We start from the raw sequence: 71658 nt of genomic DNA on the forward strand, positions 1-71658 counted from the left end.
TCCAGAATCATGATGGAAATGAATCTACAAATATTGACATTTAAATGGGAGCCTCCCTGCCGTGAACAACGGCAGTGCTTCCTGCAATTCGATTGTTCTCTTCCGAACAGCCTTCCAGGATGCTGGAAACATTGTCTGGATCATCTGTGTTTTTAGATGTCAATTAAAAAACAAAAGGAAACTAAAGCTACAAACCTCACTTAAGTCCTCTTAGAGGCCCCACACTTCTTTTTGCATTGTATTGACTATTGACAAATTATGCTCCTATTAAGATATATATATTTATGGTGATGTTATGATCATGTATATATTGTGAAATGATTGAATCAAGCTAATTAGCATATCCATCACCTCAAATACATAGCATTTATTCCCACTGTCTAACTGAAACATCCTTACATTTCTTCTAGCAAGATCAGAACTTGGAGGATGCAGAACTCAGAATCTGGGACTTGCAGGGGATACACACTGATCTCTGGAGGTCTCGAGCTGAGAAATGCACGCAAACAAGCTCATCATGGAAATGGTGATTTAAAAAACCCCAAACCAGACAAAATTTGTTTTACTTGGATGCTTTTAATTCTTCAGATTTATGTCCTCTCAAGTTTGGTGAGAACTTCAGAAGCCATTTAGACCAACCCTCCCTCACTCCATCCTCTACAGCCAGGCCTGCTGTCCTGGGGCAAGCTCTGGGTCCTTCCCTTTTCTTAATAGCTTTATTGAGGTGCAATCGACATATAACAAAGTAAATATATTTAAAATATATAATCTGATAAGATGGTGAACATATCTGCCAGAAACTGGGAGAGTGAGAGGGTGGATATGTTTACCCAGGGAGTTTTGTTCTGTTTTGTTATTTTTAAAAGTGTATGGTTCAGTGTTTTGTAGTCAAGTCACAAAGTGGTGCAGCCATCACCACTATCTAATTTGAGAATATTTCCTCCTCTAAGAGAAACACTGTGCCCAGCAGTGGTTACACATTCACTCCTCCATCCTTCCTCCCCGCCCACCCCTACCACTAGCAGCCACTAATCTACTCTATAGATTTGCTTATTTTGGACAGTTCATATAAATGAAATCATGTAACATGTAGACATTTGGCTTCATTCACTTAGCAATATGTTTTTAAAGTGCAGCATGTATCGATACTTCATTCGTTTGTATTGTCGAATGTTACTCTGTTGTAGGGCTATACCACATTTTCCTGATCCTTTTATCAGTTGATAGACATGTGGCTTGTTTCCACTTTTTGGCTATTAGGGGTAGTGTTGCCATGAACATAGCATACCTCCAGCTAGAATATCTAGCACGATGTTGACTAGCAGTGGTAAAAGCTGGCGTTCTTGTCTTTTCTCTGATCTTAGGGGAAAAGCTTTTAGTCTTGCACCATTAGGTAGGAGATGACAGTGGTTCAGTGAAGTAAGTAGCATTGGGGTGGTGAAAAATGGTCAGATTCTGGGTAAATTTTGAGATGGGGTGTGAAGGCCTAGATGTGATGCATGAGCAAAAGTGACCAGTATCCAGACTGACCCCAAGATTTTAACCCAACAGACCAGAACAAGGGGGTGTCCATCACTGTGCGGGGGTGTCTGGTGGAGCCAGTCCAGGTGGAGACCAGCAGCCCAGGACTGAGCTGGCTGTTGGCCAGCATGCCGCCTGGGGCAGACACCGCTTCCTCCCAACCCGACAGCATTCTCTCCGTCCTTTCAAACAGACTCTGACTCCAATCAGTGTGACCACGTGCCCAACAAAAAACAAAAAGTGTTATTTTGCTTTTTGTGTTTGCAAAACACAAAACACTTTTTGCAAAACAACACTTTTTGTGTTTGCAGCTCCCTTGCCTCCCTTGCAGTTAGGATTCATATTTCGGGCCAGTTGGGATTGGATTTCTGGAACATTCATGCTTTGCTGACATAGAAGCTTCCCCTATTCCCAGTCACTGAGTAGTCTGGGTCCTGCCTGGAGTCCGCATGTGTGGTCGAGGCACCCACCTCCACGGGGGCTCCTGGGTTCCTTTGCTCACTCAGGATTTGTCGTGCGAGGCTGGCGCCTGTCTTCTCAGCTCCATCTCACCCGTGGTTCCCCCCATTGGTCAAAGCAAGTGTAAAGTCGGCATCTTCCTCAGGGCTTCCTCCTAAGCTCCTGACAAATCACACCTAGGGTTCCCAAGTGGAAACTCTGGCGGGCGCCGGAAGCTTGGCTTGCAGCGGCGCGACTCAGAGGCCCCCCTGGAGGCCGCGGGAGGGGTGTTCTGGCGCTCTGGAAAGAGAGCTCGGGCGACTGTCAGGCGCAGCAGGTGCCTCTGCGGCTGTCGGCTGATCGTCACCAAGTGGAAAATCCTCAGCGCCACTAAGTTAACAAACCTTTAACTAGGGTAAAGACAAACAAAGTGGTGATGAGCGCAGCTGGGAGTCTGAGCCTGTCAGGGACTCGTGGGCCCCTGCTGGGTAAGAGGCATGTCCGCGAGGGGAGGGGGCAGTCTGCCTCTCGGGGGCTTAACGGAAACATAGCTTCAGGAAGGGAGGGAAAACAGAAACTGGTATGGTGGTGAGAGGACAGCTTCAACGTTATTTAGAGATCCCACAGTCATTGCAGGTAGCATTTCTTTCTAATGTTCTTATGTTTCTTAACGTTACTAAAATACAAAGAATTGAACATTTGTTTAAATATTCTTGCCTATGTAATATTATCTCTATACGTTGGGATAACTGAAATTCTGAATTGGCCAGAACTCATCAAAATACAAAGCGTCTAGAATTGAACTGAACTGAGTTGAATTTCTAGCACCTGCCACAAAATCTAAGTGATTTTTAAAGGCCTAGATAAGACTTATCACAGAGCCCTCACAATTTTTTTTGAGTGAGAGCAAATGTCACGTGGTGCCCAGAAGTGGCCACAGTCGCGACATCAGAGAACAAATGTGGAATATGGGCAGTACTCCACGCAAATCCGATACGAATGTTGAGCACGCACGCTGACAAATTTCTCTCTATATTTTTGGTCCTGTTGAATCTGTCTATGACCAACAACAATTGGTTCAGGAGCCACGTGTGTTTGAAAATCAAGAGTCTGATATAAAGACACCAGGAAAATACGTAGGTCTTCCCCCAGGACTTAGGTTCACATAAAGTTTTGTGGATTTGTATCTTCTTTTGAAAGGCAGGAACCAGGGCATGACCCAAGTCAAGGAGGTCCGAGTATTAGATGGGGAAGGCAGTGACAGACAACCTGGTCCTACTAGACCACCCCCGATCAAGGAAGGGACGGCTCCTGGCACCCGGTGACCTCTGTTAGGGGTCAGTCGTGAGCCTCAGGCGTGACTGGTGTCTTCTCTGACAGGCAGACACTGCTCCTTTAGCAGTGCCCTGGAAAATTATTAATACCATCCATTAAAGTGAGAAATATTTTTCCTAGAGGCAGACATTTCAAGTAACTGGTACCTTCAAGGAGCCTTCAGTTATTTGTGATGTCAACCTCTCAAAACGTCACTCTCAGAATTTGGCCACTAATCTTAGAGAATCAGCTGGACCAGTTGTAAGTAAAAATGAAAATGACAATGAGAGCATACAATAGCAAACTATAATATTAATGGTTTTCTAGCTGTGGTGTCAAAATGCATACAGTTACTTATTTTTAGAAAGTACTAAGTGAGTAATAAAATTTTATAAGTTATATAATATATTAATATTGGAATATAGAATTATTGGTGGCATGGCTATTTAAGTAGCATTTAAAAATTCCTTCAAAGGAAGAGACAGCTGGCTAGGACTTAGCGTTCTCATTTGGAGTGTGGTTCAAAGAGTCACAATAACAACAACAAATGTTTTCTTTATTTTCACAGGAAAAATTATGTAAAAAGTTGACCATAAGCAAGTGAATGTGGTGCACGTGTATAGCCAATTTGACAAGAGGGAGTCCAAAATCTACTATTGAGAGAAATGAAGGTTCAAGTGTTCATAATGGTTCTCTGTCCTATTATAATTTCATAGATACTGCTCATGACTACTCATCAAAGTAGAATATTTGTTATTTGTTATGTACTTATTATGTACCAGGTGCTGGGCCCACCCTAGGCCAGCATTGGAGATGCAGGCAAGCTAACCTTTCCATGCGTCGTCCTATTTCACTGTCATCACAGTCCTCTGAGCTCGAGCTTGTTACCCTGTGCTGCCGGGCCGGAAACGAAAGCTTGGTGTTAACTCATCTAAGGTTATTTGGAGCCAGGACTTTAACCTGGGTTGCTCTGACCCCAAAGTGAAACCCCCAAACCCACATACATGAGGCACACGTGTCCCAGGAGAAGAAAGAAGACAGCAAGGGTAAGATGAAGGCAGAACCGAGCTGGGCACACCCGGAAGAGACACGTCAGTGAGAGAGCAACTTCATGAGGGCTCTCCCCGGCGCCTGGTGGACTGTTAAATGCTGCCGGGGAATCCTGAGGGAAAGGGAAACATTCCCACTAAACAGAGGGGAAATTACCCACTCTAAACTTCTGTAGTTCTTAGTTTGGGTGACAGCTCTTGTGTTTCCTTTTCTCTAATTAGCAGCTGGAGGGCACAGGGACCCGAGGAGGAGCTCTGTGGGCTGGGGGGCAGGTGGACGGTGCCCCCAGGCAGAGGGTGGCGAGGCGGCCAGGTGCCCAAGCCCGCCCGCTAAAAGGACTTCGCAGGGGAGCCTTTGCGTTGTAGCAGCCGAGTTCCCCATTCTATCTGAGACAGCACAAACTCTTAGGCCCACTGCTTCTCCATTTTGCCAGAATACAAGTGAAAGCCATGGTAGAACTTGTTCTTTCTCTATTAAAAACATGCATTTTTGTTGATGCTGCCGAAGACCTTTTGTAAGCAATAGGAAGCCAAAGATGGCCGCTAGAGTGTAGAGTGGAAAGAACCCACGATTCCTGGATTTGGAGATAAGAGAGTTTTCCAGACACAACTGCCACTTTTTTTAAGTGAACATAATATAACCATTGCCCCCTAAAACCTCCCTACGGCTTTTATAGTCTCTGCCTCTCCCCAACTACTGATCTGCTTTCTGTCCCCATGGATGAGTTTGCCTTTTCTGGATTCATGTATAGATGAACACACGAAGCATGTTATCTCTTTTTCTGGCTTCTTTCACTCTGCACAATTATTTTAAGACTCACCCATGTTGTTGTGTGCATTGATAATTCATTCCCTTTTATTAACTCTTAAGAAATAGAGACACATGGGCAATTAGATGATGCAACTTATCACTCAGGAAAGCTCCTTCCAGAGCCTGGTGAGAGCTCTCCAGATTCCACCATGTGGTCCGTGCCTTCTGCAGTCACTGGATCCTATGGTGGCAATCAAGTCAGCAACTTGGGACACAGTCACTGTGTACACACTGTGTGCCAAGCATGGATGTGACACCAGGGATACACTGGTGAACAAGTGCCCACTCTGTTCTCAGGGGCCATCACTGGGATAAGCGTTTGTGGTCAGAAACCTCAGACTATGTGACAATTAAATGTAAAAAATTAAGAATATTAAATTATCTTAAATTTACCTTTGGTGATACTTTATATCTTCAGTTTGTAATTAAAAATGATGTGTCGGTTATGGTGTAATGTTGTATTAGTGTTATGCTGTGTAACAAATTAGCCTAAAACTTAGCAGCTTAAAAATACAAATATTTGCTATCTCAGAGTTGCTGTGGGTCAAGAATCCAGGAGCAGTTTATTGGGTGCTTCTGGCTCAAGGTCTCTCGTGAGGTTGAAGCCAAGCTGTCAGCCAGGGCTGCGGTCACACCTGAAGGCTCAACTGACAGTTTGCTGCCAGGCTCTCTCACGTGGTGTCGGCAGGCCTCAGGCCTTCACGGGTTACTGGCCAGAGATATTAGTCCCTTGTCCCATGAGCCTCTCCTCTGACCAACTCAGTGTCCCCATGACATGGCAGCTGTCTGCCCCCTGGTGCGTGATCCGAGAGAGGTGAAAGTGACATTCCATCCCTAGTGCCACATTGCATTGGTCACAAAGACCAAACCCAGTAAACCGAGGAAGGGAGTTGCACAAGGGATGGAAGGCTGTGCAGGGTGGGAGTCACCTTGAGGGTTGGCCTACGCCAGAGATATCTGTGAACTGATGCATTTCCTCAGCCATAGTACTTACTCTGCGGTTCTGTGTGCATGGCAGGGTGCTGTGGTTACATCTGCCAAGAACATTAAGCTATCACAATGGCTGTTAACATGACCCATTGCTGGCCAGAGACAGGGGGAGTATAGTTGTTATACGTTGCACTAGTCCCCATTTATTTATTTACCTGCCACAGATTTGTTTCACTAAGGAGCCCCCTGGTTACCATGGCAACAGCTCAGCAGTAAATTTCATTCAAGCACAAATGCAAGGCAAGAAGCAAAATTAACAAGACTTCGAACAAAGAACAGAAAAACTGTCTTTATTTCACAAATGGACCTGGTCAATTTAAAATCATGCAAGAATGGCCAAAGACAGAGCCTTGAAAATAAGTTATGCATGGCTTCATTTAAAAGATGTGTCATGGAAATATTTTTAAAAATTAGAGTCTTGAAAGAAGATACTTCATACACCCACAGTACATGCATCACACAGACATTTGAATATGAAGCTGGGGTGGGGGGACAATGGGGGGGGTGTCAGGGCTGGAAGACACAAGAAGCAGCCAGTCCCGCCAAGCGTCCTGAGTTGATCTGGGCCAGTGTTGGTTACTGGTGTGGCCTGTGGTTCCAGCGAAGCCAGCTGGCCTCTCAATGGCATAGACTCTTGCCCTCTGTCGTCTTCCCAAAACTGCTTGGAACAATGTTAATCTGGCATTTTGAGGCTCTCAAATGAAAGACATTGTGCCTGTGGGAGCCACCACAGAGCTCCAAGCAGACTTCCAAGTGCCCTTTCTCTACTTGTTCATTTTATATTAGAAAGAAGAAAAGGAACCAACACAGTCCATGTAAAACATGCTCATTGGGAAACAAACAAACAAAAATCTATGTCTCAGAAAACCTAGGCAGGAACTTCTCTTAAATGCCAGCCCAATACCTTCCGAAGCCAGTGGGTCCTCCACCCTTCAGAAAGACGCTCTGGCAGCAAGCGAGGAAGAGGGGGCCAACAGTGTCTGACACGCTCAGCAAAATGTCCAGCTGTCAGTGTGAGTTTGTCAATCCCCTCATAATTCTGTCCATTTTTGCTTTATATATATGTTGTAGCAATGTTTTAAAAATATACAAATTCACTTTCACATCTTTGTATTGGTTCCTTTGATCACTAAGTAATGACCTTATTTATCCTGTTAGTGCTTGTCTTAGATCGTTTGCTGATATTAGTTTTGGTATAACACCTTTTATGTAGTACTCTTTTTGGATTATTAAATTTTAGGTATGTTTCTTGCAAACATCAATTGGCTGGATTTGGTTTTTTAAATCAAATTTCAGACTCTATTTTGAAATAGATAAGTTTAAGCTATTTACATTTATTGGATTACTGATATATTTGGACTCATTCTACCATTTTATTTTGTGTTTTCTATTTACCATAACTTTTTTCTTTTCTTATTTTGTTCTCCTTTCCTGCCTTCTATTGGATCATTTTCCTTATTCTGATTTTCTTCTATAATTTTTGAGCTTAAACATTTAATTTCTATTCTTTTTGAGATTACTACATTTTTGACATGCCTTCATAATTTGTATTTTAAATAAATAAAAAAAGAATCAATATGTTTATCTTATTCCTCAAAAAGGTGAGGACATCTAAGCCCCTTTCATCTTCTGTATTATTATTATATTATAGCTTCATTGTATTTTTAAACTTCCCTTCAGAATGAGTCAGGATTAAAATTTTCAGAGCCAATTTTTATATGAATCTACTAGCAGATCATTTTGTGGATTCACTTCTCTTGTTGATAAAGTGCATCCCTTAGTAGTTCTTTGAGTGAGAGATCAGTAGGTAACCAACTCCCTTAGGTTTTATTCATCTGAAAATGGATTATTTTACCCTCTCTCTTACATAATGGACCTGCTTGTGACAGAAGTCTAGGTTTTCAATGATCTCTTTTATCCCTTTGAAGATATTCTGTCATTTGTCATTGTTAATGAGGAATCTAATTGTTATTTTCTTCAACAATTTTCTTCACTAATTTTTTCTTCATTAATTTTTAAGACATTTTTCCCTTGGCTTCTCATAACTTCATTGATGTTATTTTGCTTGTTGGTTTTTTTTCTGTGGAATTTGGCACAGCTTTTGATATAAGGAGTCCTGTCTTCGGTTCTTGAATCTCAGCTATTTTCTATTTGACCATTGTCTCTCATATTGACCTCTAATTTCACCTCCTAAAATTGCTATAAATGTATATTGGGGCTTTCCATTCTATCTTCCATGTCTTTTGTCCCCATTTCTGTATCTTACATCTCTTATCACGAATGTGTTCTATTTTGGACGATTTCTTCAGCTACACCTTTAAGTTAATCAAGTCTCTCTTGAGTTTCGTGTAATCTATTATTCAACCAGTCTACTAATGATTATTGTTTCAATGTCCACAGTTTTCTTTTCTAAAATTTCTGCTTGGCTAAATTTTAAGTCCAGTGTTTTGTTTTGTTTTGTTTTTCTTAAATAAAGTCCCATTCTTGCTTTATATATTCTATTCCTTCCTTGTTTAAAAGTTATTTTCAGATTGCTCTGTTATCCATAGTTCCTTGTATATTTTTTCTCCCATTTAGTGTGTTGTTTGGTTAATGGTACTGTACCAATGTTTGATTTGAATTCCTTATCTGCCTTGTAATTTTTGCCTGTGAGCTCATCTTTACTGGGAACACTTGCTACAAGGGTCCCATGGATATCTTGGGATTCCTATGGGAATATTTTCCCATTCCAGTTCTGGAATAGTTTTCTGTTAGAGATTTTGACCCTGCATGGGTAGTGTTAAGAATTCTGGCCACACATCAACACTTAGCATAAATTATGGTTTCCAGTTTCTCAACATTGATTTTATTTTCACCCATAGCCCAGGGCCAGAGACTTGCTTCCTGATTGTGTCAGAGGTCATAGGCAAAGTTTTCCTAGTCTCAATTCACTTGCAGAATAACATTCTGCTGGCTCCAGGAAGAGCCTAGTTCCAGGTGCTCCTAAAACTTTGACCCTCATCCATAACCATAGAATCCCAGCTCCTACAATGTATTTCCAGTTTAGTTACCTTTATGTGCTGTGGAATCTCATCTCTCACTCATTGAAGTAGATTTACATTTTTTTCTGGTACCTGGCAACTTTTGAACTTGCTTTTAGTCTTAAAACTTTTAAAGGATAAACTGATGGAGTCAGAGAGAGGCCTCCTGCAGCAGTTTATTCTGCCATCTTGAGTTTGATTCCCCAGAACGATGATTTTACTTAGAAGTCATGTTCATCTGTGTTGGTTTTGAGAGGTCATGAGGAGAAATTAAAGTCTCACCAATTTGCTCCTTTGGGCTGCCACTATTGGTAGTTTACTTAGGACTGAGACAGAAAAGATCAGAGAAGGACACGACCAATATGTTATATCAGATTATTTTTTCTGTCTCCTTTATCATTGTGATATAACATATGATTTTAGGGCCAAATATACACCAAAGAAGTATGAAAAAACCATCTTGATAATATTTATATTTTATGCTTTTAAAATGTATCTTAAAGTTTATGTTCTTAATAAACTTGAATTCTCTAATTTTGTAACTCCATTTTAAAATAAGAACACAGAAGTAATCTGATGATTATAAAGAAAATGGCTGGGTGCATATTTACTCAATACAAGGCAAATCTAAACTGCTGAACAGGAAGGAGAGGCAACATGGATCAGTCATAACAATAATAATTTTTAAAAAGATTATAAGTAAGGAAAGAAGAAAAGCTAGAATAAACCCTATGGTGTTGGATTTATAGTAAGTATCAGTATGAACTCACAGTATTTCAATGGAAAGATAGATAGATGGAAATATAGATGTGTATATGCAGGTTAGTGTACATACATTTATTTCCAGATCTGTCTGCTTAAATGGCCTAGAAATATTGGCACCTCAGTAGCAATGAACACACCTAGTGCCCAGATCTTGGTTTCTAAATACCACTCTTCAATAAAAAGAGACAAGAATCCATGGAGATGTGGTTGACTCCAGGGCTGGGGCAGGGAACATGCAATAAAAAGTACCTAGAGCATCTTGAAATGCCAGAAGGTAAAGAAATGCTCAAAAAAGGATGGAGTTTCTCAAAAGAACACTAGAATTCCTCCAGAGAGAAACCAATGGCCAAAGCTGAAACAATTTGAGCAACAAAGTAAATAATAATAGTCTTGGATTATAACCCACAGAATAAATTCAATATTTATGAGTCCATACTGATAAATATATAACTGGACAAATAAATACTAGAAGGAGAAGAGATAGCTCCTCCTTACAGAAGAATTCCAAGTAGTAAATGTAGAAGGAATGAGGGAAATAGAAAACCACCCTTTGAACACCATGTTAATCATTGCAGACAAGATCTGCTGATGGATGCTAACATTAGTGAGCCAAAGTTTAAGCGTAAATGGGATATTTGCACAGCTTCAAAGTATCTTCCCCCAAATATTATCAATTACAAATGGAAAGATAGTAATTTTAGAATGGAGACACCCAGCAGACACCACCTTGACTAAGTTAGCAAAATTAACATCAATAACTAGACTTAGTGACATCATATACTCTTGATAGGACACACTGAGGAGGGCACATGGCTTCTGTGATGCTCTTTCCAAAAATGCATAACCTCAATCCAATTATGGGAAAATTCTGGACAAACCCAAACTGAAGGAACAACCTACAAAAGTAACTAATTAATGTTCTTCAAAAGTGCCCAAATCATGACAGACGATGAAGCACTGAGGAGCCGTGGGAGACTGGAGGAGACGATGGACAGGAGACGGCTAAGCACAGGGTGGAAACTTGGATTGGCTCCTGGATCAGAAAAGGGCATTAGCAGGAAACTGGAAAAATATGAATAAAGACTGCAGTTTAGTATTGTGTTGTATCAACGCTAACTTCTCAATTTTGACCACTCGACTCTGGTTATAGAGATGCTACTATAAGGGCAGTTTGGGTGAAGGGTGCACAGGAATTCTCAGGACTATTTTTGAGACTTTTCTGTAAGTCTAAAATTATTTTAAACCATAAAGTTTTTTTCAATGTTGGGAACATTGCAAGTTCTCTAGCTATCTTGAAATATACCATAGACCTTGGCAATGCTGGTTCGAGCCACATGGTCCACTGTGCGAGTATTTTCTTCCTCCTCTGCCGCCCTGAGACAGCCGCACCAGCCGCTCCCCGCCCCCCCGCAGCCTGCTCAGCGCGAACACGGTGAGGACAAAGACCTCTATGATGATCCACTTCCACTTAATGCATAATAAATGCATTTCCTCTTCCTTATGATTTTCTTAGCATTATTTTCTTTTCTCTAGCTAACTTTATTGTAAGAATACAGCATATAATACATATAACATAGAAATAAGTATTTATTGACTGTTTATGTTATCAGTAAGGCTTCCAGTCAACAAACAGTAGGCTATTAGTTAAGTTTTCAGGGAGTCAAAAGTTATGTGCAGATTTTTGACTGCTCACGGGGTCAACATCTGCAGCCTTCACATCATGTGAGAGTCACCCGTGCTATAAATCCTTGTTAGCCACAGTTGCCCCACTGTGCTGTCTATTGAACACTAGAACTTGTTCCTTCTATCCGACTGTATCTTTGTACCCAATGTTCCCACCACAAGCAAATGATAAATGTTTGATGTGATGGATACTCCAATCACCCTTCTTTGATCATTTCACATCATATGCATGTATCCAAAAAACCCTCATGTACCCCATAAATATATACAACTATTATGTATCAATTTAAAAAGTTTTTTTAAAGAGAGACAGAGTTTGTAGTTGTGAAGAAACTTCTAGTAAGGTCAAAAATAGTCATAGGAGTTTAGGCTGCTGGTGAGAGGGTGTGCTATGGTTGTGATCTTTCTCTTCCTGCAGCTCGCTGCCCTGGCAGGACAGCTCCTTCTTTGACTGGGAACAGCAGTGTGGAGTTACAAAGACAGGAGCTGTCATGGACATAGGTGAGCAAGAGAGCTGTGCGATTGAAAAGACTCTTTCACTTTGGATGTTAAAACTGCGCATGAAAAGGCAGATGTGTGATGAAGCTTCTGCAAGTCCCACAACCTCCAACAGGCCAGGTGGGCAGGAGGAGATAAGAGAAGCCTAGGAGAGCAGGAAGGAAGAGGTGCACAACTGGAGACCACGAAAGCTAAGTGACCAGGAAGAGCCCCTCAAGGCTGGGGAGCCAGAGGAAAGGCAAATGATACTTGGAGAAAACATAATTAAACTCGTTCATAATTTTAACATTATAGATGATAACTTAGGGTTTTAAGGTAACTGTTTCTATTTTCGTATTCAAATCTTCTAAAATTTTGCTTTAAATTGAATATTATATTTTTATTTGGCAACATAAAATTTTTGTGTTTAATTATTGTACTAAAAACTTCTGGTTTTAGTTTGTGAAAAAATATTTGATTGACCCAAAAAGCACTCTAAGCTTAGTTAACTGCACCTTGCTTTTGTGACATTGCACCCAAGATCTTCTCACCATCCACCGGGTGGTAGCTTGCCCTAAGAGCAGGGAAAATTGCAGAAAATGGACAATTTCATACATATTGGTTTTGCAAACCCACAGCTAAAAAAGACAAGAAATTACACAAACCAGAAGCCTGAGCAGAAAGGGGAGTTTGTTGTCCATTTAGTCATGGAAAATGTTCTGCTTCCTAAGCTCATGCAATTCTGTTGGCTCACACTGCTGAGGGGTACAAAATCCTGACGAAAGAAAGCCATGGGAAATCCAATCTTCTCTCCCTGGCACTGGCAGCCTGGGAGGGTGGAGCATGCACAGAATTCCCTTCTTCATGGGGGATTCCTGGGGCAAGGCTCTTCAACCCCTGAGTCCCTAGAGAGGGCTTTTCCCCCAGATAAGACAGGTATGTCTATAGGTAGCTGATCCCCCCTCTAACCTCAGCAAAAAATGGGCCCAAAGAGAGGACAATCAAGGAGCTCAAACCAGGAATCCCAATACACAAAAATGGCTTGTTTTTTTAAATCCAGAATAAAATAAATAATTCCATGGGCCCATGGAATGCAGACAGGCTCCTGGTGATTTGGAAAGAGTAGACTCTTATTCAAGAAACCTTCCAGTCCTTCAACCAGCCAGGGTCTAGGCAGCACCTACAGCCTCCAGCTTGGAACAGCTGCCCAGGAGAGTCACCGGAGGGCGAGTTTTATTCACCAGAAACATTCAATAAGAACTTCTTGGAGAAAAGTTTTCAGTGCTAGTGAAGGCTGACACCGCAGCGGGCTTCCCCAGCAGAGCCCACGGCAGAAGTGCTGAGGCTTTCCTCCAGAGTTAGAAGGTCGGATGGAAGGAAAACAGGAAGGGGATGGGGAGAGCATCGTGGCAGTGAGAAATCATGGGATGCAGAAAGAAAGAGAGCTACAGCGGCTGACCTAGCCACAGGGTGGAATTTTGGAGGGACATAACATCCAGAGAAGGTTCTAAGAAGCTCACTCTATGGTATCCTGTGCAAAACCCTTGCAGAAGCCTCATTCAAGAAAAAAAAAAAAAAGGCCTACAGCATAGTTCTTTGCTCTTCTTCTGGACTCACGTTCCTTTGACTTCCACCCCTAGCAGAGACTGGACCTCAGGGGCCCTGGCAATTTACTAGGGTTACAAGCGATGGCCTTTGAGGTTTCTTCCAAATCTAATATTCTGATTATATGCTTTCTACACAACAAAGCCAGAACCACACATGTAGATGGGATGAAGACCGGGACCTTTATCTGAATACTTAGAACCCTGGAAAGAGACGGGGGTGTGCTGAGTGGCCTGAATTAGACCAGTGACCGTCAGCACACCATGACATCATCAGTCTCCCACTTCTGGGTCTGCTATTTTTATGTGTAGACAACAATTTTTCTTTGACTTGGTCATTAGCAGAGGATAATGGAAATATACAAACTGAGCCTTTAAGGCATTCCTCAGCCTCTTTTAGAGAAGCCGATTCCTCTCCACGGAGTCCCTCCTCCTCAGCGCCCCATGTCTGCCTCTGCTCAGTGGCACTAGGCTTGTCTGCCCACTTCGCATCACCTGGGCGTCGCTGGCTCGCTCTTTCTTTTTTATCATTTCACAGCTGTTAAACATGAGACAGACAAATCTTACCACATTTTGTATTTTGGGCCCCTTTCCCTCGACTCAGAGGTGAGTTCACAGCCCTTCCTGCAGTGTGGTGCTGAGCTGTCCGTGCCCCTCCCGCCCTCCTTCCCGGGCTCCCGCCGTCCTTCCCGGGCTCCCGCCGTCCTTCCCGGGCCCCCGCCCTCCTCCCCGGGCCCCCGCCCTCCTCCCCGGGCCCCCGCCCTCCTCCCCGGGCCCCCGCCCTCCTCCCCGGGCCCCCGCCCTCCTCCCCGGGCTCCCGGGCGCTCCTGTCGCAGAGCAGCTTCCTCGGCGGCGCAGGCCCAGATGACCTTACAGAGCTCCCGGCGGAGCTTTCGCGCAGTTACCGAGGTGGCACTGAAGAGGTGCCGGGCACGTTTAGGGCCATAGGACATACAGGGTCCAAGGCCCCGCCTTCCGCATAGCCCGGATGACGCCAGCACAGTTGCACCCAGAGCTCCAGCTCATTCGCAGGGTGCTCATTTGCACCGAGTCCGACCTGAGCCCTTTCCGCGGTTGCCCCTTCAATCCGCATGACGCGTTGGTGGGGGGCTGTGCGTGTCTGTTAAGAGGTGGGGGCTGTACAATGGTAGTAGAGGCAACTATTCTTTTTATCGTCCTTGTGGCACTTTCCTCGACCACGAAAGTTGCAGGAAGGCAGTCTGTGAGAATCTAAAACTTTCTTTCCAGGTGACAGAGGTGTCAGGAAAGAGGCTGGGAAGCGTCTGGAGGGTGAAGCCCCGACGGCACGGCGCAGCAGGCGCCCCAGCCTGCGGGACTGAGTGGCTCTGGCACTGGGCAGGGCCAGGCCCCTCCCCGGCGCTGGCCTTTGCGCGAGTGCCGCCTGCGTGCTGGGGACGGGCTGGGACACAGCGGAGCAAAGCACAGCCGCTGCTAGAACAGAGCTAGCAGTCTGGTGGGAGAGGGTGACAAGCTCATGTGGCAGTGCAGACCCAGTGGCAATTGCCACCAGACGGCGGGGACGCCCATACGGCGCCTTGGCGCGGGAGAAGGCGCCCTCTGAGTGGCCCAAGCTGGACAGGCAGGACCTGTGGGGTGAAGAGGCGGCCCGCCCCTCCCCTGCCCCAGGCTGCCAAGCACAGGGCTGACTGTCGCCACCCCGCCGCCCACCCATGTCTGCGCGCTGGCACCGCGACTGGCTCAGCAGCTCGGGAGGTGCCTGTGACCAGACTGGCCAAGGCGGTCTGGGAGCCACATGGAATCAGAGTCGGACTTGGACTCAGAGACTGCATCCGAGTGGGCTTGAGCACATAAATTCAATCCTGAGCTCACTTTCTTTGTCTAAAAATGAAAAAGAAGAAAGAGATGATGATGATGGTGCCGCCCAGCTCACAGGGTTGTTTTGGGGACTCAGTGAGGAAACAGTCATAAAGCCCTGGGCACAGAGCACACTTGTAGTCCACATCAGTTCCTGTCGCTTCTGACGCACTGAGACCTGACGAACGGGAGGACTCCCTCCAGCCTCCTCCCCTGTGTTCTGCATTAAAAAGACAGAGAAAGACTCCAATAACACATCTACTGAGTGTGTATGTGCCTGTGTATGGGTGTGTGCACCGCTCTGTGTGCCTGTGGGTTTCTATGTGTGTCTGAGTGTGTGTAGTCGTGTGTGTGCACACCCGGTGTCTAGGTGTGTGTGCCTGTGTGTGTCTCTGCGTGTGTCTGCACATTTGAGCACATGTGTGTCTGTGTGTGTGTCCCTGTGCGTGTGCATAGAAAACACACATAAGAATGAGGTGGAAGCAATTTAGTTGGATGCACATTTTTCTCCAACAGTCCCGGAGTGACTGTCCCTGGAGAGAGGGTGCACTGACCACAGGTGTGCAGGGACAGCAGGGTGTGGGTGGTTGGTGACACTGAACAGGCCCTGCAGCTCTCCAGCCCGTCAGATGCGGGCCTTCTTGCTCCTTCGTCTCTCCTTTCTTTCACACTGTTAGGGAAACAGAAACCCGGGGAACCTCTGCCTCTCAGATCAAGAGAACATGGGTTTGGAAGTACTTGTGGAACCTTTGGTTAAAAACTCAGTTTCTTTCAGGTACAATAATCCATAGGTTCCCAGCAAAGAAAATTCTGCTGTATACAGTTTACAGCGCCAGTCTCCACCCTGGTCCCCACCTCCCCGCTACACTGGGACAGACTTTTGCTGGGCCTGCTGCATCCATGTTTTCCCTTTGTGAGATGCGGTGGGCCCACCAGCTTGCTGGAAGTCAACACACAGGCAACATATCCCCACTGCAGCTCACTTAAAACACTCGAGAGCCGACTCACCTTGCTCAGATTTGTAGATTTATGGAGCGCACATTGTACAGCCGAGCCCCGTGCTAGATGCAGGAGTCTAGCTGTGAGCCCAAACAGATGCAAAACAACGACCAATATCATAATGTTTAGTCTCGTGGGCAAGCAAACAGGCAGTAGACAAGGGACAAAGAAATAGACGTGCAACCTCAAATTGCGTTCAGTGCTGTGAAGGAAAAAGAACAGTGCACGTTGAGAAAGAAAACTGGAGACCTACTTGAGACTTTGTGGTCAGAGAAGACTTCTCTGGAGACCTGCAGAACTAGAAGGCATGGGGGGTTCCACAGATGTGGGTGGGTGGGTACATGTTAGGTAGAGGGAATATTGCATGCCAAGTCCCTGAGCTGGGACAGGGACATCTCTGAGGAACTGAGACAAGGTGCTAGCGAAAGTGGGCGGGAGGCGACATTGGAGGAGCCGGCAGTGGCCAGGCAGAGGACTCTGGATTCACTGCAGATGCAGTGGGAGGAGAGCACAGGATTTCACGCAGGAGAATGGCCTGATTCCATCTGGGGTTCAGAAGATAACTGCAGCGGCTGTCTGGAAAATAGCATGAAGAGGGACCTGTGGAGGGGATTGCTGAGGCAGTCACAGATTATCCAGAAAGAGAGGGCAGTGACTGGGACAGGCGGGCGGCAGTGAGGATGGGGAAGTGGATGGAAGTGAGATGATCTGGAGGTAGAATCCACAGGCTTCCCTGATGGCATGAACATGGGGGGTGTGAAGAGGGGCTCCCAGGTTTCTGGATGGAGCAAACTGGTAGATGAAGGTGCCGCTCCCCACCATGGATCTCTAGGGAGAAGCAGGTTTGGAGAAGGAAAGAAAGAAGAGATTAGCTGTTTTGGATGTGTTAAACCACAGGAAGAGGTGGAATCAGGGGAGGATTTTTTTTTTTTTTTTTTGCTTTTCTTTTGGTGGTAGTAAGCATTGCATCCAACAGATGGAGAGATTGAAGAAGATGAGAGAGGAAACAACAAAGAGAATGAATTCCTCTGAGACTGAGAAGGGTTGGGATGAGGAGCTCCCTGCAGAGGGATCACGAGAGAGAAGTCCCAGCCCACCAAGAATGCGGGGTAAGGCGAGGGCAGGAGCACACAGGCTGTGGGCTTGGCAGCAGGAGATCCCTGCCCATGGCTTCTATGTTTCAACGGAGCATGGAGCAAGGTCATCTGCTGGGAAGGAATGTGGACAGGTGGAAGTTTGGAAAACACAAAGAAGGTAAGAAATAATCATTTTGGAGAGTGGAAAAGTCAGTTTACTAGAAAAATAGTAGGATTGTAGGCCAGTGCTGAGTATTCATTTGCATTGATAATTATGAATTTATAATGACATTAGTCTTTCTTGTATTCTCCCCAAATAGTCTACTGAACTAAGAGAATTAAATGAGTTGATTTGCATAAAGTAGAACTGGGTCTGGCTTCTAGCAGTCGCTCAACCTGCGTCCGCTGTCATTGTCTAACAGTGATAGCGGCAATGTCAGAAGCAGTCAAGCCTGAGTTCAGGCAGGAGAAGGCAGGCAGCTGAGTACCCCGCTCGTGCGATGCAGGGAGAGGACAAGAAAGTTGAGGATGTTGACAAGGAAGCAGTGATAACGACGGACTGTGGAAGAGAAGTTGAGTAAGAGGGCAGACCATACATAGGAGTGAGTGGGATTAAATAGATTGGAAGAACTGTAAGTGGAAAGATTTTACACATGGAAAAACCCATCTTAAAATTCACATGGTATCTCGAGGGACCCCAAGTAGCCAAGGCAAACTTGAAAAACAGAAAGAACAAAATTCAATTCTCAGACTCCCTGATAGCCTACTACAAAGCTGCAGAAATCAAAACAGGGTGGCGCTGGCATGAAGACAGACACATAGTCCAATGGAAGACAACAGAGAGCCCAGAAATAAATCCCCACAGGTATGGTAAAATGACTCACAACAAGGCTGCCAGGCCATTCAATGGGGAAAGGACAGTCTTTTAACAAATGGTGCTGGGAAAACTGGATGTCCACATGAAAAAGAATGAAGTTGGACCCTAACCTTATACCATATACAAAAGTTAATGCAAAATGGATCAAAGACCTAAACACAAGAGGTAAAATTATAAAAACTCTTACAAGAAAACATAGGGGAAAAGCTCCACCACATTGGCTTTGGCAACGATTTCTCAGCGATGACACCAAAAGTACAGGCGACAAAAGAAAAACTTGATCATTTGGACTTCAGCAAAAATTAAAAACTTTTGTGCACCAAAGGACACAAGTGACAGGGCAACCCACATAATGGGAGAAAATATTTGCCAGCCATGTATCTGGCAAGAGATGAATATCCAAAATGCATAGAGGACTCATGCAACTCAACAGCAGGAAACCAAACAACCCGGTTTACAAATGGGCAAAGGGCTTGAATGGCATTTCTCCAAAGAAACGGCCAATAAGCTCATGAAAAGATGTTCAGCATCACTGTCATTAGGGAAACGCAAATCCAAACCACAATAAGACCCCACTTCATATCCATTGGGGTGGCTATAAGTTGGAAACAAACAAAATGGAAAATGCCAAGTATTGGAGAGGATGTGGAGAAATTGGAAGCCCTGTGCATTCCTGGTGGGAACGGAAAATGGCACGGCTGCTGTGGAAAAGAGTTTGATGGTTCTGCAACAGTTAAACTAGAATTACCGTATGATTCAACAATCCCACTCCAGAGAACTGAAAGCAAGGATTCAAACAGATATTTGTGTGCTGATGTTCATAGCAGTATTATTCACAGCAGCCAAAATGTAGAAAGAAACAACCCAGTGTCCATAGGTGGATGAGTGGATAAACAAAATGTGGTCTATCCCTATAATAAACACCATTCAGCCTTTAAAAGGAAGGATATTCTGATGCAGGATACAACACTGACAAACTTAAAAATGTTATACTAAAAAAGAATAAGCCATACACTAAGGGCAAATATTGTTTGGTTTCCATTTATGTGAAGCGCCCAGAATAGGCAAACTCATAGTGACGGAAGATAGAGCGGGGGTGTCGGGGGCTGGGGCGGGGAGAAGAGGAGTTGGTGTTTAATGGATACAGAGTTTCGGTTGGGGTTTCGGATGATGGAAAAGTTCTGTAGACAGGAGATGGAAATGGTTGCAAGACATTGACATTGTGAATGTACTTAAGTGCCACTGAACTGTACATTTTTAAATGGTTTAAATGGCAGGTTTTATGCATATTTTACCACAGTATATATATATATGTACACACACAGATACTTGGTTGCAGTTAGAATCAGTAAGATAGTAAGCGCAAACGAGCAGGAGGTTGTAGCCAGAGGGTGGTGTATTTTGTTTTGTTCTTTTGGAGGTTGTGCGGTTCTAGCTCATCAGAGTCCGGCCTGTGACGGTGGCGGTACCTGTCTGAGGCGAGCGGAAGACACTGCCTTGCGAGGGCAGGAGAGCCAGCTGCTGGGGCCGCAGGGCAGGGAGCCTGCCAGTGAGGGCGGGAGGCGGCGGAGGGGTGGCAGCCTCAGGGAGGACAGAGTTTGCTTGGGGAGCAAGCTCACGGCCTGCAGGTGGCCATGTGCAAACCTGGCCACTACAGATGGGCTGTAGGAGGATGAACAGCCTCTCCGGGAGGGGTGCAAGGGAAGCGGGGCCCCAGGAGAGCACCAGGCTCTGCCAGGGGGAGGAGGTGATGTCAGGCAGAGAAAGGGTGCAGAGGCCCAGAGAGGTGGCCCTGCCTCGCTGGTGGGACATCTCTGAGAAGTCCACGTTTGTCTTGGGGTTGGACTCCCTCCCCTCAGCTCTGCTGATTTTCAATTTTATGTACTCCCTGTTGGGACGAAAATTTATGCCAAAGATCTGCTTCATGACTGCAACCGAACACTTTTCACAGCCAATGATCACAATGCAAACACAAAGGGAACCTTGGCAGAGCTACAGGCTTGAAATTCACACAGCCTGGCCCCAGGGCCCGAGCCACGCCTCCGGAGCGGCCCTAGAAATGCTTCTCCTCCTGGTCCAGAGAGTGTGATCGAAGTCACTGCTGACATCTGCAGAGAGCGCAGCCCGGAAGTCAGGGTAAGTCGGGGCTGAATGAACCCTTCTGGCAGGCACCCCTTAAATCCTTAAGGGTACAGCAGGTACTGCCTCTCAGGCCAGGTGCTGTTCACATGGGCTCTGGTTTTACTGGTGAACCCACATGCTGCACACTCTAATTCATCAACCTGAATAATTAATCCAGCTCATATGAATAATTAAGGCTCAGTTGGGACTTATTGCTGAGAAATCCTACAGTCATTTGGCTTTTTCATGCAGTATGAAGGAAGGAACCCGAAGGTAGGTGACAGAGTAGAAAACATTCACCCTTGCAGCTAACTGCACTGGGAGCTACCTGAGGCAACAGCCACCTGCCACCTCCCTGTTCAAACAACACAGTTCTGCCTCCTTATCATTTCACAGGCTAGTCCTGGAGCCGGCTGTGTGGGGCTTCCGGCTTCCTGGATCCTGGTTGTTGCAAAATCATTTAATTCCAGGGCATTCACTCTTTTCGAGAAGCCAAATTTTCTAGGGCTTTAATAAGAAAGAGATGGGCATTCGTAGTCTTTGGACAGAGGAGAAGACCTACTACGTTCACAAGGGCAAGGCACTTCATACTCACTGTTTGTTCCCTTAACTCACTCTTCTTGAACCATTTGGGAAGCAGGTGGTACAGTGGTATCCCACACTCAGCGTTCAGCTCCTTCTTGCCTCAGGGCCTTTGCACATGCCAGTCTCTCTCTTGAGCTGCTCTTAGCCACCGCACAACTCTCACTTCTCTTCCCTCCACACTTCAGCTTAAGGGTCACTAAGGAAAGCCCCCCATGACCCCCAGGGCACATCAGGTTCCGCTATTGTACATGCACCTGCCGGGACAAGGACTCCAGGTGTAATTAAACACTGCATGGTGTGTCCCTCAGCCAGAACATGAGCTCCCTCAGGGTCAGGGGCTGCGTCCGCCTTGTTTTGAACTGCAGAGGCCACACAGAGCAGCTGCCCTACGCACTCTTGTGATGCATGGTTGATTGCAGGGGGGAAGGAGGGTTTAAACCCACATCTCTCAGACTCCAAAACCTAGGCACTTTTAACCACACCAAACTGCAGCAGAAGGAAGAGAGGATGGAGGAGGAAGGACATCTGAGGTCACGATGACAGCCATAGCATGGCCTTGTTCAAACGAACCTCTCGGTGTCTGAAAGCTGTGGGGAGATAGCATGGCAGAGCAAGGGCTCTCCTAACACACCTGCACTGCCATCAGTCGCCAGGGAGATTGGTTTCTAGCAGGTCACTTAGTCCAGAGGCAAAGCTTGTCATTTCATGGTAGCTTCGCTAAGACAATTCACTACCCATACTCAACACTGTATTTTAGGGTGAACGTCTGGGTAGGATGGGGGTTCACCTTTATCATGACACTGCATCCCTGACCCTTCCCTGCCCGGAGGCTGAGCACCCAAATCCTACCACCAGAGCCTCTTCCTTTGTGTCTGAGCCTGTCATCCCTGACAAAGGCTGTAGGCCCAGGGAGGGATGACCGCTTATGCTACCGCCAGACTCCTGCTTGTCGGGGAAACCAGCATGTGACAGCAGATATCCCCGGCGATGGGCAGTGGGGAGGCTCTGATGACAAGCGACTCTGGTGTGAGCGCGTGTGGGGACGTGGGGGCAGACAGCAGCTCAGCACACCGTGGGGAGGGCAACGCCCGGCTGGCATCTACCAAGGAGGCTGCAGGTCTACACGGCGCCCCGGGGCCTTTCTTCCCTGTCTGAACAGGGATGAACAAAAGCTGGTTAAATTCAAAACAAACTGTCTTTTATTCCCTTTCTTCACCCCGTTTCTCCCTGCCCTGTTCCTGGAACACACGTCTCAGATACGTGCTGCCTTATCCTGAAGACACAAGAAAGCCCTCACTGCGTCTGCCCGGTGGTGCGCCCGGCTCACGGCTGCCAACCCGGAGCAAGGACGCCCGTGGAGGGCAAGGCTGTTCCAGCCTCAGGAACAAGGAGGCCCCTCGCACCTTTTTTCTCAGCTTCCCTCTGAAACCAGTTGTAGTCGTGCAAACTGTGAATCATTCTAACCCTTCTTGTACTCATTTAGAAATATAAATGTGTGTTTATAAATATGAACAGCTCGTTTCATCTTTAAGGGAGTAAATATAATTTGTTCCAGACCAACTCTAATACAAATTGCTCTAAAAATAGATATCTGGAAACAGAACCTATCATTTCTTCACCATATTTTCTAGATACTGTGTTAACAGGAAAATAAACTGTTTTGGAAAACAGAAGTCTGTTTTTGAAACCGCAAAAATGAGGTCCGCCCCCCATCCTGCAGTAGTCCTGCACCTGGTGGGCTCTGTCACCATCACGAGTGCCGTCCCTCTGCAGAAGTGTCAGCACAAAGAAGCTCATATTCTAGAACTGACTCTGTTATGATCAGCCGCTTCAAAGATTATTGCCAATCCTAGCACAGTGCCTTGCTTTATCAATAAAGGGGGGGACTAGAATGATAACCCAAAGTACTTAAAACAGAGAATTACGATTGGGCCTTTATGGGCTGTCCCGGGCTGATTGCAATAACAGCCCCTAGATCTGTGCGCACTTCCCTGCGTCCGGGCCCCGGGCAGTGTCTCACCGCACTGACGCTGGACTTGGCTATCGGGCTGGCTTAAGCCAATGGGCCAGTACAGCGGTGATGCACGCAGGCTTGAAAAGCACTTGCATGTGGGGGTTTGCCCTCTAACTGCTCTTGGAACCATGACCTGGGCTAGCCAGGTGGAGGGTGAGCGATCACATGGAGCAGAAAGGATGAGCCGTCCCAGCTGAGCTCTCCCGCCCCAGCTATTCCTCAGCAAGCCCAGCTAAGGTCAGCAAAGCCTGGCACCGAGTAGCAGAACCACCCAGTGAAGCCCAATCCGCACTGCAGCCCACAAAACCAGGAGCTAAACAAACAGCTCTTCAGCCATTGAGTCTGGAGCTTGTGTTAGCAGCAAAAGCTAACTGATGCAAGAGCCAGTTTCCTGCAAATACAAAGAACTCCTACCTATCTTTCTCGTACAAAGAGCCCTTAAAAATTAATAAGGAACTTTATTCTACAAATACATTCTCATTCACGAGCATTTTTGCATGTCAGTTTTATCCTTGGCTTCATACTTTGCAATGGCAAAATATTTGAAATCATCTCTCTTTCCATCAACAGAGGCCTAACTATATTCACATACGTAGTTGATGGGATACAAACTGGTACGACCTGCATGGAAGGAAATTTGGCAATATCGACCAAATTATAAATTAATCTACTTCTAGACCCCAAAAACCACTTTGAGGGAATTGTCCTACAGATATGCCTGTATATGTATTGTGAAAAGGTCATTCACTGAAGTATTATTTGTACAATCAAACAATAATACAGCACATTGGAAACATGTGTCTATCAATAGGGACCCAGGCAGGCCACATCCACAATGAAGCATCACACAAATGCCAAGCAAGAATGAGAAAGCTCTTTAGAACAGATAGTTAAGGGTCCCCAGCATCGCTGAAGGAAAATAGCAAGGTGTAGAGAAGTGTGCACAGTATGATAACTTTTATGTAAGAGTGGAGAATGAGAAATACATTTTCACGTATGCTTATGTTTGCATACAGACTCTTGATCTTTGAATAATAAATTAGTAAAAGTGGTTACTTGGGTGGGGGGAGGGAGTTCTGGGAAATGGGCAGGTGGTTGACAGAGGGGGAAGGAGAATTTTTACTATAAACCTTTTTATTCCAATCATGTCTTTGCTGCCCTCGTCATTCCACAAAAACTGCTCTTGTTAAGGCGGACAGCGACTTTGGCTATGCTCCAGTTCAGTGTCTTTTTCTCCATCTTCATGGTACATGACCATCAGGGGCATCTGACATTGACCCTTCATTGCTCCTTGATACGCTATCTTCATTTGGCTTCCAGGACTCCAAATTCTCTGGGGTTTCCTCATGCTCCCTGGCTCTCCTCACTGTCCCTTGTGGTTTGTAGGAGTTCTTTGCATATGAAGGAAAGGAGCCCTGTATCAGTTAGTTGTTGCTGCATAACACAAGCTCACATGCTCCCCACTTTCCTTTGGGGTCATCTCTCAATGCTGGAGACCCAGGGCTCGGCCTCAGGACTCTTCTATCCATACCTGCTCTCCTGGTGGTCAAGTTCACTCTCATGGCTTTACACTTCCTCTGTTATTAGCTCCCCAAACCTCCACCTCCAGATCTGCTCTTTTCAACTCCAACCCCAAATAGTAATTACAAATAGTCATGGCAAATTTAACATGTCACAACAGAATTTCTGCTCTTCTTTGCTAAAACTGCTCTGCCTTAGGCATTGTAGCTGAGGGAAACTGAATGACCTGGTGCTCATGACCCGAATCTTGCAATCACCCTTGAGTCCTCTCCTCTCACTCATGGTGCATCCAACCACTGCTTGCTATTTCCAGTGTCACCCCATGGTCTACTCTCATCTGCCTGGATTACTGCAACATTCTCCTAACTAGGTACTGTGGTCCAAATGTTGGTGTGCCCACAAAATTTACATGTTGAAATCTGACCCCCAGTTCAATACTACTAAGAGGTAGGCATTTAGGCTCTGCCCTCAGGAATAGGACTAGTACCCTTACAGAAAAAGCCTAGAGGGAGCCTGTTTGCCCCTCTGCCATGTGAGGACACACAGAAGGAGCGACCTGCGAGGAGTGAACCCTCACAAGCCATCAAACCTGCCAGCACCTGGATCTGCCTGGCTCCTCTTCTCCTTCTAGTTTTTGTTCAGATGTCAGCTTCTCAGGGGAACCTGCCTGATCACCAGATTTAACATTGCAATCACCACCCTCATCCTCTTCATCCTTGCTTAGTGTTCTCCAGTTTACCTTCTTCTCAGAGCATTCTATTTACTAGTCTAGGAGAGAGATCTCCTAGACTTATGGTGGGGCCATGTCTCAAAAATATACTAAGCTGAAAATCCATTTACTACATCTGACATAGCTTAGCCTAGCCTACCTTAAATGTACTCAGAACACTTACGTTAGCCTATAGTTGGGCAAAATCATCTAACACGAAGCCTATTTTATAATGAAGTGTTGAATATCTCATGTAATTTATTGAATACTATACTGAAAGTGAAAAACAGAATGGTTGTAGGGGTACCTGAAGAATAACTCCTACTTCACGATGGTGCCTAACACTTTCGCACATTGTAAAGCTGAAAATCGCAAGTCTCGCCTTCGTTGGGGACAAGTCAGGGACTGTCTGAAGTTTACTTATTTGTCTGACGTTGACCTCCATGCGCCACCCCCACTAGAAATAAGTTTCATGCTTCATTGCTGCATCCTTAGCAAGGAGAATATAACGTCTGGTGCACTCAGCAGTGAATGCATAGTTGGACTAGTGCATGGACTAGTACGTTGAAATATGGGAGAGTTTTAACTATTTTCAAAATTAAATTAAAAGAGAAAAAATAGAAAGTTTTATGGGGAAATAAAGGAAAAGTGTAAATAGCTTTTTACATAAGCTATATAAATGCACTTAGCTAAATAAATGCACTTGGATAAAAAGAATGAGATAATTCTATGAATAATCTCCATTCAAATCAGTAAGTGAAAAATCCAGGTGAAAAAGTATGCTAACTTAAAAAAAATTATATTCTTAGATGCTCCTGGAGTGTTACCCAGGAAACTGGTAATGGTGGTTGTTCCTAGGTAAGGGCACAGGGTGGCCAGGGCACCAGGGTGGGCAGAAACTAGCTTTTCAATGAGCAACCCTTGTACTCCGTGAATTTTATAGCATGTATTAATACAAACAACATCTTTACAAAAACTAAAATCATAATAAAAGATTGCCGTTTGTAAATCATACTCCAAAATTAACACTTAATTGATTGGAAACGAGACGCGCTAATTCTCTTTAGAAACAATGCTCTCGAGACTCACGAGTGAGACCTGTCTGACGTGTCGCGGTGTCCAGGAAGGGCGGGCAGCCCCGGCAGCGCTGCAGAAGCAAACTTGTTCCGTGTCCACCAAGTACCATGGTGCGGTGGGCGGGGGGATCTCGACTAGCGGGCCCCACGTCGAGTGTCTGATCCTGCAGTCGGCCACAACCGCTCATCCAAGAGGACGCGGCGAGAGCGCGGAGACAGAAATGCTGTCCCCCGCCACAGGCTCCTGCTGGAGGAACGTCCCCGGCGAGCACGAAGCTTCAGGACCAAGAAGGGGTCCTGTCCACAGCGCCACCTGAACACTTCAGTCCAGCTGTCCACGGGCCAGGCCACCCTGACTCCGCAGATGTCGAGGCTTACATCGGTGAAGTGGTTCTGTTGTCTCTTCATTCAACTCAGACGTTTCCAGTAAACCCATTGCCTGTGTCACGTTTCCACTTGTCCACAGGGGTGAAAAGCACAATATAGTCATTTTTTAAACGCTAATTTATTGAATTTTTGTCATGTACCTTCTATGAAAACTCCAAAGTCTTGGTACCAGCGATATTTCCAGTAATGTTAATCTAAGTAATTCCCTCTCTTACAATTTCAATATCGACAGAGCCAGGTTTAGAACATTATTTGACTTTTCCCACTTGTAGGAAGTGAATGCCCTGGCTGGCCATGACTGCTAAGTACTTTGATTTGGGGTTGGTTTTTTCTGTTGCAAATAAATAAACGGGCAGCCAGCATGGCGCTTGGGCATCTGCCTCAGACTGTTTAAGGTAAGTGTGTCCACGAAGACAGGTCTGCTCCGTGTGTGAGACCAAGAGCATCCCCTTGGCCTGCGGCGAATTCGCCATCCTTGGCCACCTCCCCCCACCCCCATCCTCACCTCCGCCCCCAAAACAGGAGTGAACAACAGAAAGTCTAACGCTTTGCCCAGAATAATAAATTAAACTTATTGAAGATAGGACATGCTGCACACACACCAGCCAAGCCCTTTAGCCATTCACACCTTTTGATTAGAAGCAACACTAACAAGTTTGAGGAGATCATATATTAATATTTTTGAAGTGTTTCTCACATATATACACATATATATAGCTTTAAGATATATTATTGACTATGAATGCTACATTATATAGACTACAGTGGAATTCTTTTAGTTATTGTCTAAAAACATATTTGTTTGGTATTTGCATAAAGAAATATTAAATGGATATACTAGAAACTAGTCAATATTGCTGGGGCCGGGGTACATTGGAGACAGGATTGGGAGTAAACCTTTCTGCTGAAAATCTTTTAAATCATTTTAATTTTTGGACCACAGGAATATATCACCCATTCAAATTTTTATCAAAGCAACCCTTGTTCCTGTCAGAAGGCTTTTGCATGAAGGTACAGGCATGCCATGTTTGTGGTTTTCTCTGGGCCCCCACAAAGGATAAACTCGGATCCCTCCATCAACTAGGGCTTCACAGGAATTAGTGTGCGTAACAACCATGCATTCAAGTTTCTGCGTTTGATGCTTTGACATCTCAGGGCTGTGCACTCCCTGGACTCCCCGCCAAGAGTTAGCCAGTCCCTAGAGATAGGGAAGCACCCAGCCGCTGCGTGCCCTGCACGTGCAGACGCCCAGCCCAGGGTCCACACCCCAACCGCCTCCTTTACCGAGCGCTCAAACACTGGGACCAGAACCAGGTCCCAGACAACTGGGCAAGTCCTACGTCCCAGAGCCCACTGCAGTTATTCAAACTGGCCAATCCCAAGCCTGTTTACCTGCCTCTCCTGTTCCTTCCTGCACAAACCACAGCACAGACTGGTGCTACGTTTTGCCTTCTTCCTCTGCCTCCTGACCCGCCCTGGCACTTCCCTGAGTGGCTTCCACGGCATGGCATGCCCCTCCTCTTGCTAGGGTATGGGGTATAGCAACTGTCTTTTCAATGGCAGTGGCCTCCTGATCTGTTGGCCTTGCCATGCCTGAGTAATAAAATCTACATTGTGAAACCTTTAGCCTAGAGTGGAATATTCGTCTGCAGGAGGCATCATGGACTTGAGACAGAAGTTCCAGATGCAATAAAAATGCTTACAATTTGGCAGCATGCTCTTTTAAATGAAATCCAAGAGCAATGTTCTATCCCAAGGAGGAGAATGTGGCGACAGTCAGGACACATCGCCCAGGGCGGTTTGCCTGCAACACCTCTGCATGTATTTCTGCTAATAAATGTTATGTCCAGGAGAGCTGTATGTCTATCAATGAGCCCACAGTCTGCCCGGTTTCCAGGTCGCTGTGCTTGTCCGCCGCCCGCAGTGAGGGCAGGTGCTGGGCAGTGTGTCGTCAGGGGTGTGTCTAGGGAATGTTTACAATGTGCATTTTTCACTTTAGCGTCATACATAAAATCCAGAATTTATTTACAAAGCAGACAAGAGGAAACTTCAATAATGTTTGCTGAAGCTTCTTTTCAAAAAGGATATTTAGGTGACTTAAATGATTTGATTTGCTAAAAAGAGTTTGTTTGAATTGCACCCCACGTTGCAGGGCCTAAGGGAGTAAACGAGGCTCTTGACAGTAGCTGTCACCCAACTGTCAGTAATAAAAGGAGTGTCCAGGCCACTGCTGCCAGGGTCTCCTGGTTGCCAGGGCAGCAGGAGGGACGTGAGAGCAAAGAGGGAGAAGCAGATCCCTGGAGGAATGTGTGGGCTAGAGTGGAAATCCACACGTGAGCCTGAACTGCACTGCTGTTGAGTCTCCGACAGTTTAAAGGCTGGAAATTCTTCATTCTTTTACTCGGTCAAGTTTCTTCTTTTGCCAACACTTCAAAATTGGGACATTTCACATAAAAATCAGATTTCTAGCTTCTATTGAAAGAGCAGGAGACCTAGCCACACTGGGTCCGCACCTCTAGGCAAGACAACCCGCTAAGCCGGGCAGCAGTGGCTGCTCCGACGCAGTGCGTGAGCTGCCGCTTGCCGCAGGCCCCGCCGCGCCACACTGCCTCCCCCAGGGATGCCAAGTGTCACTAACTACGCATCACTGTGCTTAGAGAAATATTTATTTGTTTATGGCTCTTTCAGCATGGGAACATGAAGAATGGGCTTAGAAGACCAGGTTTTTCTAAGAAAAATCAGAAACCAGAGACCTACTCTGCTATATTTAACAGGACAACAAATGTCCACACGTCTGACCCAACTTGAGAGTCCTCGTTGTGCACTGACCGGGACCGTGGAGTTCCTTCGGTAAAGGCTGAGAGGGGCCGTGGGGAGTCAAACTCAGGTCTTAACAGGAAAATCCAGCCTGAGCAAAGGAAGCCGCCATGCCAGGGGCTGGTGGGCTGGTGAGAACGTGGACAGGTCCACTCTGGGGAGCATGCAGTCAGGACAATCCACAAATCAGTCACTGAAAGGTGGACGGGAATTAGATGAACATGTTGGACAACTCTAACCTTAGCCGCCGAGCAAGAGGCCTTATCCTGTACAGGAATGAATTTGACTCTGGTCAATCTGGCAGCTGGCTAGCCCCGGTCAGCCACCTACGAGCTGATTTGAAATCAGGATTAAACTGCATGCAGCTGCACAGCAGAAGAGGCAATGCAAACTCCACAGAAATCCCACATGCTCTGCAGCTGGATCACCAAAGAGGCTTCCTCTGGCTGCCAAAGAGGAAACTGGAGAAGAGGGAAAACCCTAAGTCAAAACAGAACAAAAACCAGGCTGTTTTTTCATTCTTCCATCGGAACAGGTCATCCCTTGAGGTGAGGACACAGCACGTTTCCTAAGCAACCACCTTACAAGGACAGTGCGGGGCCAGCCCCAGGGGTCAGCACTTGGTTTCCACCCCTGCCCTGGGCAGGGGACAAAAAGAACCACACCTTTACACATAAGCATCGTAAAGAGACCAAAGTAGAGCGACAGATTTTATTTAATTAAAATAGATTTAAAAGACTGTGTAAAAGAATTAGAATTCTCAATAATTTACTATTATTTACATTAGCAAATGTTGGCCATTAGCAAAACTGAGGAGAGAAGCTCACAGCACCCAGACCCGCCCCTGGGGGCAGTGGAGCCTCAGTTTCCCTCTGGATTCCCATCCTTTCAGGGTCGCTGTGGCTGCAGCACCGGGCACCCGGCCTGAGCCGGGAGATGCCCGCAGGCCTCCTTCCCTCTCGGGGACAATCGTCCCCTCTTGGCCCTAGCTCCGGTGGGCACCGACCTCACCGACTTCCACTCTCCTTGCAGCTGGCACTCCCTGTTTGAGCTCGGTCTTCTGTAAACTTCTCTGGGTTGACCCAAACCCAGTTTCCAGACAGAAGGTGAAAAGCAAAATAGAAAGGCCTCGAATCCCGGTTCCCAGGGAGTCCTGCATCATCCAAAGCGTGGCAGCTTGTCAAAATCCCCCTTGAAACACTTTGTGCGTTGGACGTGCGAGCAACGGGGAGGAGTTGGGTGGTCAGCAGCCCTGGCCCCTGGCCAAGAGGGACGCTCCTCCTGGGAGGCAGTGACAGCAGAGCCCGGCAGGGCCCGTGCCCACCCTGGCAGCACACAGCCCTGCAGGCGCCGAGTGCAGGGAGCAAGGCCAGGGACAGAGGAGCAAGCTGCTGGGGACACGCGGAGAGAGAAGGCCCCGCCGAGCACAGGCCCCATGACCTCTGTGACCCGACCCTTAGTCCCTGCAGACCTTGTGGTCAGCCGGAGCCACCAGAAGCCCCTGCTCCTCCCCCTGCAGGACACCCAGCTTGCGAGCGTGGATGGCCGGTGGGGCCTGGGACCTCCGGGAGGCCCAGGCTGGGCCCGTGCGGCGGCCAGCACCAGAGCTGCAGTCCAGGCCGAGGTGCCGGAGGGCCCACAGCGAGGCTCAGTCCAAAATGTCCGTCTCGAAGGGGACCAGGTGGTAATAGGACAGGTTGGTGACATATGCTGCTGGGTCGTCCCCGTCCTCCAGCTCTGAGGGGGACTCGCTGCCGTTCTCAAACCTGAAGTGGGAGAGAACAGAGGTGAGGGCTCACCGACCGGCTGACGGGCGGAGAGCGGGCAGAAGGCGGTGGTGGGAGGCGCGGGGCCATGCCAACCCTCGTGGCAGCCCCACAGCCAGTGGGTGCGGGAGCCACGCAGACAGGTGGCGAGACGGTCCTGCGAGGCCATGGCCAGAGCTCTGGCTGAGACTGCCCTGGAGACCGCCGCTGCGCCTGGCCTCCCGCTCTCCCCGCCGGGCCAGGGTGGGCGGCCGGCGGCGCCTGACTCCGAGCGGGCAGCACAGCCGTGGCTGCGGCTCCCGCCCGGCTGTGGCCGACACAGCGAGCGCTAAGGAGGCTGGGGCAGGACAGGAGGCCGGGGAGGAGCCTGCGAGGCCTGCGGAGGTGACGGGTGGGTGGGGCAGCTGAGGGAGGAACGTGTCCGGGCGTGCGGGGACAGGAAAGCCCTCCTGATGTGGACTCTCCATGGCTGGACGTGCAGGCCACGTGGGCACGTGGACAGTGGCGGGCTGCCTCCCCGCTGTCCCGGGAGCCTGCCCCGCCCGCCGCGTCTCCGTGTCGGTCCCCAGTGCTCGCCCGTGGGCAGCTGTAAGGCCTTAACTGTGTCTGCACAGCTCTGGGCGACCAGGAAGGGCACAGACGGACCAGGCCGCACGGCCCAGGCCTCTGGCTTGCAGATGCTGGAGCACGTGGGGTTGGGTGCAGACTGAGCACGTCGCACAGAATCCCGCTGGCCTCAAACCATGGGGCTGCGACGAGAGCTTTAAAATGTTTAGACAGAACAGGCTGCAAACGTAGGCTTTTCCCGAACAGCCGCGAGGCCTGGCTCTTGGTGCCCAGCTCCTGCCTCAGCCCCCTGCGGCCACCGCCCCAGGGCATGAGGCCACGGCCCCAGCTGTGGACAGGAAGCAGTGCAGCTGTGGCTTGCAGACATGAGAGCAACTCTCCAACTGCGTCCTAATGAACTAAATCTCTTCCCCCAAACCAGTGCTGGGCCGAAACCCAAGGCAGAGTTCTGGGCACGTGGGCAGGGCTCAAGCCGGGTGAGGGGCATGAGGAAGGAGAAGAGTTGGGATGCTTGGGAAAAGTGAGTCACGGGCCTGAGGCCTAGATCCATCTGCCCTCCATGCCCCCAGCAGAACTATCAAATGCCTCAGCCCTGGTGACCTCCCAGGGGCTGGGCATCCCTTTAGCCAACCGGGAATGCCACCGGCAGAGGCGCAGCTGTCCCCGCCAATCCCATGCCCACTCCCTGAGTGCAGCCGAGTCTGTGGTCCTGGGCAGTGGGGCCCACCCTACCCTGGGCCAGAGCACGGGCTGCCTGCTGTGGCTCATCACGCGAGCCCTGCCTCCGGCCTGCTCTGGATTCACAGGTGTGGGCAGACGGTGAGCCCTAAGTGCCTCTGTGGATGGCCGCAGTGGGGGCTGGGGCCTCCAGCCCCACGGATGGCATCTCTCCATGACCTCCAACCCTGTCACCCACACCTCCTGCCTGACAGCCTGTGGAAGGTGGAGACAGGTGGCTCCTGAGAGACGCACCTGCGCTAGACCCTCGTCCCCAACGTGCTGCCCGAGATCTGGCAGCCAGAGACGCCCGGCGAGCCAGAGGCGGGAACTCCTGCTCCCAGTGCACACTGCTTCGTTAGGCTTTCCTGGGACCACAGGGATGTTCGCTGGCCCTCTCACCCTGGGAGCCAGGTGTCCTGGGGCAGGTGGCTGCCTAGTCAAGATTTGTCATTGCCGTCCACACAGAGCCTTGGGCAGCGGGAAAGCCACACTTCTGCCCTTTCTCCTCGGCTCCAAACTGCTTGTATCTGGCCTTGTTCCAGGGTGAGGGGGGCCTCTCAGGGACAGATAGGGCCCCCTGGGGACCGCAGCGGAGTCAGAGCTCAGACCTGCCCAGCTGGGGCTGAGGAGGGCGGCCATCTGTCTTCTCCACCCAATACTCCCTGGCTGGTAACACCCCTGCCAAGCTAAGGGACCGTCCTTCCTCCCTCCATGGACACTTCCTCCCTCCCAGCCTTGCACTCCAGGCGCCAGCCCTGGCAGCAGGCACCCACAGGAGCCGAGCGCGTGAGCCACTCGGGGTGTGAGGCGCGGGGCAGGGCAGGGCGCCAGGGGCGGGCAGGAGGGCCTTCGCCCCGGCACGGCCTCCCCAGCAGCTCAGGACAGTGCCATGGTGAGGGGCTCTCACAGCATTCCCCCAAGGGACACCCGAGAACTGAGAGTGGGGGCTGCGGGCCGGTGCCAGTCCCACGAGCCTGATGGGGTCCCGTGCTCAGCCACAGAGCAGGGGCCCAGCAGAGGAGGCTCCTCCTGGGCTCACACCGTCTCCTGCAGCCACTGGCCCAGAGCTGGGTCTCGCACGAGTGCCCGGCCTAGTCCTCGTTTCCTCTGCTTGTGGCAGGCGGACTAGACCCGAGCCACCCCTGGGCGGTGCCGCCCCTGGGCCAGGAAGACTGCAGCCGAGCTGCCTCTGCCAGGCCTTCACGGCGGCCCACCCTGAGAGAGCAGAACGGCCCCGCTGGGGGTGAGAGAAGCCAGGAGAGGCTCGACAGCTTCCCGAGCTCACACAACCGAGACACGGCCTGCACTTAGCTGTGGCACAGACAGAAGCCAGGTTGTGACCCCCCACGCTGTCTGGGGACGCTGGCCCCAGTGATGCGCCAAGGAGAGGCCTGGACAAGAGCCACGGCTGAAGGCAGCTGCGCCCCGTGGTGCTCCAAGTGCCACCTAGAGCTCACGTGGTGGCCAAAAGTCCTCTTATCAGAGGCGGAGAGAGAGGGAGGACAGGAGCGTCCAGGCTTTGGCTGTCCAAGCTCGGTAATCAGACACACCCTCCGCTCCTCAGAGCAGGCTGAGGGCCGGACTCCACCCTGTGGGCCGCAAGGACGTGAGGCAAGCACGTCTCAGGCCCAGGGGACAGACCAGGCCCTTCGAGCCTGGGGCATGTGGCCCTCCCGGCACTGGCCTGGGCGAGGAGCCACCACACCCCTCATGGCCCAGCACAACCGGGCCCTGGAGCCCTGCAACTTCTCCCAAACGCCCCTCACAGCCAGTGACTCGGTCTTCCCACAGGTTTTCAAATCAAGATCTCAGCAGCTCTGGAAAAGGCAAACTTTAAAACCAGTATCCAAATAGGGGCAGGGACTGCTTGGGGGCGCTGGGCACATCCGCCCCTCCCCATGGGCAGTGAGCCCAGCCCCGCATGGGCTGGTGGCTCAGAGATTCCCTGCAAAGTGATATTCAAATCAGTGTACTTACAAATGCTCCGTAGGATCCACACCCAGGTGCTGGTCTTTTCCGTTCGGTATACTGTGGTCAATAACTATTGTTTCTGTATTTGCTAAACAAAATCCATTGGACCTCATGATTTCTGAAAACCAGAGCAATAAGGGAAGTGTTCAGAAGGGGTCTGAGTTTCAGGGTTACACAGATCATCCTCCTTCCCCTCCACCGCTTGCCCCCCTCTCTCCCCCGAGCCTCAAGAGACCTCTCTGCCTTGCAGACGCCAACCCCACGGGAGCCGCCTGCTGACGCTGTGTGGGCCGGGAGGCATGTCACTCCCCACGCGAGGACGCCCTGGCCGTCCGAGCATCTCCCCACACACCCTTCCCCATGGGCTTAAAGCTGGGGTAGAACGAAAGAGCACCGGACTCACATCTGCGAACCTGCGTTCAAGACCAGGTCTAACGCACAGGCACGTGGCCTCCGCAGGCTACCCGCCTTTCTGGGATCTCACCTGCGGCTAGATAGGAATGGCCTCTACCACCTGGGTGGGTGTGCGGATGGACTGACATCAGCGTGCATTTTAAACCCCAGTGAAAGCGGGTGACTTTCACTGTTTTGCTTTATGTAATTCTGTAACTAAATGGATTTCTTCCCAATAAGACAGATTTTGGAAATTTAGAAAAGGCAACAAAGACAAACAACTTCCTATGTCTACATTGGCTGTACGGTGTTAGCTTTGGAGGGAGGAAGTCTGGTGCCCGTCCGAGGCTGGAAGGGTTGGCACAGATGATGTGGAGCCTGACAAGAGCTCTGAGCCCTTCAGACTCAGTTTCTTCCACCGAAAGATCTCAAAATTTATTAGAAAAGCTCTGAGGGTCCTTCTGACTCTGAAGTTCCATGAACTCCCGGATTCCATTACATCATCTGATCTGTTCAAGTATAAAAAGCAAGTGTGGCTTGATCTTCTTCTTCCTACTATTTGCTGTAGCTTATTTACAGATCCCAAGGGACTGTGTTTCAGTCACTTCCCTCCACAGATGAGCAGGTGTAGTAACCACGACCATTTCTCCCAGCGTCGAAGTCCTCCAGCTCCCTGTAAAGCCGGCTCATCCCAGCCTCAGCTCGGAGTTGGCTGAGCTCCATGCTCAGGACCACTTCTGTCCTTGTAGGTCAGGCCCTCTTGACCTCACTGCAAAAGTCATGGCTAAAATACACTCCAAATTCCTGGGGCCTTCTCCAGTCCAAGGGATTTCAGCTTCCCATGTGGGCCCAACACACAAAACGCACCGCTCCACACAGCGCCTGCTGGCCCCTGCCGGCATGCCCGGCGAGAACACGGCTCAGCGCCCAGTGTTGCTGGGCATCTGGTGCCTCAGCTGCTTGGGGGATTGTTTTACTTTTTTTCTTACACCTTAACACAATTTAGATTGGTTTATTTCCGAGTAGGGAATTGCTTTTTTAAAAAATTGAAATTATCATTTTCTGCTTATTTTTAATCTTCCTAGGTATTTAATTCTCAGTTCTGGAACTTCCTTCCACATGAAGAGAATTAGGGAAAGAAACTATTAACACACAAAAATGAAGAAAGAAAAACAGATTTCCTCCTTTTTCTTGTGAGATCAAAGTGACAATTCATCAATCAGATTTGCTGAGTATTGATACAATTTCTGCCTAACGATTTGGAGAAGGGGCCGCTCGTGTTTCACAGGAGTGTCAGTTCCTGGCGGTCCCTCCCTTCCTCCCGGGACCACCTGGCAGGTGCCGGGCCCTGAGAAGGGGCTCTGCAAACCCGTGAGGGGTCGGCGCTGGGTCTGGGTCGCTACATCTCCAGGTGCAAGAAGGGCAGAAAGAAGACGCTTACCAAAGTCTGGCTGAACAGGCACGACTCTGAAAATCACTAAATCTCAACAAGATAGATTAAGATTCTCTCACCTCTCAATTTAAAATGGGTGTCAGCACAGAGCCACTTTCTTTATTGTTTTTATTAACTCCGACCCAAATCTGTCTTTCTCAGGGAGCACATAAAACCTCAAAGCAACCTCCGCACACCTGGCTGACAGCCTGTCCCATTTCTCCCACCCCTTTGCCAGGGAAATCTGGGGGGAGGGCTACGAGTTAAAACAAATGTCACTGCTGCAAATCATTTCTGAACAAAATTCTGAAGAGTTACTTTACATGCCTGATTTTTCTTAAATATGAACTTTGAAGCCCTAGAAATGGAATCAGCCCCCTCAACAGCTTTGTCAGAAATCATTCCTTAACTGCCTATGACAAGAAGCGTTTGTGCACATAAATGTGGCTTAATTGTTCACAAGTCTGGCTGGGCCCTGGACGACACTAAGGCACGCCTGGCGCCTCCTGCACGGCCTCGCTCTCGCAGGCCCTGACGGAGAAGGCTTCGCTCAGATGCAGCACATTTCAATAAAGATGGTCCCAGAAGCTCTGGGTCCCTCCTGGGTCCCACCTCCGACCTCCATCAGCCCCAGGACCTCAAATAACCTCTGGGCAACCAGGTTATGTAGCTGGCAGGTTTGCCATGACCTTCCCAACATTCATTCCAAACTGGTTTGGAAAGGGATGGTTTATTGAACAGCAAATTGTATTTTAATATGTATTTTAATACATATTAAATACATATTTTAATACATAAGCAAGCATCTGACCACGGCACACTTAAGACCTAGGGAAACACGCATGGCGTCTATCTGCCTGTGCCAGTTAAAAACGGAGCGCACAATCTGCCACACTTAATTATTTGTATTTATTTGGTCACTTTAACAAAAAAAGTCTTAATTTCTTAATTGTAGAGCTGTACAAATTCATGGTGGCCCAAAGTTTAAAAAGACAAAAAGGCATTTAGTTCTAGCCAGCCGCTAAATGTAGGGACCACCAGTTTAAGCATATGATCTTACCAAGGAAGAGGAACTCGTCGCGAGCTCTATCTGGCGACTTTGCCATGTGCCTTCAGCCCTGGCAGCACTCGCAGGTGTGGAGTCTGCAGTGTGGATGCGGCTCAGGCAGGCACTCTCAGATGGAAAAGCACGCAGACTCTGCCGTTTAGGGGGTCTGCCATTTACGTCTGGGGAGCAGGTTACTTCTTGCTCAGCTCCTTCATTTGTAGAATGGCAATAACAGTATTTTCCTAAAGGGCACTGGCGTGGACTACCGGAGATGCTGTGTGTAAGGAATCTGACAAATGCTGGAGGTGCAATACGCCATAAATAGCAGTTATTACACCCATTATTGGTAACATCCTCATATCTACTGTGACATGAATAAAAAAGAAACGAAGAAAATGTTATGACTAAAGAAAAATTACAGCGACCAAAGCCTCTCTTTAAACATACTCCAAATGTGAATTTCTCAGAAGTCAGTTCAGTACTATAGCAAAAATTGCTGCCAATTTAATTCTTTAGTTGCATACATAACCGATTCCATGAAATAGCTAATTTTCAAGCCACATTTTTACATCTGTATTTTCACCTAAACAAGAGCCCTGCTTTATATGTCTCACCTTTTTTAACTTTTAATTTTGAGCTAATTTTAGAATTACAAAAAAGCTGCAAAAGCAGTGGAGAGAGAGAGAGATCTTGTATACCCCTCACCCGCTTCTCCTAATGCGTCGTTTTCTATGACTATGGCATTTTACCTCGATCACGTCCAGGAAATTAACACTGGCACAAGCTCGCAGAAGACCTGCTTTGCTCATGCTTTCCCACTGACACCCCGTGCCTGCGCTGGGCACGCTCCAGGGCCCTCCCTGCACTGAGCGGCGTGCCTCGGTCTCCCACCACCTCTGGCGGCTCCTCTGTCTTCCCTCGTCTCTCCCGGCCCAACGCTTTCAGCGAGGACTGGGGAACTATTTTAGCAAACGGCCCTCGGCCTAGGTTGGTCTGCGGTTTCCGAGTGACAGGGCGTTGCGTTTTTGGCAGGGGTCCCGCCAGCAATGCCGCACGCGCTCGCCTGGCGTGCTGGGGAGCATGTGGCCTCGGGCCCTCCTTCTGGGCAGGCCGGCCTGCGTCACTGGGCAAGGAGGCCCCTGCCGCTGTCTCCCGAAAGGTGACTGCCCTTCCCTTTGCGGTGACCACGCTGCTTGGGGCGAGGTGGCTTGAGACCGTGCGGATCCTGCTTCCCCTCAAACTTCCACCTAGTAGTCTTAGCGTTTGTCAATCAATGGGTCATTTTGGGGGCGACAATTACCACTGTGCCTGTTTGCCTGCGGCGACTTCTCTTTTTCCCACCGCAGCTAGGCCCCACGTGCCGCACGCACGCCGGCTCCAGCCCTTCACATCAGCTCCCGTCCCTCCCCTCTCAGCACACAGTCGCAGCCCCGGAAGCCTTCGTGTTGCAGCTCCCTCCCTTCCAAACCCCCTTTTCTATGGTGTTTTCAAGGTACTTCAGCAGGGGAACAAAAGCCGAAGTGGGGGCCTTTTTATGAATCGGCTAACTGGGCTACCCCTGTGTGGCAAGTTAAGGTTGAGACTGTACAGATACTGGATTAAGGAAAAATAAAATTATAATTCATTTCCGCCCCCCAACCTGACCGATCAGACTCTGGCTGAAATCGAGGCTGAGGTCTGCATTTACTTTCGCGCTGCAGGGGCCAGCTGCACGTTTCCTGCACGTCACAGGCATTTAGCTGAGCAAGGGCGAGGCGCGGCAGGCCCGCTGGCCCACAGCATGACGGCCACAGTCCTTGGACCGTCCTTGCCGAGGCCCACACGGCGCGGGACTCCCGCACGGCCGGCGCCTGGCGCCATCTGGTGGGCGCCCGACACCACCGGCCTGCACCTGGAGAAGAGACGGAGGCTCTGGGGGGGGGGGGCAGGCGCAGCACGCACGCCCACGTCCCGGGGGAGGGAGGAGGCCAGTGTCCGGCCACCACGCCCGCCTCCCTACATGCCACGTGTCAGCACCGCAAGAAACGGAGGGGGTGGGGTGGGGTGAGGGGTGGGGGTGGAGGTGGGGGGATGGGGTGGGTGGGGTGGGGGGGTCGTGGATGGGGTGGGGGTGGGGTGAGTCGTGGGTGGGGTGGGGGTGGGGTGGGGTGAGTCGTGGGTGGGGTGAGGGGTGGGGTAGGGTGGGGTGTGGGTGGGGTTGGGGGTGGGGTGAGGGGTGGGGTGGGGGTGGGGTAGGGTGGGTCATGGGTGGGGGTGGGGCCTGGGTGGGGCCTGGGTGGGGTAGGGTGGGGTGGGGGTAGGGTGTGGGTAGTGTGGGGGTGTGGGTGGGGTGTGGGTGGGGTGTGGGTGGGGTGGGGGGTGGGTGGAGCTCAGCCATGCAGGGCGCCCGAGGGAACGCCTGGCACCAGCTGAGCACAAGTGGGGAGCAGGCCAACCACAGGGCCGCAGAACAGGCCACGGCTGGCCGCAGTCCGGGGGAGGCCGAGGGTTTGCAGCGGAGGTGGCAAAATCAAGAGGCTGGCTCGGGCCACACTCGGGCGTACACGGACCCGGGCTTTATCCTGAGGATAAGGTTTAAGAAAATTAACGACCTCATAAGTCCGAGTCTGGGATGACTGCCATTGGCGCTCAGGTTTGTGCTCCGGGGAGGGGAGGCGGGAGAGACAGCCCTGTGGGCATACGCAGGGGACCCGGGGACCCGGGAATCCACAAACACTCCAGCGCAGGACCACGGCCATAGCACAGCGTGCCCATGCGTGGCCTGTTTCTCAAAGGGATGTCGGTGCTACCGTAAACAGCAGTTTCACTAAAAAGCATCCCTGAGGTCGCCGCAGTTCGCCCTCTCAAGGCACTTCTCACCGGGGCGTGCCCTGGCCACCCACGCGCAATCTAGGCCAGGAAGCCAGGCCTTTCACTGCTCAGGACCCGGCCTCAGAAGGGAGATGGCCAGGCCCATGGGGTTCAGAGGGGAACCCCCAGACTCAGCGACGCCCCAGCACAGCAGAACAGAGAAAAAACACCCAGAGGAGTCGGGGATCGCCAGCTCCAGGAGGCTAGGGGCTGTCCCCATACCTCCCAGCTCCTGCAGTGGCACCTGCACAGCCCTAGACTCTGCTCTGAGACTCTCAGCCGCAGGCCACGCACAGGCTCCATGGCCATGACAGAAGGTTCTATCTGAGCCAAAGCCGGCCACAGTCACCCGCCCACGGGCCCTGCACCAGCCCCACCTGACCTCCTTCCAGTGGCAGCTGCTAACACCGAGGGCAGCATCCTCTTCCAGCCGCCCTTCCACATGCCCAGCCGGCCGCCCTTCCGACCCCTCCCCATCGCAGGCCTCTTCTCTGGATGCAGTGACTCCTCTTGCCATGTTCCTGGGGCAGGCATGGCACCCTGCGTGACTCGGGGGTTCCCACTTGCACAGGAGGTCAGGACCCCTGCTCTCCTAGACCTGAACACAGTGCCCCAGTCACAACAGAAGGCCAAGGACAGCAGCAGGCCAACACCTGTCCCTCAGCCCTTGCAAACAGGCAAAGAGAACATACTTAAAACTGCAACACGGGACTCTACATTTATCCCTGTTAAATTCCATCTCATTATTTTCAGCCCTTTAGGATACACACAGGCCATGGGTTCATATAAGGCATGGATAAAAGCAGGACACGCAGGCAGAGGGCTGGGGAATGTTCTGGGTAGTTGCTAACTCCACAAGGAGTTAGCAGATCAGAGGCAACTCCCTGCAGCTCTAGTCTGTCCCTCTCACGCTCGGGGGCCTCCAGGTCATCCCGGAGCAATGGTGCAGCCCCTCCCAAAACACAAGGCCTAAGAGGATTCCTCTGCTCTTTGCTCTTTCATTTGCCCAAAACAGAGCCATGGATGCCAGAACTCTCCCCACTCAGACTAAGGAGCAGAGGCGTCCCCAGACTCCAGGCTATGAAAGGCGAAACTCAACACCACTATTGGGATTACAGAACCGTCAGCGAACCCTGTGAGGTTAGGACCCACAGACACCGAACCAGGATAAATGACCTAGCCTAACCTATAAAGAAGGTTCTGGAGACCAGGTGCCAGCTAAGAAGGGGCTCCTATACTCCCTGCTCTAACACAGGAAGTTACCTTGGGTAGATATCAAAAGCAGCAAAGCCCAAAGCCATCTGCAGATTCAACGCAATCCCTATCAAAATACCAATGATATACTTCACAGAAATAGAAGAAACAATCCTAAAATTCATGTGGAACTACAAAGGATGCTAAATAGCCAAAGCCATCTTGAGCAAAAAGAACAATGCTGGCGACATTGCACGACCTCACTTCAAAACACACTACAAAGCTGTGGCAGTGTACTGGCATGGCACTGGCATAAAAATAGACACACGAACCAATGGAACAGAGTAGAGAACACAAAAATAAATCCACACACTTGCAGCTGATTTTCAGCGAAGGTGCCAAAGCATAGATGATGGAGAAAGGACACCCTCTTCAATAAGTGGTGCTGAGAAAACTGGATATCCATGTGCAGAATATGAAGCTAGAGTCCTGTCTCTTACCAATATAAAAACCAACTGAAAATGGAATAAAGACCTGAAACAATAAGACTGCTAGAAGAAAACATGAAATGCTGCATGACATTGGTCTGGGCAAGGATTTTTATAACACCCAAAAGCACAGGCAACAAAAGCAAAAATAGACAAATGAGATTAAAAAGCTTCTGTTCACCAAAGGAAACAACACAATGCAAAGACAACCTATAGAATGGAAGAAAATATTTGCAAACTAGGTACCTGACGGGGGCTAATATCCAGAATGTATAAGGAACTCAAGCAACTCAACAGTAAAAATACTCAAGTAATCCGCTTAATAGACAAAACATGTAAATAGACATTTCCGAAAGAAGACATACAAATGGCCTACTGGACTATGAAAAAATGCTCAACATCGCTAACCATCAGAGAAATGCAAATCAAAACTATAATGACATATTACCTCATACCTGTTAGAACAGCTATTATCAAAAAGATAAAAATAAATACTGGCACAAATGTGGAGAAAGTATAACTCTTATACACGGTTGGTGGGAATATATATTATCGTAACCATTAACAATATGGAGTTTCCTCAAAAAATTAGAAACAGAACTACCGTATGATTCGGCAATCCCACTACTGATTGTATGTCCAGAGGAAATGAAATCGGTAGTCAAGGAGCTATCTGCACTCCCAAGTTTACTGCAGCCAAGGTATGGAATTAGCCTAAGTACCCATCAATAGGCGAATGGACAAAGAAAATGCAGTATGTATATTACATATGCATGGTAGAATACTATTCAGCCATAAAAAGGAATGAAATCCTACCATTTGGGTCAACATGGATGCACTTAGATGACATCATGTTAAGTGACATGTGCCAGGCACAGGAACAGAAATGCCACATGATCTCACTCGTGTGTGGAGTCAACAGAAGCTGGTCTCATGGAAGTAGACAGTAGAATAGTGGCTCTCAGAGGCCTGAGAGGGGAGAGGGCACAGTGGGAGGTTGGTCAATAGGTGCTAAGTTAGAGACAGACAGGAAGAATAAGTCCTGGTGTTCTACTGAACAGGAAGGTGACTGGTTAACAATATTGTATGGAATACGTCAAAACAGCTCGAAGAAAGGATTCTAAATGTGCTCACCACAGGGGAATGATTCATGTATAGGGTAATGAACATGCCAAATGTCCTGATTTGATTTTTACACAACATATACATGCATCTAACATTACACTGTACCCCATAAGTATGTACAAAAATTATGGGTCAATAAAAACAAAACCAAAAAAAGACTAAAAAGATGGGGGGAGGGCAGTCACCAGAGACAAGCCCAGGTGTATGTACCACCTGCGCTGCACACACCGTCACATCTACAAACACCTCTTCCGTTCCAGGCTCCAGAACCTGCCACCCAGTGCAGCTCTCCCAAGCACACGATTAGGAATCTCGTCCCTGATGTGGCAGGTAACTCAGCAAGGGCTCTTTCACATCCCACAGCATCAGTCACTCCGTCCCCACTGTCCTCTGTCTCCCCAGTCCCACTGTCCTCTGTCTCCCTAGTTCCTTCCCAGCAGACAGCTCTGGGCTCAAAGCCCCCTTCTCTGCCCACCCTGCCCCACCGTCTTCCGAGTCCCTCCTTGGTCCTCCACTCGACACGGACTGGTGGGCGCAGGCTGCCTTTCCTCTCCTCCCTCCTGGCCACGGGTCACGTGCTATGAGCTCTTGCTTCAGCAGGCTGGACTGCTCACTGGCTCTAGCAATTCGCTGCAGACCGCCTTGCCAATGTTTCCGTCTTTACACTGTCTCTTAAGTCAGTTCCGACGTGCGTGCCGAACAAACCCCCGTGGAAGGAGGAAGCGTGTGGACGGCAGGTGGAAAGCATGCTGCCTAGCGGAACTCAGGCAGCAGTCTCTCGCCCCGTGTTCACAGTTCTGTCGGGGATCTCTGGGCCCAGCGGTGGGTGTGCCCGACCGTGCAGACACCCGGGGAGGTTTCTGCGGGCCACGGCCGCGGCGGCAGTCCGCCCCCAACACCCTCCCAGCAGCTCTTACCTGATATTTTGACCGGACTTTGGAAGCTGGGTTGAATTTTATGGACATTATCATTTTTTAACACCTGATCCAGAGGAGATCTTTCAAAGAAGGTGAGCACGACTTCCGACCTGGAATACTGGGAGGAAACACAGGCATCACTGAGAGTGGAAGCACCCCGGCCCGAGCGCTCGCCCAGAGCGGGGCGCGGCTCCTCCCGACACGACCGCGCCGGCTCCAGGGGCTGTGCGACGCCCCGCGCTGACTGCGCCAGGCCTCGGCCTGCGCCGTCCACGCTCTCAGGAGGCTGCGGCGCGAGGCTCGGCCGGGCGGCCGGCGGAAGCAACAGCTCTGTGCCACGGCGCCAGCAGGCCAGGTGCGCGGGGAGCGGACGCCCTTCGGACCCGAGACACTTGGCCAGCCCGCCCGCCCGCCCGCCGTACTTTCCAGGGCAGGCTGACGACGGTCTTCAGCAGCTTCTCCACCTCGTTGAGCCTGGTCTCTATGTCCTGGGCATCCTTTATGGCCACCAGTCCTACATTGAGACAGAATGTCAAGATCAAAAACGCAGGCCAGGAGATGTGCTCCCAAGAAAACACGCAGCCATGGCGTGCAGGCCCGGTGTGCCCTCCACGCGGACGTCTGGCACTAAGGCCTCTTCCAAAGCCCTGCTCTCACCGTCTGCACTCCACCTACCCAGTGACTGCTGGAGTGGTGCCGTGGATCTGAAAAGCGGACGGCAGACTGAGGAGCCAGGAGAGGAAAGACCCCTCCGAGGGGGACAGCCGGGCCAGGCTTAGCCTGGGACCACTCAGCCCCTGCCAGCTTGGCGGCTGCAGCGGGGAGGCTGGTCCGGGACCCTCCCACCACGGGGAAGGGCTCGCTCTGCTGGCCACAGCTGCCCAGACCACAAGGCCGCGTAAACGGAGCCCTGTTTACACAAGTCATTTAAATGCCATGTTTGGAAGGAAAAATGTCAGTTCCTTGCCTAGAGAAAACCAAAGTGGGCATGACTCTCAGCACTTTCCAGGAACTGAGCATCTGTGCTTGTGACAGTCACCAGGAGCCCTGAGTGGCTGCTGGCGGTGCAATATTTTACTTTTAAAATGCTATAGCTCAGGGCGTGGGCATTCGGAGTGCTTCTGTCTCCTCATGAGCAGTGTGTAACTTAACTCTTCCCGCTGCGGTTGGTTCCTCTCCCTCGGCTTCCCAGGGATGGGGAAGTTAGGTTCCCAAGGACTCTGGCCTCTCCCCTATACTTCATGTGACCTAGGATGTCACCATGCCTGTGAGCTACAACCAAACCTCAGTACTGCTACCAGTCATGGAACTGAATTTTTTCAGAAGTTCTGGTTTAGTTTTGTTAGACAGTGGAAAGGGGTGTTCAGCTTTGGGGCAATTCATCGACTAGGTCTACAAAAGAAATAAAAATGACTTCTTAAACTGATTGAAATTAAAAAGCCGCAGAGCATACGGCCCATAGAAACTCCACCAAGTGCTCCCCAAACACAGGGCAAAGGTATTTCTGAAAGCCTGGGCTACAGTAGGGGGGCGTCTGTCTGCAGAATCAGGTGAAACCTTCTCTCCAAATCCTCAAGCATGTGCCAGGTGCCCCCTTCGCCTGGCCCACCTGGTGCCCAGGTGTCCCTGTTTGTCAGCCAGGCTGACTGGGCCAGCCCACCACACCCTCCTCAGCACACAAGGCCCAAGCAACCAGCTACCCAGGCAGCAAGAGTCCAAGAGGTGGCAGGGTGGGAAACCACTGCCACTGGAAACCCCCAGGCCTCTGTCCTCGGGGCTCGTGCACCCGTCCAAGCTAGACACCCTGGCCCTCACCAGGGGAGGGACCTATGCCATCCTCTTCTCCTCTGCCCAAGCCCTGCCCCAACACCCTGCATGCCCGGGGAAGGAGGAGCAGGAAGAAAAACAGAATGAAAATGCCGGAGTGTCAGATTCTCTGCATGCCTTGTCCCCAAGCCCTGAATTCTTTGCATTTCAAATATTTATATACTACAATTTATATACGTGTGTGTATGTCTCTCTTTTTATATATACATGCACCACTCCCTGCACCAAAATGCTTTGATCCTCTGCTTGCTACAGGGAAGTCTACAGAGCAAAGGAGAATCAATTCAAAAGTCTCAGAAAGTTGTTTTTAAAGCAAAGACAATTACATAACTCATCCCCACAAAGTGCCTCTTTACTCTGAAACAAGCAAAACTACTGTTACATTTCAAGTTTTATTACAGCTAGGATACTAGTTTCAAATTGATCAAATTTATGACACAGTAGTTGTATTGTCATGTTCTGTAGGTATGACTTACAGATATATTTATATATATTTACACCCATTTCATAGCATGTAAAGCATACAACATATTTATACCCATTTCATAGCATGTAAAGCATAATTTAACAGCTTACAAATATAGAGGTTTATAATTCTAGATTATAGATTCTTTTATCTTTGCTGACATATCTTGGCTACATCTTTGATTTTAATTAATGTTCTGCTCTTGGTCAGGTTTATAACCTCCAAGAGTAACATTTATCAAGATAAATACATTCTGTTGTATCTTCTTTCAATGTGGCCAAATTTAGCAAATAAAATCCAGCATGCGTAGTTAATTATGAACTTCAGATAAACAATGAACAGTGCAATTATAGAGGCAGATGTACACTAAAAACTTATTTGCAGTTTATTTGAAATTCAAACTTAACTGCATGTCCTATATTTTATTTATCTGGCAACAATATCTCCTTTGTGACCCATTTTCCAGATTGAAGCAGAGAGAGACAGGCTAAAGTACCTGGCCAGGCCTCTGGAAATAGTGCGAGCATTTTAGCTGGGCACACAGACGCTCCCGGACCTGACCCCGGCCACCTTTCCAGCTGTGTCCCGTGAAACACACCCTCGTGCCAGCCCCACTGGCCGACACGACCCCACACGGCCGCACAGCACTGCCCACCTCCAGGCTTGCGTGTAGAAAAGCCCACCCAGGAAAAGGCCACCTGCTCTTCGACAGCGGGCCCTGGTCCTACCTCTAGGCCCCCAGAGACCCACCTGACCTCTGCCGCCTTCGCCATCTGCAGAGTAACTGCGCGGTCACCTGCGGGTCTCCCCAGGTGCCCCGTGGGAACCTGAGGCTAGGAGGCACCTTGGGCTGGTCTCCCTGTCACCAGCAACCAGCACGGTGCCTGCCACACGCGAGGGACCCGATGTTCACTGGTCGTCTACAGAACAAGCCAGCGTCACAGAAGACAGAAGTCCAAGTTGACAAGCATCAGTCACCTTCCTGGGTGTGTGCTCCAGCTTGCCCTGGGTAGCAGCCTCAGCCTGACCCCTGGCTGGGTTCTAGGCCTTGCAGGGAAGGGCTGCCTGAGGGCCAAGTGGCACGGAGACTTCTGAGCCCTTTTGGTTTGATTTCATTTATGGAAATGTGTAGAACCATATTGCTTCCTTTCTCCTGTTTTTATGTCGCTACATGGAAGCCAAATAGGGCTCCTTGGAAATGTAAACATGCTAAAAACTAAACAAAAGGAGGCTGAGAAAACTTAAATAGGGAAAGAGATGATGCCGGAATCCCTCCCTGCAAACACAGAAATGACAGCTCATTATTTTTTAAGCTCTGGACTTTTAGTTAGGGGCATGTTTATCATTTAACTTCCCATCCTGGGCCAGGTGCAGTGGCTCATGCCTGTAATCCCAGCACTTTGGGAAGTTGCAGCAGGAGGCTTGCTTGAGCCCGGGAGTTCAAGACCAGCCTGGGAAACCTGGTGAGACCCCCATCTCTACAAAAAATTTAAAAATTAGCCTGGTGTGGTGGTACATCCTGTAGTCCCAGCTACTTGGGAGGCTGAGGCAGGAGGATCACTTGAGCCTAGGAGTTTGAGGCTGCTGTGAGCTAGGCTGACACCACCGAACTCAAGCCTGTGTCACAGTGCAAGACCCTGTCTCAAACATAAATAGATAATTCTCCATCCTGGCTCCTGGGTGACAGTCTGGCGGGCAGTTTGGATCAGCGTTATTAAGGTGCTGTCTCTGAGAACCCCGCCCACCTGAATGACAAGGCACACTGGCCCCTTCCCCAGAGGGGCCGCAGCTGACCCATGAAGTGGCAGGTTCTGTTGATTTCACTGAAACCCACCTGATTAACAGCAGCACAGCTGGGCTACTGTGGTTTCAGCTGCAACCGCCAGCCCTACAGATGGTGGCGAGAAGGGCATGAACCGGCAGGGCTGGCCTCCAGAGCAGCCCTGCGCCAGCACAGCAGCCCTGCGCCAGCCAGGCCGCAGAGGCGGCACCAGCCAAGAGGCTTCAGACAGCCTGGCCTTCTTAAAACACCAAAGTCCACATTTCCCTTCTCTCCAGCGTCTTGGACATCATTCTCCTTCAGTTGTCTTAAAAATGTTTCCCACCAAACTGTGGCTATATTTAATGTGGAAGGAAAACACTTAACCCTTTGCACTCGGATGTCGAGTGTGACTCGACGCGGTGAGCATCGGTGGCGGCTCGTATGTGGAGCCACACTCGACACGGAGTTCCACCGTGGGGGGGGGGATTTTTGTCTGTCTTTCCAGTATCTTCTCTTGTTTTCATTAGCATGAAAGGACAAGTAAAATGTAAATGCAGAGATGGTACACTAACTTCCAGGGGTAGGTTGTTATCCACTAACTTAGAGCAACGTTTAGATGGAAAGCTCCATATAATCACACCTCACTCTAACAAAAAACACAAAGATTGTGTTGTTTGTTCTAACAGAAAAATCAAAGGAGGAAGAAGAGAGACGATTTATACTGGCAAAACATGTGAATGTAAACCAGGTCTTCATGTGGGTGAATGTTTCAAAAAATATCACACCATGAGAAATTATAGAGATTAAAGTTACTCTTTGAATGTATCAATACTTTGAAATATAAAAAAAATCCAAATAAATAAGTTTGTATGAAAAGAAACTCCAGTTTTTTATTCTACTGTTGCACTTTGTAAAATCTGGGGGTATTTAAAAAATTAGATCCCGAGTAGAATAAAGGAATCGAGAAAAAAGCAAGCGTGAGTGCAAAGGGTTAAAAGAAAAACTACACTCCGGAGCCACAGTGCAGAAATGAAATAAATCTTCATTGTGAAATTTCTAATTGTTTCACACTGAGAAATTGGGGTTTCTCAATTTCACAGCTGGTGGAAACCTCAAACACCTGCTGCCAATACCCAAAATGATAAATTCTCAAAGTGACACAGCACTGAAAGGTGAAGTTTCACTGCTGTACTTTTCAGGGACAGACAAGAGCTGTTGGTCCAGGACGTCCTGCTGCCTCCAAAACAAACTGTATGCATTTGAGTTCCTTTCTATCCTACCTGTTGTAGTTTTCCTTTGGGACCAATAGCTTGTCCAAATGTCACTTGCTTAATAAGCAACAATTTTACACCTCATTTTAAAAAAGGTGCTTAAATAATTTAGGATCATCTAAAGCTCTTGGATTTTACATTTCAAATATTGTTGATGGCATAATTCTGTGGGGTTCTTGTCTGACTCAGATTTACTATCTGAGGTTGTAAGGATAAATTGTAAGGACAATACTGCAGGTGGGTGATACGGCTGTGAATTCTCTGGAACGAACATGAAAAGGAAATCAAAGCCTCTTGAGCAGGAGGCTGTCGTTCCCAGACAGGCCAGCAGGGGGCGTGGGCACTCTGTGGAAGCCGCAGGATTTGGTTCCCCACAACCCATATTTAAGAAAATTAACTCAGAAGAATTCACAGCCTTCAGAAATTACTCTAATTTCTGATAAGGTGCAATCACTACCATAATCTCAACTTAAACAATTCCACTGCACACAATTTGTGACATGAGAATGTCATCTAGATTTAGCCCAAACGGTTGAGAATTTGAAACTGAAAAACTGGTAACACTGCACATGAATTCCGGCGGGCCAACTGTGCACACATCTGGGGCTGAGTGTTGGCCTGCAGCAGCCAGGGTGCCCTCTCGTCCCTCCTAAAGGAGGTTGGCCTTGACAACCGAGGACACCAAATGTTTCTGTCAGTTTCGGGGTTAGCTGGTTTCTGCAAACACAAACACCTGGTTTATTCTTAGAACCCTAACTGAGCATGACACGCTGGCATCAGCACACAGATGCGTGGGTGAGAGCACACATAAACAAACGCGGTTTCGTAGTCTCAGAAACCTGGGTCCAGAGTCCTCCTTTTTGGGAAGTAGAGGCTTGGGCTGAACACTTCGGAAGCTGTGCCCAGCTTCCTCCACAGAGGGCTCCGGTGGTCGGACTCTAACTCGAGTGGTTCTTCCGCTGTCGTCCGGGAATAAAGACTAGATGCTGCTGGGCCCAGCAGAGAGGAGGAACAGTCAGGAATGTCCATTACCCAGGAACAGGCCTCTCTTAGGAGGAGAGAGGTCGCTGCACAACTCCCACGGCAGCCAGCCCTGGGGACATCTACACAGCGAACTTTCAAACTGAGTCAGGTGACAAATCACATTTAAACTGTGTCCTTTCCGTTTAACAAACGCGTCCAGCCCCAGGCTGCACAGATGCGAGCTGCTGGGTGGAGCGCGGGATGGGCAGTCATCGTGTGCTGCCCAAGAAACACGCACTCTTCCGAGGCTCAGTGTCATGCACGTTTTGTAAACAAAATATTTTCTGTTTTTTAGGGAAACTTTCAATACTTACTTCCTAAGTACCTGTTTTCTAGACAGAAATACTGAAGAAGAAAGTAAGAAATGATAAACCCGTTATTCTTTGCATAATTAAGCAACCCGATGGGAATTCTAACTCCTGGAAAACCAAGGCTACCCTCTGAGACACGCACGTCTCCAGCTGTGGGGTGTCGCACGGTACTGCTGCAGGACAAGAGTGAGCTGCAGCCATGGGCAGGACAGAGCAACTCTCCGCCGCCCCGCAGGGCCACACGCCAGGGCTCCGCGGGGCCGTTCCGCCCTGCCGCCAGCGCTTGCACGGGGCGGGAGGGAGCCACAGCCCATTCTCCTCTGCATCTTCCCAAGAGAGAGAACACAGAAAATGCAGGAGGAAGAGTCGGAGGAGGGAGGAAGAGAACACCGAGGACCAGGAGGGGAGCCGCCTTCCATGCTCTGCTTCCTGCGCCGGGCGAGTGCCTTTTTCCAGAGAGGAGCGACCTTTGCTCTGCTCTTCCGCTACTGCTTCCTTCTCTCGGCCCCTTCATTATTTTGCCCACTAAACGCCAACTCCACTTCCTAAACTTCACACTCAACACTGAGCCAGTCTGCATCAGAGCTACCAGGGCACCAGCCCGCGGCTCTCGCAGGAGCACTTCCTCATTCCCTCTGCCCCCGGGCCCTTGGACCTCCTCCTCTGTGCCAGCCACCTGTCGGGGACACTGGGGGCAGGACCCCGGCCTCCCAGAGCCTTCATGCTAGCCAGGAGGGCTGGCAGGAGGCAAACGCTGACCAGAAAGTGTCACCTGCCAGGCAAAGTCTAGGGACTAGGAAGACACACAACAAAGCCCGTGGCTTTGTTGGTTTGAAAACCAGAGTTGGGTGCTTAGTGTGGGTCAGGCTTGGATCCTGTGGAATCCTGGGGCCGGAGCCTGTATTACCCTGAGAAATAGAATCGCCAAGTGCCCAGAGCTTCCATGGCGGGGACCTTCATGGGAAGCCATGGCCCACTGGCCCCTCGTGGCAAGCGCTAGGGCCTCACCGCCCGGCTGTCTGGTCTTGGCTCTCCCCACCCGGCCCTGGCCTGCCGTCAGGGGCTCCTTGGGGCCTCCATGCGCCCCATCCCTCTCCCACTCTTCTCCTTACTCCTGCTCACCCTTCGGGCCCCCTCCTGCCCTGGGGTGGGTGGGGTCCCTGGATGTGAGAGATATAAATAAAGAGCAACCATGAACCATGTTAGGTAATGAACAGAGAAGATTTAAATTAAGACCTAAGCCCACTGGTGTTAGAGTGCAGAAGAATCGAGAAGGAAACGCCTTGCTAACCCCCAGGAAGCAGGTAGCTCCCTCCTGTAGTGCTGTGGGACAAGAAAGACGTGGTGTATCAGATCCACATCAAGAAGTGGGTCAGGCGCGAGCCGGAGAGTGCAGCCAAAGAGACTGGAGGACAGAAGCTAGACAAGCCCTTAGGTGAGCCTCGCCCTACCTCACCCAAATGGAAGGCCAATAAAGCGAGTGAACACTGTGCCTCTACCCCAGACAGAGGTTTAAATATCCCTGCAGATGTGTCACCGTGACACATACAAGGCCCATGGGTGGCTGCCAAGCAAAACACCACAGAGTGTGTGCAGAGAGAAAAAGCACAGTTCTCTCCATATCAATATTCTCCCCCACTGCAATACCCGGGGGACCGAGAAAAAGGGCTCAGCATCCCTTTAACTGCATGCAGATTCAAAAATGCAAGTGGGGGCCAAGGCTTGCACACCCTTGAAGGGTACACAGACACTTAGAAGAGTTGCCAGCCCACTGCCAGCAGAAGCTCAGAACCCAGATTTATTTCCTCACAATGCTTTTCAATGAAACTAGAGTGCAAATTTAATTCAGAAATAGTTCCGTAAATATAAACTAGGAAATCTGATGTAGAATTATACTGAAAAAGCTGGCATGACCAAGACAGTACAATACACACATCTGGTTGCCTTTTGTGCTTCTAGTTTATATATCCAGACAATCTTTTCATGCAAATAATAAATCTGCATGGAAATAAGGTGGAATCTTTTTTTATATTACTATGATGTATTTTATTTAGCAAACAATTTCCCTGGACTTAAAAGGATCAAAGAAAGGAAAGGACTTCACCTGGCATTGCACAACAAAACTCAGGGGGTGCCAGGCAGGGATCAGCTTGCCTCCACACAGAGAAGCAAGGCTAGAATGGAGACAGGGCTTGAGTCACGCCCCTCTGGTCCCAGGCTCCCTTCTTCACCCCTTCCAGGGGGTGCTGGGCAGGCCCTTGCAGGAGGCCTCCAACGAACAGGCCGCACCACTAGCCGAGGAACAGTTCTAAGAGTTCCATCCTGGGCTGTTAGGAAGTCCTTTACACCCACCCACTGGTCCCACGCTAACCGCCCCTGCCAGCCTGGCCACTCTCACATCCCCTCCTACTTCTGATTTCTGTTTTCCTTTAGGTACTTGATGGCAGCTACCACATCCCTCTGAGTCTTCTTTTCTCCACGGTAATCTCCACGTCTGCGCTCTCAGTGCATCCACACCTCGGCCCTGCACTGCATGCGTGCAGGAGCCGGAGCCAGGCAGGCGCGCAGAGTGCCTCTCGCCGCCCTCCGTCTGCTCTACGAGGCAAGGCATTTCCACCCGCGTCCCAAGGCATCCGCACCCACACCCCTCTCTCATCACCTGTCAACAGCCCCAGCCAGAAGCAGCTGATGCTGGCAATAGCAATGACAAGTGGCACTTGTGAAGGGCTTACATTTAGACCCTCCCCACAAAAGGCAGAGGCCATAGGTACGATGTTACGGGTGAGGTGCCACACGGGATGAGCCAAATGGGGAGCCAACTGCAACCAGTCTGCTAGGGTCACGGCTCAGCCCAGACACCAGCCCAGAGTGAGGCCCAGGGCCTCCAGTGTGTTTGTGGCCTGCCCTATTCCGGAAGAGTTACTGAATAAACTGTGTTCCTTCATGATGCTTTCCTGATTTGGGCATTCATTTGTTAGATTTAAAATATCATAACAAATAGTGAATCCAAGGAAAACTCCTTCCATGCTTGAAATAACACCAGACTGTCCCTGCAATGTGCGCACATGGGCAGGGAGCAGGAGGAAGCCCGAAGGCAGGCCTTCTCTCTCGGGGCCCAACCCGCTGGCTTGGGGAGCCTTTCCAGAGGATGTGTCATGAGAACTGAGCTAATTATCCACATAATTCACACACTGGGGTGGGGGCCTGTCCCCAGGGGAAAGCAGAGGTTATCTCGGACCTCAGCCAGACTGGCGCTAAGGAGACTTGCATGGCCACCCTTGCATTCCATACCTCCCACCCAAGGGTCCAGCGGTCTCCGCTCAGAGGACGCAAAACGGAAGGCCTCCGTGCGAGTGTCCCTAACGCTCTGGCCGCACGTGGCCCCACACCAGGAGGAGGGGCTCTGCTCAGAAGCCCGTAAGCCTTCCCTGCCCCTTCTCCTCGCCTGGCCCTCGCAGGAGGACCCTCTCTCCAGCTTGCCACCCCACCCCGAAATCTTCCCGTCTCCAGTTCGGTCCTCTCTCTTTTCTCCGCTCTTCCAGCCCCTCTCCGCCCAGCTCCAGAGGGCCGCCGTGGCAGGGCGGTAAGAAATGGGAAGCCACGCAGTTTCTGAAACAGGAGTCCCTTGAGCCAGGACCACTCACAAGGCCAGGCAGGAGGCGGCTGACGCTAATTAAACCCAAATGAGGACTCAGCCCTGGGGTGGGGACCCCGGGCTGTCCCCTGTAGCCGCCGGCGGGGCGGCCCCCTCCGGAGCAGGGAGGGAAGGGCTGCGTGGCACCTCGCGCCCAGACTCCAGCTGTCGCCAGAGGAGACCAGAGGCGCGGCCGGCGGCTGACCGACGCTAACCCCAATTCAGACATTGTAGTCACCTGGTCCCAAGCGCTTCCCCAGTATCCCCGCCGCCCCCCGCCAGCCCTCCCGGGACGGGCGCCCACCACCCGGGGCAGGGGCGGCGCCCAGCTGGCCGCCCCACTCGCGCTGGTCAGCCTGGGCCCCCCTCTCGGCCGCGCCTCTCTGAGAAGGGGCTCGCCCCTGGGGACGGTCAGGGCGCCTGTCCTGCGGCCGCGGGCCCTCTCCCACCCCTGGGAAGCCTCCGGGCTTCACAGACCGGCTCCCATCATTTGGGGGCACAGAGTCTAAGTGTCCCCAGTCCATGCCCGCGCCAGGGGTGGGGGAGCGAAGAGAAGTCGCGGTCGGTGTAAGTAACTCTTCCCAGCCTCCTTCGCCGCACTGCAAAGCTCTCGCGCCCCCACGTCCCTACCCCGGCCCCGTCCTCGCGCCCGGCCCGCACCTTGCCGCAGCGGCCCGCGCGCCAGCTCGGGCCGGTCCTCGGGGAAGGCGTCGCGGAGGCGCTGCCACAGGCGGCGCAGGTCTGCGAAGCTGCGGTGCAGGTAGAGCACGCTGCGGTCCGACCACTCCGTGCGGATCTCGAAGAACTCCTCCTCGTCGCCGCGCCGGCTCACGATGAGCCTGCGGATGCCGTTCACCCAGCAGCCGCGCACGAACATGTTGACGAGCGACGTGCCCTCAAACACCGCCGAGGCCATGCCGCGCGCCGCGCATGCCCCGCCGCCGGGGGCGCCCTCCGCCCCGCCGCTCGCCCGCCCGCCCGCCGGGTCTGCGGGCCGGGTCTGCGGGCCGGGTCTGCGGGCGGGTCTGGGGCGTCTGGGTCTCTGGGCTCCGTCCGGGGTCTGCCCGGGGCCGGCTCTGCGCAGGGCCGGGGCCCTCCTGGAACTCCCCGGAAGCCGCGAGCCGCCCGCGCTCGCAGTGGCGCGGGGCCGCGTCGCTCGGGCCGGGCCGGGCGGGCGGCGGCTTTATAGGGCGCTTCCCCGCGGGCGGCGCGGCCGTCGACGTCGGGGCCAGGCCGCGTCCGCCCCCTCCCGGTGAACCGCCGCCGCGGGCCGCGCGGAGGGGCTGTCCGGGCCGGCCGCGCGCCACGTCGCCTGCCCGTAGCCCGCGCCGCTGCGGCCGCGGGGCCCCGGCGCCAGGCGCGGCCGAGAGCCGAGCGCTCCCGCCCCCGCGGCCCCCGCGCCGCCGCCGCTTCCGCCCGCCCGGGCCCCTGGGCCGCCGGTCGGTGACTGGGCGAGAAGCCGGGGGGGAGGGAGGGCGGGCGGCGCTCGCGGAGACTTTTTCTCTTTCCGTTTGCGATCTCGGGACTCCAGCGGTCTGGGCCGGCGCGCCCGCCCGGGCGGGAGCGGAGGCGGGACTGCCAGTCGCGGGGGTCCCGAGGCGGGGCGCGCGTGCTGGGGCGGGGGCGAGGGCCGGCCGGGCGCCAGGCGTCAGAGGGGTGGCCTCGCCCTCGCGTCCGCGCCGCCCGCCGCGCCCCCAGCTGGGCCGCCCGCCGCGCCCCCAGCGCCGGCGTCCCGCCCGCGTCCTCCCGAGCATTCCGGTCGTGCCGCAGCCGGGCCGCGGCCCAGGACGGGCGGGACGCGCAGACCTCGGGCAGGGCGGCCGGGCGGGGTCCTCACGAGCTCCGCCGGGGTCGCCCTCGGCCAAGGGAGGTGGGACAACACGGTGGCGGGGGCGGTCTCCTTGTAAAGGGCGTCCCGGGCGAGCCGCGCGCCCTTTGGGAGCCTGAGCCGACCCGGGGAACGGGAACGGCCCGCAGTTCCTGGGGAGAGCGGATTCACAGCCGCCGTTACTCGGCCGTGCCTCGTCGAAAGGCCATCTCTAGCGGCAGTTTGAGAGCCGCGGTTCGTTCCACAAGTGGCTGGAGCGGCCTCGCGGGGCCGGAGGCGCGGGCGAGAGGCGAGGGGCCCGGCGGGCGCGCAGCCCTGCGGCGCAACGGAAAGTCGCGAACCGGGCGCGAGAAACAGGCCCACGGCAGGTGGCTCAGCAGCCACCAGATGCGTCCCCCACGCCACGGTGTGTTGAGACCGCGCCAGCGACTGGTGGGTGTCGTGTCTCCCAGGCCTTCGTTTGGGCTTGCCTGCACTCCCTGTGTCGGTCCGCCGCCCCTTTCCCGTGTGGGCTGGGAGGGGGCGATCTCCTGTCCGGTCCCCCACACGTGCCGGCCGTCGGCGGGTGCTGGGTGACTGACTGACCCACGGAGTCGGCAGGGCCAGGGCGAGGGAGGGCGCTGGCAGCCCCGGAGGCTCCCGCCCGCAGTCGCATCCCCTCACACGCTTTTCTGTGGCTGCCCCAGCTGAGCAGCATCCCCAGGACGTTAAGGGCCAGAATTATGGCGCTGGTTTTTGTTTGTTTGTTTGTTTGTTTTTGGCTTAAATAAGACATTTTATTTTCTCACAGTTCTGAAGGCTGGAAGTCCCAGATCAGGGTGCCAGCAGGGTTTGTTTCTTGTGAGGCCTGTTTGTGGCTTGTAGACAGCCACCTTCTTGTCGTGTTCTCACATGGTCTCTTCTCTGTGTGCCCATGGGACTGAGAAAGAGACTCGGTGTCTCTTCCTCTTTTTTTTTATTTCGGCATATTATGGGGGTACAAATTTTAAGGTTTCAATAAGTGCCCTTGCCCCTCCCCCACAAGTCTGAGTTTCCAGCACGACCACCCCCCATAGCGCACATCTCACTCATGGTGTATGTGTGTACCCCCCCCCCACCTGTGTGGCCCTGTTTTGAGTCTGTTAGGGGAGCAGCCCTTACTGTGTAGCGTCCTTGCCAGGAACAAACAGGTCTTGGTTCTCCTGTTGGCTGAGAGGCCTAACTTTGTGACACTGTCTTTCAGTTCGTGCCAGGTATTCTGGTCACTAAAGAGGAGAAAGTGTTTTTCGTATTCGTCATGCTTGTTTTCTAAGGAGACCTGGAACTAGAGAAAACTAAATGGCCAAATAAAAATAACAAGTGCCCCAAAGCCACTAATAATTACAGAAATTCAGATTAGAGCACAATGAACTGCCAGTTTTTAGTCCATTGGATTGATACAGAATTTTAAAAATCCATTAAATAAAAATTATTCAAAATCTGAAAATAGGGCTGATAGAATAGTCATCCTTCCAGTGTGTCCTTTCAATGACATAGTGAAGCATCATTTAAAGGCCCAAGGATTACTTAATTTTCTAGTATAACATACCATTGTTCAATGTTGCTGCTTACAAATAATGAAGGGCTAAGGCAGACTCTGTGAAGTTATGTATTAATTTGTAGATTTGTGCCTAGTAGAGATGCAAATAATTTCTGTCCCAAAGAAATGATAACAAAGGTTATGATTTATTGCCCCCCTAGAAGATTAATCATTCTTGTATCTAGCCTAGCAATGTTTTTTTTTGTTTGTTTGTTTGTCTGTTTGTTGTTTTTTTTGAGACAGAGGCTTGCTCTGTCACCCAGGCTAGAATGCAGTGGCATCATCATAGCTCACGGCAACACCCAAACTCTTAGGTGCAAGTGATCCTCCTGCCTCAGCCTCCCGTGTAGCTGGGACTACAGATGGGCACTGCTGCGCCCAGCTAATTTTTCTATTTTTAGTAGAGATGGAGTCTAGCTCTTGTTCAAGCTGATCTCAATAGCAATCTTATTTTAAGACTCCTTTTAAGGACTATATAAACCCAGTCCCCTAAATGATCTTTGAATCAGCTTCTTCATCTTAAAATTTTTCTTGTTATTAATGTGTTGAATACATTTTTTAGCACATTCATTCCATATTTGTAGAAACATTTAAGAGGCATATTTTTAACCTGTGAAATTTATACTTGGATGAGTTTGACAAGAACAGTAACTTTCGCAAAGTTATGAAGAGGCACGTACCCTTACAGACTGATTTTGAGTGTAACAGTTGGAATAGGCTCTTTGGAAGGCAGGTTAGCAGTAGTTGTTAATACTGAAAATGTGCATAACTTGTGACCCAACAATTCCCTCTTCTAGAATTCAATCTTAGAAACATTTCCATATATGCACTAAAAAATGCACAAGGACATTCACTGATGCACTGTTTGGTAAAGTGAGAAATTGGAAATGACTTCAATGTTGATCGAAAGGGGGAGGAATAAATTAATGACACGTAAGTATGATGGAATTTTATACAGCCACAAAAAACGAATCAGTTATAAAAGTATGGATAGATCTCAGATATAAGATACCAGTGGAAATGGCTGATGGGTACTACAGTTGGTAATATAGATACATATGACAAAGCAGTAGTAAATGTGGAAAGATACCTACCAAACACATAAAGGTGCTTCTGGAGTGGTGAACAGATCAAGATAACAGTGTCAAGAGGGACTTTTGCTATATCTATAATGTTCTTATACACATTTTAAATTAAATGAATGCATATGTTACTAGTATAATTTTTTCTAAGGGAATAGAGGCCGTGGGAGGCTGGAATGAGAGGCCAGTGCTTGGCTCTAGGTGGTAGGGATAAGTGCTATTAATATTTTCTTCTTAGTATTTTTCTGTTATTTGAATGTTTTCTGACAATGATGATGGCGAAAGAATCTCTGACATAAGTATTAGAACTTCTGACTACCTGTCCTACCCAGCCACTGGAGAACTCCAATCGTAATCTCAAACTGCTCACTTTTGTCTTTCTGTGAATTGGGAATTTAAAACAAAAATTTAAAAAGCCCCCAGATGTTGTGAGGACAAATAAAAAGGTATATGGAAGAAAGTGTGCTGTAAACACCTTTGAGGACCTGTGTTACATAATGTCAGTGCCAGATCCTGAGGAGGCGGGCGGTTTCCTGTTGCACCGCAGCTGCTCAGCGCCGGAGGCTGCGCAGTAGATGTGAACACGCAACAAAGAGGAGCTCTCTGGGTCACCTGCCCATCCTCCCAGCCTGTCTAGAATTACAAAGGTGTATCTGAGGAGGAGCCCTGGCTGTAGGTAAGAGCTTTGGAAACCAGATACTTCAGTGTGATCAATAAGAGTAAACAATGGGAATAAAAGACTTCAGGAAATTCAAGGCCTTACTTTTGAGGGGATGTCCTGTTTATGTTTCCTTGGTTGTGGTTTTGTTTTGGTAGAGTTTTTTAAGTTCTGTCCTTTCTCCCTAGCCCTCAAAGTGAAGAGGAAGACAAGGCAAAGGTTGGAGTCATTCCTCCAGGTCACCTAGGGGACCCACTCCTCCGGCATCTGACAGCACAGTAGGAAGCCCGTCGCTGCTAGAGTCTGAAAAGTAAGACTGACTGCTTAGGGCCAGGGAGTGACGGCAGGGTGAGAGAGGAGATGCGGGCCCCAGGGTGCCCCTGGCCCCACGGGTCCGGTTGTTTGTAACCCCACACCCATGCTTTGGGACCTCACTTGATTGACAAGCTATTCATAAGGGCATCCTGATTTGCATTTTGAGTTTCACCTCAGGGGCACAGTAAGGCAGTCCGGTGAGCATCCCACAACCCGCAGCTGTCCTCTGTTTCCCTTCCAGATAGCAGTGATGAGATCTCACAGTCGTGAGCATTTTCAGACACATTCACTGCTGGGATCCTGGCAACAGCCCCCAGGGGATGAGGATGAGATCATTGTTCCTCTGCAGATGAGGAAACTGAGGGCTCGTGGAGGGTCTGGAGACCTCTAAGGCCCTGCTGGACTGGCCCCTGCCAGTCTACCAGCCCCACCTGGCCTTGGTCCAACACACTGGCCTTCCTTCACCGTCCCAAAGTGCCACATACCTTCCCACCCAGACCCTGCTCAGGCCTGACAGACCTTCAGTGTGCAGTGCCCCCACCCCTGCCTTGGCTTGCTGATTGCTACTCATCCTTATGCGCCTGGGAATCCCCTGGGATCTTGTTAAAAAGCAGATTTTGATTTAGTAGAGCTGTGTGGGGCCTGAGATTCTGCATTTCCAACATGTGCCCAGAGCTCATCTTCTATCTGAGAGCCACTCTGAGTAGCAAGGCTGAGGCTGGCATGAGCCTCGCTTTGTCTGGACAGTGTCAGGAAACTCCGGGGACAGTTGCACGATACCCTTCCTTGGTTCGTAGTTATAACGAAGTGTTCATTGTGCTTTCCTGGCTCCAATGTAATCTCCATGAAATCAGGGACTGTCACTGTCTCCTTCATATTTGTATTCCCAGTGCCATACACAGAGCCTGGCACATGATAAATGCTCACTACATGTCTGTTGAGTGAGTGAGAGAGTGAGTGAGAGAGAGAGACAGAAAGCTAACACTGGTCTTCCCACAGAAAATGCTATTCCTTGATTTCCAAGGATGGGACACTGGGGAAAATTTCACAATCCATCATCAAATCCAGATTTTACTGGAGACCCCAAATCCCAGGCATTAAAAGGAGAAAATAAAAAATGTTTGTGGTGATTATCTCTCCAGAATGGGATTATAGACTTTTAATTTCCTTTGTGCACTTTTTGTTTTCCAAATTTAATGAGATGAGCAAGCACCGCTGCAGTCGTTCAAAAGTCATGGAAGTTCATCTAAGCAAATCCTTTCTCGTACCGTCTCCATGGTCACTTCTCCCTTGTCACTGCATATGGTGACCTAGCTGTGTGGCCACAGTTCATCTCTGTGCTCACTGTGACTTGGTCTTCTCCACCACAAAGTCAAGCGGACTGCAGATACCCACTGAGACTTGCTCCAGCATGAATTCTCCATATATTCCTTCTCAGCCTTGATACTCAGCCCCATTCCTGACTCTCTCATTTTTGCATGTTCCTGCCAACCTGAAAGTCTTATGCTGCCTCCTTTCTGAGCATGGAATCTGTGACGTAAGGCCTAAGCTGCCACCCAGCTGTTTGCATAAATTTAAGTTCCCATTTTTAAACATTAAGACTCCTAAAAATCAATGAAAATCTAAGACTGTTTAAGACTATCAGCATTAGAGCAGGGCACAATGAGGCATGCCTGTAGTCTCAGCTACTTGGGAGGCTGAGACGGGAGGATCCCTTGAGCCCAGAAGTTTGAGATCAGCCTGGGCAGCATAGTAAGACTCTGTCTCTAAAAAAAGGAAAGGAAAGGGAAGGGAAGGGGAGGGGAGGGGAGGGGAGGGGAGGGGAAAGGAAAGGAAAGGAAAGGAAAGGAAAGGAAAGGAAAGGAAAGGAAAGGAAAGGAAAGGAAAGGAAAGGAAAGGAAAGGAAAGGAAAGGAAAGGAAAGGAAAGGAAAGGAAAGGAAAGGAAAGGAAAGGAAAGGAAAGGAAAGGAAAGGAAAGGAAAGGAAAGGAAAGGAAAGGAAAAAGGAAAGGAAGGAAAGCTATCAGCAGACAATCAGCACTAGTCACAGCAACAAATAATCCCCATTGGGAAGGGGTGCTGGAGTTTTACACTTTTCACACAGGGCATTCCAGGAAACATTTTAAAAATAATATATACCCATGAGATTATTCAGTAAATAGCCTATGGACTGACAAAGCATTTGTATCTTCTCACACCCACTCTATTTTTCCTGATGATATGGATGCTTGAATATATTAAATGATTTAACATCACATTTTGGGTTGAAGCTAAACTTTAAAAAAAAATTTATTAGTATACTAAAACATTCGCTCAACCTACTTTCAATGGGCTACCATGAGCAGAGTTAGTGAGCTTGTTTGTGGAAACTATGTATGAAAAATATGAAAAGTTTAAAGTTAAAATTTGAAATATTTTGAGATCAACATTGTGACTTGAGACATAGTGCTTGCCCATAATATTTACACTAGGACTGCCTGTTATGATAGACATTGGGTCTTTTTCTTTGTTAGATTAAATAAGAGATCATAGTTACGACTAGGATTCTGCATTTTCTTATCTTCTGAATAGAAATAGAGTTTCCATGCCTGAACTTTGTTCTTGCCTGTTTTGAGCTAACATAGCTACTCAGGTTACCCAGTAATGTTAGCCCCAAACAAGCAGTGCAACTTTTCAGTTTTTAGCACGCAGGCACCGAGAGATGGAGATCTGACAGCAGGGACAGAGACGTGCACATGCAGATATGTCTCGTCAGATTCCACAGAAGACTTAAGACGACTTGCCAAAATGTGTATACAATAAGGAATGCATAAATTAGAATTTAAAGCCCAGGGAAATGCAGGAAACAAAAAGCATAGGGAAATTAGCACGCAGACAAGCAGCCACAGCAGCGTATTCAGTTACAAGTGTGGGTTGCGCTGGCCGCCCTCCCGGCCTGCCGGACTTCTGCATGGCCTGCCCTCACGCCATCAGCCCAGGCTCCGTCTTATCCCTGACTCCCTGACACTCTCTCTGTCTGCCCCTCTGTAGATATGCTGGGCGGGCCCACTGCAGGGCCGGACACTCTTTCCCGTGTCCTCCCGACGGCTCCCTCCCTGTCTCTGCTCCGAGCTACACCTTATCAGAGAGCCCTCCTCGGCCTCCCACCTGAAAGGGCCCACTCCTGCCCATCATTCTGCAGCCCGACTGTGTTCTCTGTTCTTCAGAGCTCACGCCATTATAGGGCTGTGCATGACTTTCCCTCCCTCTCGGCCAAGCCCCGTGAGAGGGGCCTTTCCCTGCGGGCAGCCTGCTCATCCAGGTGGCAGCGACGGGAACGGCTGCGCGCTCCGGCCGGGCAGTGCAGCCTCTGTCCTACTCCCTGAGGGCGCGTCCACGTGCTTTTAAAAATACCAACTGAGCACTCAGATTACAGGGCGAATGTCATTTCATGTAAAAATTCTAGTCTGAGTCTGATTAATCTGCACAACAATGTCTAAGGAGCATCTCACCTGTATTTGGTGATGGGAGAAGCGAGAATCTGGAACTGAAATTTCCCATGGGCCAGGAGCTGCTCTAGAGCATGAACAACAGGACAATCGAGACCCCGATGTTGTCTGCCCGAAAGTGCGTCCATGGGGATTTGGGCCTGGGAAAAATTTCAAAGTAACATTTGCTGACAGTTGGCTATGCATCTACACATATGAACAGTTACCAGCATGGACTTCTGGTGATCTCACCTGGTTAACTTTGTTATCAAATAAAATATGCATCCAAGTAACTGAGGTTAGGGGTACATTTACCAAAATGATAATTTTGGTGTTAGAATAGTCTCTTAAGCCCTGCTTTCTGACAAAAGAGTGAAGCCAACCATCAATAAAGTCACATCTAGTACGTAAAAATAAAACTGTATAATGAACATGAAGAATAATTCTTAAAGCACTGGGAAAACTTAAATATGAACAGGATATTAGATGACATTCCAGAGTTTTTGTTTATTTTCTTTAGTGTAATAATTGTATTTTGTATTGTAAATGTCCTTGTTTTTAGGCTTTGCATACTAAAGTACTTAGTAGTGAAATGCCATGATGTTAAAAACTGTCTTTCACCTGGCTCTGCAATAAATAAATAGGTAAATGTAGCAAAATGTTAATAATTGTTGCATTTAAGAGAAGGGATTCAGGCCTTTATGGTGTTATTCCATTCTTTCAACTTTTCTGGATATTTGAAAATTTTCACAAGAAAAAGTTGGGGAGGGAGAATAATGTTTATATTTTACTCCTTTTAGTATCCACATAATCTAAACATGGTTTCACATCAGTAAGCTGTAAATTAAAAGGAAGGGAGGAGAAAAAGACCTATCATCTGCCTTGAGAAACTATTTATTTCTGCTGATATTCTCATGGCAATATTAAGGCCCACATTCTATATAAGGATTAACGGCGCAGGTTTTTATCAACCTCATTAAAATTAATCCCAAACTCGTTATTATTCATTGAGTCAAGGTTCAAGGAAAAAAAAAAAATCAACCAACCCCAGGTGTCTGTAATACACATTCACGAACTGTTCACAGTGTGTGTGATATAACTTCAGAGAGTTATCCACAAGGAGATGAAGACTGGGGCAGCAACCACATCCTTATTCCTGAGAAACGTAGTCTGATTGCACACTCTCCTCACCAAAGGACACAAGACCTGCCAGAAAATTAAATCTAGAATATTGCCTTTTATACCCAAACCCCTAAGTTAGATATTCAACTAAACTTTAACAGAACCATTTAACATTCTAGCGGAAAGGGACTTTAGTCATCATTTAACTGTAGTGGATGTCGCTTGTAAAATCACTAATGCTCTGCAGGATAGAGATTGTCCCGAATGTGTTTGCATTATTTGTGTCACATAACACAGAGATTTGCTAGACTGTGCCCCAGTAAACACTTCATTCTATGAGTGGATGAAAAGAGGGTAGAGGTCCTTGAGGCTGTTCCAGGAGTTGCAGAGGGAGACCTGGGCCAGCGTCCATCCATCTGCTGTCTGTCCCTGTCTGCGTGCCCAGCATCTCGTCCGCTGTGTGCAGTCTCAGTCTAAGACGCGGTCAGCACTTAGGACTAGGCGAGCAAGAGCCCTTGGTTCAGAGGACTAGCTGGATTCCACTGCCACTCGCTCACCTCCTGAAAACATGCGGGTGGACTAAATTTCAATACATTTATTAGCATGGACGTGAATTTGTGATGGGTGGGATATTTCACCTCTTAACCTCACCTACATAAAGGGGCTTGGACGTGTCCCCAACAGTGTTGCTGAGTAGGAAGGACCTACTCTGCTTTGGGGGCAATTATAAATGGTTCGGGCTATCGGGGAGGTAATATGAGGCCATGTGGGGGTGCTCATGAAGGGGTTTGGGTGAAGTGAAGCACCAATGAGGACAGACCTGCTCTTCCTAGAGCAGGTTCTCTATTGCAAGCCTGGCGTGGCTTCCATGCAGCAGCACACGCTGGCTGCCAGTCAGTCCTCTCCATGCCCAGTCCCTTCCCACCTGCTGTCAAGGGCACTCCTGCCACCGTGTTCCCTGCCACCCTTCCCCACCACCAGGTGACTTTAGGCTTTTCTTTTCCTCTCTTTCCAGGGCATACCTCTTGCTTCCTGACCCTCCTGTGGCCTTCCTTTTAGGATCTCAGGAGCATCATTCTGGTGTGGGAAACCCTGGTTTTTTTCTCTCTGGATGACTGACACATTTCTAATTCTTCATGAGGGCTAGTCTCAGAGAGTGGGGGGAAATTTACGTGAAGGCAGATTGAGGCTATCTTACCGCAAGCCAAGAGAACGTCAGGGTCCCAGGTGACCCTCCTTTCTAAAGCAGACAGTCACATCCTGATTTCCTTTTTGGCTTTTGTATTATATTAGTATTTTCGTACCCAGGTTTACTCAGGGCAGGTATGGCCATATCAGTGAAAGCCTCTCATTTTCCTCGCTGTCCAGTTGGCCTGAATACTTATTCCCAAGTAAAGTCCAAATTACTTATGCTAGCAGTCTGCGCCTCCCAAGTATTTCAGCTAATCGTCAAATTTCTGCGACACCTTGTCTCGTGACTGTGTATACCTCACCCATGGGGCTTAAATTCTGCTGAGGTGAAAAGGGTGCGGCGAACTGAAACCAGAAAAAATCTTGGGCAATGAAGCAAACACCAGTGTCTTGATTCGAGGAGTGACTTTATCGAATTAAGTGCCTTTGTACCAGTGTTATGACGAATTGTCCGGACACTTATCCAGACAGGAGGGTAATTGAGGTCTCTTTTCCCAGGGGCTTTCTAATGCAAACATGCAAAACAGCCTGGCCTCAGTTAGCCCAGAGCAGAAGTCACAAGGGCAAGATTGAAAAAAATAAGTAAATAAATTTTTAAGAAGATGGAGAAAGCATTGCTTTCCAAAAACATCCAATTTAGGCCAATGACTGAAAAAGAACTAAGAATAACTGGAACATTTATTTCTTCCTTCTTTAAAAAAATTTTTAATTGCTTATAATGCTTATATTAGACCTCTGAACGAGGAGTGTGTGTGTGTGTGTGTGTGTGTGTGTGTGTAAGTTTATGCTTGACGGTCTTTCTTGTTACCACTACCCAACCCCCTCAAACTATATAATCTAGAAAACCAATGCTAGTTCTGATGACTGACTTTGGGCTAAACCATAGCTGTAGTTTGGAAGCTAAGCACTTGCAGACTATTCTGCAGGTTTTGCTTTTGTTAATAACCTATTTTAAAGTCCAGCAGACTGGCATCTCTTTTGATTCTGATTATACTCCTTTTGAAACTCCACTCCATGGTGGCGTCAGCAAACCCTAGTCTAACAAGAAGTGTGATTGTGTTCTTGGTTTGCCCTTGTGCTGCGTTTAAGAGACAGACTCAACCCCAAAGCAGCTGCCTTGACAGAACCCACACAGCCCTGTCTCAGACGACACTGTCAGGTGGCTTTGCGTAAAGGCAGTCCCTCTGAGGCAGCTGGCCCGCCAGCAGCCGTGTGGGCATGGCTGGGGCCGGCAGCCAGGGCTCGCTCGCATGACGTCCACGTCCTTCACACCCATGACCACACCCTCATGTAGCTGGAGCTCCGTCTAGTCTCCAGAGGCCTTTATGTAATTTTATATTCAATAATAATAAGTCTTGGTTGTTAATTCTGCTGGTTTTGGCCCCTTTCGGAGAAACAGGCTTTGACTTGTAGTACATATATTTCAAATTGAGAGATGAAGGAATTGAAGAGAGTGTTTTCAAATGAATTAATTCCAATGATTTTGAGTCACACGTTAGAAGAAATGTAATTCCTGCTAGAATGCAACTACATTTGTACTGCTCAATTATTTATAGTAACTATTTCATCCCAAAGCTGATTTAAAGCGGCTTCCAAAAAAATGAATGGAATTACTGGCCAAGGATGTTGGGCAGGACTGGACATATCCGATGGGTTGTGTTTCTCTATTTCTGTGGTTGTTCCTTTTTCTTTATGAGGTCTAAGAAATGAGGAAGGGTAACTGGACAGGGGAACGTAACACCAAACCTGGGAATTTCCTGGTTCAAATCAGAGATTTACACAAAAACAGACGAGGCTGAGCATTTTATTCAGGCCATTTTTCAAGCAATTTAACTGTTTCATATAAATATCAAATTAAAACCATTTTAATAAGGTGAGGAAAATACTTCCACGAATCCCAAATTAATTCAAGCCAGATCCTCTGTCTGACTTGAATTAATTGTCCTCTGTCTGACTTTAATTAATTAATTAATTAATGCACTGTCTTCCGGAAGCCTTTCCAGCCCTGCTTCCTCCCAGTGTTTATTCCTCAGTCGCCGGGTTCCTGTTTAGGGGCTTCCAGCTTTGAGGAGCAGTCCGCGTTTCCAAACAGAAGGCATTTCCGCAACCCTCACGTCAAAGGGAGAACAACACACAGCCCTCTTGGTTGGAGCGGGGTGGGGAGGAGGGACATGAAGGTGCAGGTATGGTGGTATTGTCTCCTCTTGACCACAGCCTGGTGGTCTCCCAGGCTTTTCCGTGGAACAACAGCACAGCCGGAAAACAACACTTTAAGAAAGTTCCTATGACAACGTGTTCTGAGCCAGCACACTTCCTAAGGAAATGAAACTCCTAAATGCCTCAGCGACTCTGTCATCTTGACAGAAGTTGTCTTTTTATTTTCTTTCTCAGTTTGCTGATTGTAAATCTAGATGTGAAACCTATAACTATTTACTTAAGCAGATGTTTTCTTTTGCATGTGTAAATTTTTATTTTTCAATTTAATTCTTTAAAAATTATGTTCCTCCAACACCATCTTTCTCTCTCTTTGCTCACTTTTTTCTCATCCTTTCACCACTCATTCATTCATTCATTCATAGGTTTTTATTACCAGGTAGTAAATCAAGTGAAAGCACTAATATGAGTGGAGAATTCTTCTGTGCCCTTTGGTTGCTTCTTAATGAGAGGTAAACTATCACTCTCTACCTAGAGAAGTGACTAGGTGTTCAGGGGTTTTGCTTAGTTTTTCAAAATTTAGATTTGTTAGCCTAAGCGATCATGAACTAGCAGGCTCCTGAGGACTGCAGGAGAGGGAAGATGATATTCTAGGGGCTGATCATCTGGTACCTCTGATAAGTTCATATATCAATTTTTAATTCCACCATGATTTTGTTTTCAAAGTAGAAGAAATTTGTAGCATACTGTAAGCAACAACTACTGTATTCCTGACTATAATCGACATGAACCTCTTTTAATGTTGCTTAACATTTAGTGTGTGGTCATGCCATCTGTACCTTCTTTGGAATGCCACTTGGGCAGTAAAATCTGGAGTTTTCTTCTACAGGTCCAGGCATCAGACCATTAATTACTACCTCAATTTTCTCACCCATTTTAAGAGATATTTTCTTTGTGGCAATGCGCCCCCTTACAGATTGAGTTCACAATTTGAGAGCCACTGGTTTCAGACCTTTTTAATCAATTTAGAACGGCATGTTGGATTGTCATAGCAGATATCTCATGTTGTCTTTATAAAATTCACTTACACATTTCTGGATTTTAGTCAGTCTATAGACTAGGGAAGAAATCATCAAGAGAACTTATGGGTATGCAACTCTATGAACAGGAATTCCCCCAACTTCCAAAATCATTCTTCTGATAAAAAGAATTATCACCATGCAGCATACTTCTGCTATAAGAATTACTACTGTAATATGCTAATAATTTTTTGCAGTAAAGAGCATTGTGTCTGCAAGGCAAGCAGAGATGTAGAAATAGGCCCAAGTCTAACTCTAGGTGGAGAGTAACCATGCCTAACCACAAGGGATAAAGACGAAAATAACCATTTCATTCTTCTCCTTCCTTTTGACTTTGTTGCTGCAGCTCTGATGTTAGCATCGGGAGCCGTCGGGCAGGGCTCACTGGCACGCACCATCCCAGATCTAGCCCTGCATGCTGGGCAGACCAAGCCAAGAGGCATCCTCTCAGCTGGGCAATTCGGAACCAGCCACATCTTCTTTTTAAGGAAAAGGGAGGTCTCTAAGATTACTTTCTTTCTATTTTTCATCACTTCCCTGCCTAATACATGCGCACTGTATTTGTGTAGTATCTATTTAGGGCACCCTGGGAGCCCATCTCTGGCACCCTGAGGGTACAGGAGGGTATTTGAAGGTGTATTTTATCCTGTGTGGTGTCTGAGAGTTGAGCCTCTAATCTCATTACCAGCCTGTTTGCATCCAGTGAGTCTTCAGAATTGTACCTCCCATTTGTAAGCCTAGCTAACAATTACATTTCATTGCTGAAAGGTGTTGACTAAAGAATGCTTTCAGTCAGAATTAAATCAAAGATCACCCCCAACTCCCCATCTGGCTTCTGTGCTTACTCAGCAGAGGTTGGCGTTATAAAACTCCCTTCCTCAGGAACACTCATCTTCACTCAGAAAACCATGTAGACACTACATTCAAAACAGCATTGTTTAAGCCAGACATCCACTAGCCACCTCAAAGAATCATAAAATCCAGACTTGGAAAGTGTACTTAATTATTGACATACCAGCCAAGGGAAACGGCACAGAATCCCAGATTGGTGAGATTCATGAATAAACTGTCCGTCCCTAAAAGAATAGGACAACACAGAAGTTACGGCTCAAAATACATAATAATGTCACAGAGACAGGTCAAAGGCAGAGTCAAAATCCCTCTTCCGAGGCACTCTCAACCTCTCTTTGGGTTCTCTGCTGATGTTTAACTGGTTTGGGCTTAAATGCGGGCCTGGATGCTTTCACTGAATCCTAACCGCAATCCTAGAAGGTTGATTTTTTAAACCCTCGCTATGCAGATGAGGAGGCTGAGTCTGCGTAAGAAGAGGCAAACCTGAGGTAAGTAACTCAGTAACTGGGGCCGCCACATTGCAGCAATGTGCAACTTAATCCTCTCCCGGTCCTTGACCCAGCGCTTCCCAGTCTTCCTACCATTACCCCGGTTTTCCAGGCTCTTCCAGGGCAGGACATGCTCAGATCTGGCCTCCCTCTGCCCAGCCTTTTCCTTCCCCAGCCAGAAAACCTGCCTCTCTGACTTCTTTTTGCCTCAAGACCTGCTTCCTGACAAGATGGGTGTTTCCCACAGCAGGTTCATCATCAAAATCCTCTGGGTGCTTATTAAAAATAGAGATGCCTGGTATCTTTCTTGGAGGCTCTGTTTCATGGATCTGAGTGGGAACCAGAAGTCTCTTTGTTTAACAAGCTTACTGTGTGGTTCTGATAACTAAGCAAGTTAAGGGAAAGATATTATTTCCCAAAAGTTTTTGACCTGTACACCCCTTTCATGTAATGTATGATCTGAAAAATCTCCTTTAACATGAAAAAGTTTATTATTTTTACATGCTGTTGACTAAACAGTATTCTAATTTTAGTAACATATTTTAAATCAATATATCAAAAGATGTCTTACAAAGTATTTCTACTATAATATTAATATTAATGATCATAATTGGGTTGATGCATTTTCACTTTTTCTCATTTAACAAGTAGCTTGTGCTATTTATACAGCATATTTTAATTTTACCTGAGTGTCAATCTAAATAACAAAGACCCTCCAAAGGTAATGAATTTATTCAGGAATGAGCATTGCAGTGTGGAATACACGTGCAGGATTCATACACATGGAATACATGTAATACTTATTCAGGGAGGAAAAGGAGCACAAATTTTTTAAAGGTAAAATGAGGAAGTTACATCAATTTTTCTGAAATAAATAATTATTCTTGTCTACCAGGATCAATAACAAGAATGGCATCGGTCCAAAGTTGGACAAGCAGTTTCTGGGCAGATGTCCTTATAGAGGTATTTTTTGGTTGTGGTGGTGTTTGTGCAAGGTTGTGGTTTTAGCAGAGTCCTTTGTAATATTTCTTATTATCAGGCAATCGTGTATGAGAACTCTTTCTCCATGGCGTTTCCTTGGCTCTATTTTGTCAGGTTTAACACAAGTGACTCCATGTTGATTCTGGACAACTTCCTTTTATATGAGGAAGCATAGTTTATTGGCAAACCAACCTTAAAATGCCCTGTTATATTGTATTTGGTTTGGGCAAACAGCAAATATTAAAATGCTGCTTGAAATTAATCATGTTTAAGGTGTCAAAAATGGACCACGGACTCAGTTTTTTTAATTTTTACATTTTGTTTGAAAATAAGAGAGAAAATGTTTCTTTTGTAAAGTTTTATTTTCAATAAACAGAAAAGCAATTGGATAGAATAGTCATGTGTGTTTTCTCTTTTAGACAGGTTTTG

At 48.9% G+C, this 71658-nt stretch overlaps 1 protein-coding gene across 1 annotated transcript; it reads right to left on the reverse strand.

Moving 5' to 3' along the window:
• Nucleotides 1–30387: 30387 nt before the first annotated feature.
• On the reverse strand, nucleotides 30388–55837 carry PXDC1 (PX domain containing 1). The gene is made up of 5 exons (XM_012768403.2): nucleotides 55116–55837; nucleotides 44584–44675; nucleotides 44162–44279; nucleotides 34721–34832; nucleotides 30388–31456 (listed from the first exon to the last, which is right to left on the reverse strand). The coding sequence occupies exons 1-5, from the start codon at nucleotides 55369–55371 to the stop codon at nucleotides 31339–31341; spliced, it is 696 nt and encodes a 231-aa protein (XP_012623857.2). The 5' UTR covers nucleotides 55372–55837; the 3' UTR covers nucleotides 30388–31338.
• Between the last annotated feature and the right edge of the window lie 15821 nt (nucleotides 55838–71658).

This window comes from Microcebus murinus, chromosome 15 (genome assembly GCF_040939455.1).
Source record: "Microcebus murinus isolate Inina chromosome 15, M.murinus_Inina_mat1.0, whole genome shotgun sequence".
NCBI classification, from domain to species: domain Eukaryota; kingdom Metazoa; phylum Chordata; class Mammalia; order Primates; family Cheirogaleidae; genus Microcebus; species Microcebus murinus.

Excerpts from the sequence above, each read along its gene's own strand:
- PXDC1 (XM_012768403.2), bottom strand. The coding sequence starts at position 55,371 with ATGGCCTCGGCGGTGTTTGAGGGCACGTCGCTCGTCAACATGTTCGTG. Across the intron at positions 44,676-55,115 it reads GCGCGGGCCGCTGCGGCAAG|GACTGGTGGCCATAAAGGAT; the intron begins GTGCGGGCCGGG and ends GTCTCAATGTAG. Across the intron at positions 44,280-44,583 it reads TCGTCAGCCTGCCCTGGAAA|TATTCCAGGTCGGAAGTCGT; the intron begins GTACGGCGGGCG and ends GTTTCCTCCCAG.